This window comes from Pelobates fuscus, chromosome 1, assembly GCF_036172605.1.
Source record: "Pelobates fuscus isolate aPelFus1 chromosome 1, aPelFus1.pri, whole genome shotgun sequence".
Taxonomy (NCBI): Eukaryota; Metazoa; Chordata; class Amphibia; order Anura; family Pelobatidae; genus Pelobates; species Pelobates fuscus.
The window spans coordinates 180,691,874-180,763,962 of record NC_086317.1 but is presented as its reverse complement, the minus strand read 5'-3'; positions in this window follow the sequence as shown (position 1 = coordinate 180,763,962).

Sequence of the window (72,089 nt, the reverse complement as noted above, 5' to 3'; positions counted from 1 at the left end):
GTTTTTGGCAGTGGTTGATCGCTTATTGAGTTCTTCTTTTTTTTTTTCTGGTTTCATTCATACATCTTTATTTTTTATTTTTATTTTTTAAATATAATTTTTATTTTGTTTTTCCTGTTCAGGTAGTGTGAGACTCGCAGGTCTCTGCTTATATCATTATATGAAATCAGGTTAGTCTTGCAAGTATATGAGGGCTCGCAGGCTCGCAGGGCTCGCAGGAAGGGTGTATTGTCAGGTAATTACAGTAGCCTCAGGGCCGGCGCCACCTGTAAGGCGACCTAGGCAGCCGCCTAGGGCGCAACTTACTAGGGGGCGCCGGATCCCTGTCCCCGGTGCGCCTCCTCATGCTGCGCCGCCTGAGCGCTTTAGCAAGCCCCAGGCGGCGCAGCACTGCTGTGTGAGGGCGGCCGGGTTTGAGTGACCGGCAGGAGGGAAGCGCAGAGCGCTCCCTCCTGCCGGTCTCCATGTAGCGTGGCCAGGCAGCGCGGAACGGGGACAGGAACCTTTGTTTCCTGTACCCGGCCGCCGGCGGAATGACAGGAAGTGCTCACTCAGTGAGCATTTCCTGTCATTCCGCCGGCGGCCGGGTACAGGAAACAATGGTTCCTGTCCCGCGTTCCGCGCCGCCCGGCCACGCTACATGGGCAGGAGGGGAGGGTAAGGACCACTAAGGGGGGGGGGGGGGGTGTTAAGGACTACTAAGGGGGGGGGGTGTTAAGGACCACTAAGGGAGGGAGGGAGGGTTTAAGGACCACTAAGGGAGGGGGGGAGGGTATAAGGACCACTAAGGGAGGGGGGGAGGGTATAAGGACCACTAAGGGAGGGGGGAGGGTATAAGGACCACTAAGGGAGAGGGGGTGTATAAGGACCACTAAGGGAGGGGGGGTATAAGGACCACTAAGGGAGGGGGGGGTGTATAAGGACCACTAGGGGAGGGATGGGGGGGTATAAGGACCACTAGGGGAGGGATGGTTGGGATAAGGACCACTATGGGAGGGGGGGGTTAGGAGCACTATGGGAGGAGGGGGATAAGGAGCACTATGGGAGGGGGGGGGATAAGGAGCACTATGGGAGGGGGGGATAAGAAGCACTATAGGAGGGAGGGGGATAAGGACCCTATCCTACCCCACAAACCCTCTCTTTTACACTACACACATACACAATGCATCCCCCCACACACACAGAAACAAACAATGCATTCCTACTCACACACAGACACACCCGAAACACACAATTCATCCCTTACGTTCTCTTACATAATTAATGCACCCCTTACAGACACACACTGCATTCAATTACATACACAGAAACAAACCTTGCACCCCTTACACACACACACACACACACCCAGAAACATACAATGCATTCCTTACAAGCAAAAACACACTACATCCCCTATAAACACACTACATCCCTTACACAAATTGCACACATAAAACATCCCCAACTCACGGATGGGCCATGTAGGTGGATTTATGGGTGGGCATTGTAGGCGTATGCCCCCTGGGGGCCCAGACCTTGAGCTGTGTAAGGGGCCCTAAAAAATGGAGCTGCTTCCTGTTCGTTAATTGTTGTGAGCACTGTTAAAAACAGTCTCTAGAGAGCCTCTTCTACACCAGACCTGTGGAGCCAGACTGAGCCCATCATCAGCCTCTTGTCCTCATCTGGTGGTAAGTAGGCAATCCAATATATTATTAGTGGCACTAATCTCTAATTTACCTCACATTAAATGGATACTATAGTCACCAGAAGCACTACAGCATAATGTAGTGGTTCTGGTGTCTATAGCCTGTGCCTGTAGGCTTTCTAATGTAAACACACTGTCTTTTCAGATAAGACACTTTGTGAAGACTGGCGTTGGCCCATATGGCAGAGCATATGGGCGGGGCATTGTGATGTCACATGGTGGGCTGGACATATGGGGGCGGCAAATTTTTTTTGCCTAGGGCGGCAAAAATCCTTGCACCGGCCCTGAGTAGCCTAGACATTCATGTGATACCATATTGAAGCGTTATGCAATTTGTTGAATTCAATTAGTCGTATGTATATTTGGGCTCGCAGGCCCGCAGTATTGTCGGACGCGCAGGTCCCGTATGATACATGAGCATGTAACAGTGTGTACTTCCCATGTGTTGTGTGTGGGTTAATTGCGGCTCTTCTGTGTGTTTGTGTTCCACAATGTTTCCACCTCCTGGGGAGGGGTGGTGCGTTGCCGGAGTTTGGGTTTCGTTCCTGTTCATGCACTGCTGGCTATGCGTGTCTTATCGAGTTGCATTGCATATTTGCTGCAATAGGTGGATTAAAGTGTGTCTAGGTATCTGCTGTGTTGGGTATATGCGGTATGTTAGGACAGCGTATGACGTTTCGTTTGTTAGTGGTGTCTGTTTTTAGTTGTGCATTGGAGCTTCAGGGTGGTGTAACCGTGGGTTACCAGTTTCATGTCATTCTCGTTCTAGGTAGTAGTGGGGGGGGGGGTCGGGGTCTAGCTACGTCTCTGTCTTTGACCCTCTCTAGAAAAGCGTCTTTGGCGGTCTCGAGTAGCCACAGTGTCCAAGTCTCTGCGTAAGTCTGGGGTTTGTCCATGGCTGTCATGATCAGGTCCTCTATCGCCCTGAGTTCTTTCATCTGGGCGAACCATGCATCTAACGGGGGTGCTGTCTTTTGCTTCCAGTATTGGGGGATTACCTGTTTGGCTACATTCAGTATCCTAATCGTCATGGATTTCTTATATTTTGATCTGGGTACTGTGGTGTGGTGGAGAAGCATTGCCGCCGGTTCCAGGGGAGGGGGTGCGTCCGAGAACATCCCCAATATTTCGTGTATGCCCTCCCAGTACGGTCTAATTACCTCACAGTCCCACCAAATGTGTAGTGCAGTTCCCGTTTCCCTTTCGCATCTCCAGCAGAGGCTAGTGTGTTCTGGGTCTATATTGTGGAGGAGGTGTGGGGTGCGGTACCAGTTCGTCAGGATTTTAAATGCCGTCTCTTGGGTCTTGCTGTGTGTTGAGTGAGGTAGCATATCTGCTCCCACTCTGCGTCGGTGAACGTTCTATTCAGTGCCGTTTCCCATTTCCCCATAAATAGGGGTTTAACAGGGTGTCTCTGTCTGCAGCATCGTGTATAAGAAGGAGACTCCGTGTGGGTTGTTGCTTAGTGTCTCGAGTGTTGTGCGGTTTCTGGTGAGTGCAGTTCCCTGCGATAGGGTGTGCACGAAGGCGGAAAGTTGTGCATGTTTGAATCTGTGCAGGAAAGTGGGTGTCGCGTCCCCTATCATGTCCGTCAGTGGTTTGCACTTGCCGTTGGTGGTTATGTGGTGTAGCCTCGGGATCGGGGTCTGGAGGATTTCCTGAAATGCTTTAGGGTCGAGACCCGGCGTGAAGTCAGGGTTGTGTATCAGTGGTGTCAAGGGGGAGGGGTAAGGCGCTAGGTTGTGCGTCTTTGACGCTTTGCGCCATACTTCCAAGGTGTATTTGGTGTATGGGGACATGGCTCGATTTCCCGGGTCCTTCCTGCCCCAGGGCATGGCTGCTAGTGGCATGGTTGCCTCTGATTCTTCCGCCACTTTCCATATTTTATGGACCCCGCTCTTTGTCCACTCCATCACCCGCAGGAGATGTGTGGCCTTGTGGTATAAGCGGAAGTCTGGCAGTGCTAGGCCCCCCATGTCTTTGGAATTTATTTTAGTGTTCGGGCTTTCATCCTGGGCCGTCCCAAATGTATGTGATCATGGCTGTTTTTAGTGCGGCGAAAAACGCCACCGGGAGTTAAATGGGGATGGTTTGGAATAAGTATAGTAAGCGTGGGAGGAAGTTCATCTTGATGAGCCACGATATGTGCGGGTGTGCCCAGTCCCTCATGTCTTTTTGGAAGGTAGAAAGTGTGGTGGCAAAGTTAGCTTGGAAAAGGTTCTTGCTGTCTTTGGTTAGCCAGGTTCCCAGGTACCTGATCTTTTGGTCAGCCCATTGGAACGGGAAGCTCTGGCGTAGGGGGTCAGCGCGTCTGCTGGGGACACTGACGTTCAGGATATGGGATTTAGAATAGTTTATTTTTAGGTTGGAGATCTCTCCAAATTCTTTAAAGGCCTGTTGGATGTTGGGTAGGGATATTTCTGGGTTGGTGACGAAGAACAGCAGGTCGTCTGCGAAGTCGGCCACTTTGTGGTGGACGTCGCCCGTTGTGATTCCTGTGATGTCACTGTTCTGTCTGATGTGTGTCAGGAATGGTTCCAGGGCTAGGACGAACAGCAGAGGGGTTGCATATTGTAAGTTCGGGGGTCAGCGCTCCGTTTACAAGGACGTGTGCCGTTGGCGTTTGGTATAGGGCAGCTATCCACCTCATCGTGTGCGTTCCCAGTCCCGCGTGTGTCAGGGTGTCGAAGAGATATGTCCAACCCACTCTGTCGAAGGCCTTCTCCGCGTCCGTGGACAGCAAGAGAAGGCCCCCGGCTCCCGCCCCCCTGCCATGCATGCTCGGGTAGTGTTGTCTCTAGCTTCGCGGCCCCCCACAAACCCCACCTGGTCTGGATGGACCAGTCTGGGGATGTGCGACTGGAGCCGCGTCGCCAGGATCTTTGCGAGGAGTTTGACATCGCAGTTGATGAGGGAGATTGGTCTGTAGTTCCCGCAATGCTCCCCGTCTTTGCCCTCTTTGGGGATTATGGTAATGTGAGCCGTCAGGGCTTGCTTGGGGATGCGTTGGCCTTCCCTCACCGCGTTGAATGATTCCACCAGCGGTGGGTATAAACTGTCCGCGAAGGTTTTGTAGTATTTCAGTGGGAGGCCGTCAGGGCCCGGGCTCTTACCCGGTTTCGTTTGTTTTATCGCCAGTGTCAGTTCTTCTAGCGTTATTGGTTCGTCTAGGAGCAATGATGTGTCTCCATCTATAGTCGGGGACGGGTGTGCGTTAAGGTACGTGCGTATTTTGTCTTGCAGTCGTGTTTTCGCTGTCTCTGTGTGTGGTTGCGGTAGGGAGTACAGGTCGGCGTAGTAAGTCCGTATTGCGGTCAGTATGTGGGTCGGAAGGCGGTGAAGTTTGCCGCTTTTGTCCCTGATTCTGTCTATGTATGTAAGCTGTCTTTTTTTAGCTAGCATGTTGGCTAAAAGTTTTCCGCTCTTATTCCCATGTAGGGAGAAGAAAGCTTTGTGTCTTATCGCGTCTCTGTGAAACTTGTGAAGCAGCGAGGTTAACTCTCGTCTTAGCTGTAGGAGTCGCGTCTGGTGTGTGTGGTGTGGCGTGTGTTTGTTGAGGTCTTCCTCATGTTGGATGTCCGTCAGGATCTGGGATAGACGGGCTTCAGATTGTTTCTTAAGTAAGGCTCCCTGTTGTATAAAGTGTCCCCGTATCACGCATTTGTGGGCTTCCCATCTAGTCGTCGGGGTCGTCTGTGTTGGGGGGTTGTCTAAGAAATAGTCCCTGAGTTTTTCCCCTATGTGTTTCGTTAGGTCAGTTCTGGCCAGGAGATACTCTTTGAGTCTCCATTTAGTAATGGTGGGTCGTTACAGTGGGGATTTTAGGTGAAGGGTAACGGGTGCGTGATCCGACCACGTCGCCACTCCTATTGTTGCGTCCACTACTAGGGTGAGAGCATGCTGTGTGGTGTAGAAGTGGTCTATTCTAGTGTACGTTTGGTGTGGATGGGAGAAGTATGTGTTACAAATCGCTATTTGTAACTGGCCCTTTAAATGAGAAATTGCCCTGCTTCCCTGGATTGTGGAGAAGCATGTTTGCCAGCCTCCTGCCTCATGACTATGGCCCCTGGAAGATTGTGCCCCTGAAAACTTATTAACATTTATTGGGTGTGTATGGCCCTTTAAGAACCGTCTGGGGACATATTGTGACTTTGCTGAACAATACCCCTTTAAGACTATGTCCCCAGACCTGTAAAATAACTTGCCCCTGGCTCTCTCCCACTTGGTTCAGTAAATAGGGCTTACTGAACCAATTACCACACAGGCGGACCACCCAGAAGTTAAAGTGTGCAGGCAATTTACCTCCCAGGCTGTGAGGTTACTGCAGGTTAATTGCCGAGCGCTGGGTGGCCGCCATTCGGCAGCCGAACACGTGGCGGCAGCCATTTTAGTCATTCGAATGCGGTCAGCGGTGTATGCTAAAGATTCTGTGGAACTAAAATCGGCTACACATTCTGCCGAACACCGCTGACCCTTACCTTCTTCCATACTGAACTTGCAGCTCCAGAGACTAAGTCCCGTTCGAAATGGGACTTAGTCGTTTTTTCGCATGAAATTGACCGACCGCACAGCCCAAATCTATGGAACTGTTTTGGGCAGGAAATTGTGCTTGCGGTCGGTCATAAAGGACTTCCAGCTAACTTTTGATCCACTGGAGTGATTTGGCTGATTTTTGGAAGTGTTTATGTTTGATGTATGCTGAGTCTGAATATGCAACTTTTATTGAAATTGGATGTATGGTTTTAAAGTTACAGTGTGTGTGTAAAAACTATATTTTTATTGTATGTAATAATTGGTTTAACTGTTTATCTGAGGGGAGGGAACCTGTGGGCTGTACTATGCTGTTATTGGTTAATTTCATCCTCCCCCTGGGAGTGTCCTGTGTGTACCTTATCCTAATAAAAAGCAGGCTGGGTGTTCCAGTCCTCAGACCTCTTCTGACCCTCAATACGTAGCCTTGTCTCGTTATTGGAGGGAACTGCTATATCACACTGGGGATTGCTATGCGCTGCATATTCCCCTGAGCTCTTAATCACTTAGCTCTTTTAAGAGCTTGTTCCGGATACGCTCTCCAGGAGGAGAGATCTTCCCCACACGTTCCTGAATGCTTCCAGGGTGGACGGAAGACGGCGTGGCTCCAGTTAAGCTACGGCGGTTGTGGAGCCTGCGGTGGTTGTGGTGTCGTCTGCAGTGCTTGGAGTCCTCTGAGAGCGCTAGGAGCATCCATCAACGGAGGGTACTCGGTCGGGGTACACGGAGCTCCGTTACAGTATGTGAAGTCTTTTTCGTCTGGGTGGTGAGCTCTCCAGCAGTCGATCAGCCTGTATTTCTGTAGGAGTGTCTTGAGGGAGTGTAGCTGTTGTGTCGGGGTGTGGGATGTGCCTGTGGAGCAGTCCCAGGTTGGGTCTAGTGTGATGTTAAAGTCCCCCCCTAGTACCAAGGTCCCTTCGGCGAAAGCGTGCAATTTGCATAGCGTTCGGAGGAGGAAGCGGCACTGTTTTCTATTGGGAGCGTATATGGTTGCGAATGTGTAAGATTGCCCAGCAATTTTGCCTTTGAGGAATAGGTATCTGCCCTCCTCATCTGTTAGGCACCCCCCTTTTCTGGAACGGCACTCACTTGTTCACTAGGATGGCGGTCCCCCTAGATTTGCCCCCATGAAAATCGCTAAAGTAGTGTTAGTTTGACAGTTTTGGTCTGTCGCCTTTCTTGAAGTGTGTCTCTTGGATCATGACTACCGAGGCCTTGTGTGTATGGAAGTCTCTGAGGGCCCCTGCTCATTTCTCGGGCTTATTAAGTCCCCTAGCGTTAATGGTCATGATGGTGAGTTGGGCGGGAGTCAATGCCATGTCGAGTCTGGTGGGATCTCTCAATCAGTGGTGGGGGGCTTAGAATAGGGGGGGACGGGGGGAGCGGGGTGATGGGGGGTGTAGTGAGGGTGGGGGAGGTTTTTAGGTCTCGTCACCATGTGGTGGCGTCTGGGTGTGGGCGTCGGGGAGCTACAGCGCACGGCTCCACCTGTGACATCTTGGATTGACGCCCCGTCCCATGGGGTAGTGGAAGGAGGTCTAGACTCTCCTAGTGGTCCACGTCCGTATCCGGTCCGTAACTGTCGGAACTCGCTTCAGTCACCTGTTACCGCCACAGACCCGTGTCGTTCCCCTGCGGCTCCAATGCGCGTCCTGTGTGTGCGTGGTGTCGTAATCCTTGCCTGATTTAGTGCGGCCTTGTGGCCTGTATGGGAGTAAGGCAGTATGTAATTAGCAATAACATCGAAAACATCAGTAAAACTGTAACATTTTGTACGTTAGACAACATTTCTATCAAACCAATAACAGTGGTCAGGTTATATAGCTGTGATTGCTGAGAGGTAAGTCTGTAGAGACCTACTGTCTATCATGCTATCCTGGATCCCTCATGCGTCTCCCTCACCCACGTCTCCGCGCCCCCATCCGCCCCACGCACGTCACCTTCCCTGTCTCAGTGTCAGCGGGTTGTGCGTGTTGTGTATTATCTGTCTTTTGGTGGACTGGTTGTCCAGTGAGTGTAGGGTGTTTGGTCGTGTGGTCCCCCCCATTGTTGCCTCCCCGCCATGTGGGTTGTCAGTGCAGGGTCGCTACCTTTACCTTGTCGGTGTTGTGCCTGTGCTCTAGTTTCCCGGTCTCCCGCATTCCTTTACGTCTCTGGTTCCCCCTCAGGTCCCGCTCCCCAGGTGTGTCCCGCCGGCTCCACTCTCCCCGGGTCGCTCGCCGAGGGTCGTTGCTGGCCAGCAACGCCGGCTCCACTCTCCCCGGGTCGCTTGCCGAGGGTCGTTGCTGGCCAAAATTTAGAAACTATTTTTTGGCGGTTGTAGATGCGTAACAGATTTTGGGGGGTCAAAGTTCGAAAAAGTGTATTTAAAAAAAAAAAATGTCATCATATTTTATAATTCTTTTTATAGTAAATTATATAATATGATGAAAATAATGGTATCTTTAGAAAGACGATTTAATGGTGAGAAAAACAGTATATAATATGTGTGGGTACAGTAAATGAGTAAGAGGAAAATTACAGCTAAACACAAACACCGCAGAAATGTAAAAAGAGCCCTGGTCCTTAACTGTAAGAAAATTGGTCACTAAGGGGTTAACTAGACAGAAATGGACAAATGGACAAGCGCTGCATGAAACTGGGCAGATAAAAAAACAAATCCCACAACATAACAGACCACAACAAAATTACATTAAAATAAACATCTTTAATGAAAGTGCGCATTGTTTATTAGTCCCACTTGGCTCCAAGATCTTTCAACGCTTAGTGATATTCATACATTACAGAAATACCAAATGGGACACCACTGAGAGATTCCTAAACAAGGACAATGCATAGGACATTGCAAAACCAATATAAAGAGCTATAGCATATATCACTTGACACATCTGTTTTCCCTGTTCTGGTTAATTATTCAAAGGGTTACTTACTAAACTCTGAGTAGGCAGAATTTGAGGAAAATCTCTGTTAACATAAAATTGCAATTTAATAAATACTACAGTTAAGATACTCACTCTAAATATGCTAATATACAATGTGTATACAGTTTATTTCATTTTGTTTTGATATGTTGTTTTTCTAAGTAAGATTTTTTTTTAAAATGCATAGTATTGTTATTCCAAACCTTTTAGTTTAAAATGTTAGTGTTCCATTTTAGTTGGCCATGTGACTATTTTATGGTTTGCGTTTTCCCTTGTGTCAATGTGATGTTAGCATTTTGAATGGCTGGCACTCTCTCCGGCTCACAAGTAATAAATCAAGTTAAAATTAACTGCCATTCTAGTGAGAAATATGCTACTGAACTTTTGAGATATTAAAATATTCTCCAGTACAAAAAATAAATAAAAATAAGAATATATTTTTAATGTACTGGTGTACTGATGCAAGACTTTACTTTATTTTATGTATTATCTATAAGAATTGATTTTGTTCCATTTTTTTCATTTTAACCTACATTTTTGCTCACTATCTTTATAACAATGGTATTGGTTAGAATTACTACAATTCAATCAGCTCTTGTGTGTTGCTCAGTTTGTCTCCACTCATTCCAATTTACTTACTTACTATGCATTTTTTTATTTTATTTTCTATTTTGAACTATTTAAAGATCCAGTTCACATATTCTCATGTTATATGTAGAAAGGCCATTAGGCCTGAATTTGTGGGAGGAGTAAGTCCCCTACTTAAACTCCCAGCCCCTAATCACCTCTGCCGTTTCAGTGGATTGTCTATCCCCATAGCAACCAGCACTTCCGGTTCGAGCTTCCCGCCAAACAGCTTCAGTCTACTACAGCAAGAGGTGTCCAGAGAAATCCTCCGTCCGTTCTGCGGCCCTGCTCCCGGTCGAGGTACTTGGCTTCCGGTCACGAGACCGGCACGCTCACGTAAGCTAGTGAGGGAAATAGCGTTTGACTATTTCCCTCCATTCTGGCCTAAAAACATAGGGGTAGGCTCCCTTTTTTCCTTTACTCGTATCTGTACTCATTCATGTATTCAGCGTTCGCGCAAAAAAATAGACGAACGCCCGCTATACTTACGCATCATTGGCGCATTTATACGGCCAAAACTGACGAACCATGTATAGGCATAACGCTGGTGTTCGTGCATCTTAAACGATTGATGTAAATCCTATTCACCCCTTGCATACTTCCTAATTCATTACTTTTCTATTCGTACGGTTTTAAACGAACGCACGTTACACTTTCCTATACAGGTCCCTAGTACGGCTAATTCTACCAATCCCATTCTAATAATTCACGCATTTCATTCACACGAATTTCATTTTAAAGCCCATACTTTCTGTTCAGTCATTTAACTATTTATACCTACCTGTCAGTATAAAGTTATTAAATCTGTTCAATCTGCCATCTTTTACTAAACTGTGTTTGCCGGTTAATTACGTTAAAACATTAAAAAACCTCAGCCATTTTTTTTTTACTAGTAATCGGTTCTTTTTCCTACACCTAAGTGGTTATTAAACTCTGTTTCAATAGTCATTTATCAATTCAAATTGATTTCTCATGACACCAAATTAAAAGAGCAGATTTCTCACCAACCCTTTACAAACTCTACATACAGATATTAATTATTAAACATGATCTTCTAGGGCAATTTTGGTAAACCCACATTTGTACTACATCTTCTCCTTAAAGTCATGCAGTCATTTAATCTAGCCTCTGTCACATTTTCTTTGGCTTCACAGATTGCATCGGTTTCTTGCATTTCTGCTCAAAGTTAACTAATTTAAGTTCTTTTACTTACAGAACCAGGTATAGTATTTACTCACTTTGGTTTCATCCATGTCTATGCCTCATATACAATACGCAATCTAGACTTATCACAGTAAGACATGTTGTTATTTATTACGTACTGTCAAAGCTTTCGCTAATTATGTAATATTCATTGGTTAATCCATAGCTCCAGTATTATTCTAGGCCTCCACCGGTTTCTACACATTTAACCAGTTACGCTCATCATAGTTCCAGTACTACAAATCAAGGTATAGTTCTCTACTCTTTACAGGACCTTTCATACAAGACCTAACGCGGTCTCGATTCATTACGACTGACTCACGGTCTTACGCCCTCGGTGTGTTAATTCTTTACAAATTCTATACCTAGGCCTACAGTCATACTGCCATCAGGCCAGGAAAAACACCCAACCTACCTGACCCGGTACTTAGCCATGCCACCAGGTACTTACTCATGTGCGGCAATCACTACCCCAAGGCCTCAATCAGCCTCTCTCCCTAACGTAAACTCGTCCCAGTCTTATACTAACCGTTCAGATCCCTCAATTCAGGATCTCATGTTGCGCTCCTAACAGCCAACCCTCACTACAAATCATACGCCACCACGCTACGCATAAATACATCAACATCTGTCTTAATCCTCAGGCTTCTTCTACGAGGACAGCAGCAGACAAGACTCGCTACATTAAAAATACTAGAAGGTTCCAGTTATCGTTTACAACCTTTCAAGGTTAGTATCCACACATTACATCAGAATTCCCAGTCAACCTTAAGTATACAAGTGAACTGGCTACAGGGTCTAGGCTACCGCCTTAGCTCACCCTATTAGGATATCCGGCCCCGCGAGGCCATCTCCCACCTCAACACGGAGGTACGGCCCCACGCCCAAATCATAGTTATACGCCTCGCCCGCCCTACTACAGGGCTATAGTCAGGGCCTCACCTGTCACAGCCACATGTTTTGAATTCTCTTTACAGTCACCGAGAGGCCAACTGTCAGGGTACCTGAGGCCTCTACCTCTAAGGGAGGTAGAGACTTGGTGGGGTATCCGTCCAGGCGAGCGGTTTCCTCCGTTCCTCGCGGTTCATCCAGTCACTTAAACACCGGCCGCGAGGAATCCACGTCCTTTTCTAGCAGGACGCTCAATACGTGATGTCATGACGCTATCACGAGCGATCTGTCACTCAAGTGTCCGATATCCAATCGGTACTTGTCAGAGGCGTGATTTCCATCCAGAGCCAGGGTATTTAAGCTTACTCCTTACTTCAGCTCTTTGCCCTGTCGTGGTTCTAGCTTGTCTAGTCACTCAGTGCTCTGGTATTCTAGTTTGCTCTATTGGTTTTGACTCGGCTCGTTGTACTACCCTGCTTCTCTGTTATCCCTTGACCCGGCTTGTCTCTCGCTTATCTGTCTTCTCGTTCCCTCGACCTCGGCTTGTCTCTGACTATTCTTTACTCTCGGTACGTTAGTCCGGCCATTCTAAGGCCCGGTATACGTACCTTTCCACTCTTTGTACTCTGCGTGTTGGATCCCTGTCCCGATCCTGACATTACGACAGGGCCAATGGATCCTGCAGGTACAAACAGTCAGCTTGGTTCTTCGGATCCCAGGTTTGACGCCATGGAACATAGGATGGATCAGATGGCTTTGGCACTACAGGCACTTTTGTCTCGTGCTAGTAATCCACCTGAGGAGACACGTACTCCTTCTATCTCTCCTGCAGTCTCAGGTCTAGAGGTAGCCACTGTAGATGCTTCTTCCCGTATTACCCCACCAGTACGTTATGGCGGGTCACCGGAGAAGTGTCGTGGCTTTCTAAACCAGATTAGCATCCATTTCGAATTACAACCCCGCTCTTATCCTACAGATAGAGCAAAGGTTGGATTTATTATTACTCTGCTCATTGAAAAAGCTTTGAGATGGGCCAATCCTTTATGGGAGAATGATAATCCACTAGTCTATAATTATAATGCCTTTGTAGCTGCGTTTAGAAGAACTTTTGACCCTCCTGGCAGAAAGGTCAATGCAGCTAGATTAATGTTGCGCCTTAAACAGGACAATCGAACACTTGTGGATTATGCACTAGAGTTCAGATCCTTGGCGGCAGAAGTTAAGTGGAACGAACAGGCTTATATAGATGTGTTTCTGAATGGGTTATCAGATGTAATTCTTGACGAGGTCGCTACTAGAGAACTCCCTGAAAATTTGGAGGATTTAATTTCTTTTATATCTCGTATTGATGAACGCTTAAGAGAGAGGCAGAACACTCGAGATAGGACCCGTAGACCCTCCTTTAAACTAGCGCCTACCTTTCAAATCTCTGAGTTCGAAGACTTACGTATTCCTGAACCTATGCAGATAGGCAATACTCATCTCACTGAAAGGGAGAGACAGTACAGGAGAAGGGAGGGTTTATGTATGTATTGTGGAGTCAGGGGTCATTTACGCCTAAATTGTCCCAATCGTTCGGGAAACGCTCGCACCTAAGTTCCTCTAGAGGACAGGCCTTGGGTGTTTCTACTTTGTCCTCTATTCACAACTACAAGGAGCTCAGGCTTGTGTTACCCGTTTCTTTAAAGTGGGAGAAGGGAGTAGTTAAGACTATGGCACTAATCGATTCTGGAGCTGCTGAGAGCTTTATAGATCAGGGTTTTGCTGCCAAGCATGCTATTCCATCCCAGTTAAAAGAGACACCTCTGGCTGTCGAGGCCATCGATGGTAGACCATTACTTGAGCCTGTTATTTTCCATGAGACCATACCGATTAACTTGACTGTTGGCATCCTGCATAAAGAGGATATATCCTTAATGCTCATCTCTTCTCCGTCTATTCCCATAGTCCTGGGGTACTCCTGGCTGAGGAGACACAACCCTATTATTAATTGGGAATCAGGGGAGATAGTTTCGTGGGGAGAGAATTGTCAAGAAAAATGCTTGCGGAAGGTCTTACCTCTTGGATTAACTAATACATCGAATACCTCTGACAATCTTACAGAGACACAAATTCCGCCTCAGTATCTAGATTTAAAGGCAGTATTTGACAAAAAGAAAGCCGATACCTTACCCCCACACAGGTCCTTTGATTGCAAAATTAACCTACTCCCTGGTACCATGCCTCCCAGAGGTCATGTATACCCATTATCTATAAAGGAGAACTCAGTCCTAGAGGAATATATTCACGAGAATTTAGACAAGGGATTCATCAGGAGGTCCTCCTCTCCTGCCGGGGCTGGATTTTTTTTTGTTAAAAAGAAAGATGGTTCTTTGAGACCTTGTATTGATTATCGAGGCTTGAATAAGATAACCATTAAAAATGCCTACCCGATTCCCTTGATCACCGAACTCTTCGATCGTTTGAAGGGCTCTACAATTTTCACCAAGTTAGACCTCAGAGGGGCATATAACTTGGTGAGAATCCAGCAGGGACATGAGTGGATGACGGCATTCAATACTCGATATGGTCATTATGAATATACTGTTATGCCTTTTGGGTTATGCAATGCGCCAGCGGTATTCCAAGATCTGATAAACGAGGTTCTTAGGGAATTTCAGCAAGAGTGCGTCATTGTATACCTAGATGATATACTCATTCATTCTAGTGAGATTGAGATTCATCACAAACAAGTCAGGAGGGTTTTGCACAAGCTTCTCCAGCATGGCTTGTACTGCAAGTTGGAGAAATGTAGCTTTGATCAAACCCAGGTAACCTTTCTCGGCTATGTGATCTCTGGGGAGGGATTTAAGATGGATCCGGATAAGCTCCAATCCATTCTAGAGTGGCCTTTACCCACAGGTCTTAAAGCCATACAGAGATTTATTGGCTTTTCCAATTATTATAGGCGCTTTATTAAGGGCTATTCTTCCATTATTGCACCTATCACTAACATGACCAAACAGGGGGCTGATACTAAGAATTGGACTACTGAAGCTCTCCTTGCGTTCAAGACTCTCAAGGAGCTTTTCGCTTCCGCTCCAATTTTAGTTCACCCTGACACTTCTCTGCCTTTTTTGCTCGAGGTAGACGCATCAGAGACTGGTTTAGGTGCTGTTCTATCTCAAAGGTTGGGTGTTGATAAACCATTACATCCATGTGGATTTTTCTCTAAAAAATTGACCGGTACTGAAAGCAGGTATGACATTGGTGACAGAGAATTACTAGCGGTTATCAAGGCTTTGAAAGAATGGAGACATTTATTGGAAGGTACATTACATCCTGTTACCATTCTGACAGACCACAAAAACTTGTCCTATATCGGAGAGGCCAAGCGCCTGTCCTCCAGGCAGGCTCGTTGGTCGTTGTTTCTTACCCATTTCAATTACGTTCTGACTTACAGACCTGGGTCTAAGAATTCTAAAGCCGATGCGCTATCTCGCCAATATGAACCCTCTGCTTCAGTTGAACCACTTTTGTCTTCCATTGTACCCAAATGCAATATTATTGCCAATACCAGTCTCAAAATTCATTCTCCGCTACTTGACCAGATCTTGAAGTCACAACATCTAGCTCCCGGAAACACTCCTGAGGGAAGAAACTTTGTTCCTCCTGAACTTCAACTGGAGCTCTTACAATGTTTTCATGAAAGTAAAATAGCTGGTCATCCTGGTATTCGCAAGACATACTCTCTGATATCCAAGGATTTCTGGTGGCCTTCACTTCGAAAAGATATTGAGGAGTTCGTCGCAGCTTGTGAGACTTGTGCCAAGACTAAACTACCTCATGCATCCCCATGTGGCCTGTTACACCCCTTGGACATTCCTGAGAAACCTTGGTCCTGTTTGTCCATAGACTTTATCGTTGATTTGCCTGCTTCCAAAAGACAGACTGTTATTCTCACGGTGGTGGATAGATTTACTAAGATGGCCCATTTCGTGCCATTACCTAAACTTCCGACTTCTCCTGAATTGGCGGAGATTTTTGCGAGAGAAGTTTTTCGCCTACATGGGATTCCTTCAGAGATTGTTTCTGATAGAGGTTCTCAATTTGTCTCACGTTTCTGGAGATCCTTTTGTTCTCAAATGGGCATCAAATTGAACTTCTCCTCTGCCTATCACCCTCAGTCTAACGGAGCTGCTGAACGTACTAATCAAAAGATCGAACAGTATCTGCGTTGCTTTGTTTCCGAACACCAGGACGATTGGGTCGGTCTGATTCCTTGGGCGGAGTTCGCACACAATAACCTTGTTTGCGATTCAACTCGCTCTAGCCCTTTCTTCATGAACTATGGCTTTCATCCTTCGATTTTTCCTTCGGTTTCCTCTTCTCAGGGGATACCGTCGGTTGATGATCATGTCGCCAACCTGAAGAAATTATGGGATCAGACTCGGCAAATTCTATTACATAGTTCCTCGCTGTTCAAGAAACACGCTGACAAACATAGAAGAGCGGCTCCTGTTTTTGTTCCTGGGGATAGGGTATGGTTGAGTACTAAGAATATTCGCCTAAAAGTTCCATCCATGAAATTTGCTCCTCGCTACATAGGCCCTTACAGGGTTCTCACTCGTATCAATCCGGTTGCGTATCGCCTTGCTCTGCCACCTGCCTTGCGCATTCCTAACTCTTTTCATGTCTCCTTGTTGAAACCCCTCATTTGCAACAAATTCTCCTCTAAGGTCCCCTCGCCTCGTCCTGTTCAGGTGGAGGGTCGGGAGGAGTACGAGGTCAGCTCCATCATTGACTCCAGAATTTCAAGGGGAAAATTGCAATATCTGGTCAACTGGAGGGGATATGGTCCTGAGGAGAGGAGTTGGGTACCTCAGGAGGACGTCCATGCTTCTCGCCTTCGCAGAGCATTTCACCTCCGCTTCCCATCTCGCCCCGGTTCATTCCGCCTGGTGGGCGTATCTGAGAGGGGGGGTACTGTCAGGGTACCTGAGGCCTCTACCTCTAAGGGAGGTAGAGACTTGGTGGGGTATCCGTCCAGGCGAGCGGTTTCCTCCGTTCCTCGCGGTTCATCCAGTCACTTAAACACCGGCCGCGAGGAATCCACGTCCTTTTCTAGCAGGACGCTCAATACGTGATGTCATGACGCTATCACGAGCGATCTGTCACTCAAGTGTCCGATATCCAATCGGTACTTGTCAGAGGCGTGATTTCCATCCAGAGCCAGGGTATTTAAGCTTACTCCTTACTTCAGCTCTTTGCCCTGTCGTGGTTCTAGCTTGTCTAGTCACTCAGTGCTCTGGTATTCTAGTTTGCTCTATTGGTTTTGACTCGGCTCGTTGTACTACCCTGCTTCTCTGTTATCCCTTGACCCGGCTTGTCTCTCGCTTATCTGTCTTCTCGTTCCCTCGACCTCGGCTTGTCTCTGACTATTCTTTACTCTCGGTACGTTAGTCCGGCCATTCTAAGGCCCGGTATACGTACCTTTCCACTCTTTGTACTCTGCGTGTTGGATCCCTGTCCCGATCCTGACACCAACACCCTGCCACCACGTCTGTGGCCACAATTTCCTAAGCCAAATCATAGGTAGAGCCTCTCACCGCCACTTGGCATTAGCAGGGCCTCACCTATCACAAATTCCACAGCTAAGTTTTCGCTTCAGCACTAGCATTACAGTCCAGTTCTTCTAAAAAATACCACCCCTCTTATCCCTCCCACGTCCCTTACTCCCCTTCTAATATCGCATTCACTAAACCATTTTTTAGAATGTCCCAAGAACCAATCCCCATCAAAGAGTTGCCAGAAGAGATACCGTTTACGCCCAGACCGAAGTCTCCAGGCGAATCTCTCACCCCCTCAACTCCCACGTCCTTGAGAGCATGGACTATCCCTAAAATTACGGGGCTAAATTCAGGGGCTAGAAAGGCAGAACTTTACAGGCTGCTTACCTACCAAGCCCCTGAGCCTAGGCCAAGCACTAGCTCTCAAGGACAGCCACCAAGCACTGGCACGGCCAACCCAGGATACCCTGGCAGCAATCTTGGCCAACTTGCAGACTTTTAATAGCAGGCTATCTAAGGTGGAGAGCACCATCGCCTCCCCAGGTAATACCCCGGGCCTCCGAGTCTCCACCCCGGCTGTCCCCACTTTACCACCATGCCCCCCCATACTCCCCTCTCCAGCACCAGTCACAGCTATAGCACCTTTCGAGTCACCAGCTCACTCCGTCCCAGACTCTATCAGGAAAGAAAGACGGGAAGGATGTGTGTCTGGTGTCTCTGCTCATAGCTTCCCAGGACATACTGGAGAACAAGGCATACAATTACGGGGACATATCAGTCGTGCTTAAGACGAGAGACCCCAGGCTTAATAAAAAACTATCAATCCCCCAGTTCGTGATAGCCTTCGGGATATACCGTGACGTCATCTGCACGGTGTATCCCCCCAGAAGAGAGGAGTTAGACCTCTACCTTCACAAGGTGGTGGATCCAGGGCCGGTGCAAGGATTGCCCCCCCTCCACAATGCCCCACCCATGTGATCGCCATATGAACTAACGCCAGTGCTGCACACAGTGTGATTTTACATTAAAAAAGCCTGCAGGGACAGGCTATAGACACCAGAACCACTTTATTAAGCTGCAGTGGTTCTGGGACTATAGTGCCCCTTTAATGTGAGGTAAATTAGAGCTTAATGTCACTAATAATATACTAGATTGCCTACTTACAACAAGATGAGGATGGTGATGGGCTCTGGCTGCAGTTTGCTCCACTGGTCTGGTGTAGAACAGGCTCTCTGGTGGCTGTTTGTAACTGTGCTCACACAATTCAATGTCTGAGAGCAGCTCCATTTTTTGGGGGCCCCTTACGCAGCTCAAGATCTGGGCCCCAGGGCCTGACGGTGAGTATGTGTCAGGGTACCTGAGGTCTCTACCTCTAAGGGAGGTAGAGACTTGGTGGTGTATCCGTCCAGGCGAGCGGTTTCCTCCGTTCCTCGCGGTTCATCCAGTCACTTAAACACCGGCCGCGAGGAATCCACGTCCTTTTCTAGCAGGACGCTCAATACGTGACGTCATGACGCTATCACGAGCGATCTGTCACTCAAGTGTCCGATATCCAATCGGTACTTGTCAGAGGCGTGATTTCCATCCAGAGCCAGGGTATTTAAGCTTACTCCTTACTTCAGCTCATTGCCCTGTCGTGGTTCTAGCTTGTCTAGTCACTCAGTGCTCTGGTATTCTAGTTTGCTCTATTGGTTTTGACTCGGCTCGTTGTACTACCCTGCTTCTCTGTTATCCCTTGACCCGGCTTGTCTCTCGCTTATCTGTCTTCTCGTTCCCTCGACCTCGGCTTGTCTCTGACTATTCTTTACTCTCGGTACGTTAGTCCGGCCATTCTAAGACCCGGTATACGTACCTTTCCACTCTTTGTACTCTGCGTGTTGGATCCCTGTCCCGATCCTGACATTACGACAGGGCCAATGGATCCTGCAGGTACAAACAGTCAGCTTGGTTCTTCGGATCCCAGGTTTGACGCCATGGAACATAGGATGGATCAGATGGCTTTGGCAATACAGGCACTTTTGTCTCGTGCTAGTAATCCACCTGAGGAGACACGTACTCCTTCTATCTCTCCTGCTGTCTCAGGTCTAGAGGTAGCCACTGTAGGTGCTTCTTCCCGTATTACCCCACCAGTACGTTATGGCGGGTCACCGGAGAAGTGTCGTGGCTTTCTAAACCAGATTAGCATCCATTTCGAATTACAACCCCGCTCTTATCCTACAGATAGAGCAAAGGTTGGATTTATTATTACTCTGCTCATTGAAAAAGCTTTGAGATGGGCCAATCCTTTATGGGAGAATGATAATCCACTAGTCTATAATTATAATGCCTTTGTAGCTGCGTTTAGAAGAACTTTTGACCCTCCTGGCAGAAAGGTCAATGCAGCTAGATTAATGTTGCGCCTTAAACAGGACAATCGAACACTTGTGGATTATGCACTAGAGTTCAGATCCTTGGCGGCAGAAGTTAAGTGGAACGAACAGGCTTATATAGATGTGTTTCTGAATGGGTTATCAGATGTAATTCTTGACGAGGTCGCTACTAGAGAACTCCCTGAAAGTTTGGAGGATTTAATTTCTTTTATATCTCGTATTGATGAACGCTTAAGAGAGAGGCAGAACACTCGAGATAGGACCCGTAGACCCTCCTTTAAACTAGCGCCTACCTTTCAAATCTCTGAGTTCGAAGACTTACGTATTCCTGAACCTATGCAGATAGGCAGTACTCATCTCACTGAAAGGGAGAGACAGTACAGGAGAAGGGAGGGTTTATGTATGTATTGTGGAGTCAGGGGTCATTTACGCCTAAATTGTCCCAATCGTTCGGGAAACGCTCGCACCTAAGTTCCTCTAGAGGACAGGCCTTGGGTGTTTCTACTTTGTCCTCTATTCACAACTACAAGGAGCTCAGGCTTGTGTTACCCGTTTCTTTAAAGTGGGAGAAGGGAGTAGTTAAGACTATGGCACTAATCGATTCTGGAGCTGCTGAGAGCTTTATAGATCAGGGTTTTGCTGCCAAGCATGCTATTCCATCCCAGTTAAAAGAGACACCTCTGGCTGTCGAGGCCATCGATGGTAGACCATTACTTGAGCCTGTTATTTTCCATGAGACCATACCGATTAACTTGACTGTTGGCATCCTGCATAAAGAGGATATATCCTTAATGCTCATCTCTTCTCCGTCTATTCCCATAGTCCTGGGGTACTCCTGGCTGAGGAGACACAACCCTATTATTAATTGGGAATCAGGGGAGATAGTTTCGTGGGGAGAGAATTGTCAAGAAAAATGCTTGCGGAAGGTCTTACCTCTTGGATTAACTAATACATCGAATACCTCTGACAATCTTACAGAGACACAAATTCCGCCTCAGTATCTAGATTTAAAGGCAGTATTTGACAAAAAGAAAGCCGATACCTTACCCCCACACAGGTCCTTTGATTGCAAAATTAACCTACTCCCTGGTACCATGCCTCCCAGAGGTCATGTATACCCATTATCTATAAAGGAGAACTCAGTCCTAGAGGAATATATTCACGAGAATTTAGACAAGGGATTCATCAGGAGGTCCTCCTCCCCTGCCGGGGCTGGATTTTTTTTTGTTAAAAAGAAAGATGGTTCTTTGAGACCTTGTATTGATTATCGAGGCTTGAATAAGATAACCATTAAAAATGCCTACCCGATTCCCTTGATCACCGAACTCTTCGATCGTTTGAAGGGCTCTACAATTTTCACCAAGTTAGACCTCAGAGGGGCATATAACTTGGTGAGAATCCAGCAGGGACATGAGTGGATGACGGCATTCAATACTCGATATGGTCACTATGAATATACTGTTATGCCTTTTGGGTTATGCAATGCGCCAGCGGTATTCCAAGATCTGATAAACGAGGTTCTTAGGGAATTTCAGCAAGAGTGCGTCATTGTATACCTAGATGATATACTCATTCATTCTAGTGAGATTGAGATTCATCACAAACAAGTCAGGAGGGTTTTGCACAAGCTTCTCCAGCATGGCTTGTACTGCAAGTTGGAGAAATGTAGCTTTGATCAAACCCAGGTAACCTTTCTCGGCTATGTGATCTCTGGGGAGGGATTTAAGATGGATCCGGATAAGCTCCAATCCATTCTAGAGTGGCCTTTACCCACAGGTCTTAAAGCCATACAGAGATTTATTGGCTTTTCCAATTATTATAGGCGCTTTATTAAGGGCTATTCTTCCATTATTGCACCTATCACTAACATGACCAAACAGGGGGCTGATACTAAGAATTGGACTACTGAAGCTCTCCTTGCGTTCAAGACTCTCAAGGAGCTTTTCGCTTCCGCTCCAATTTTAGTTCACCCTGACACTTCTCTGCCTTTTTTGCTCGAGGTAGACGCATCAGAGACTGGTTTAGGTGCTGTTCTATCTCAAAGGTTGGGTGTTGATAAACCATTACATCCATGTGGATTTTTCTCTAAAAAATTGACCGGTACTGAAAGCAGGTATGACATTGGTGACAGAGAATTACTAGCGGTTATCAAGGCTTTGAAAGAATGGAGACATTTATTGGAAGGTACATTACATCCTGTTACCATTCTGACAGACCACAAAAACTTGTCCTATATCGGAGAGGCCAAGCGCCTGTCCTCCAGGCAGGCTCGTTGGTCGTTGTTTCTTACCCATTTCAATTACGTTCTGACTTACAGACCTGGGTCAAAGAATTCTAAAGCCGATGCGCTATCTCGCCAATATGAACCCTCTGCTTCAGTTGAACCACTTTTGTCTTCCATTGTACCCAAATGCAATATTATTGCTAATACCAGTCTCAAAATTCATTCTCCGCTACTTGACCAGATCTTGAAGTCACAACATCTAGCTCCCGGAAACACTCCTGAGGGAAGAAACTTTGTTCCTCCTGAACTTCAACTGGAGCTCTTACAATGTTTTCATGAAAGTAAAATAGCTGGTCATCCTGGTATTCGCAAGACATACTCTCTGATATCCAAGGATTTCTGGTGGCCTTCACTTCGAAAAGATATTGAGGAGTTCGTCGCAGCTTGTGAGACTTGTGCCAAGACTAAACTACCCCATGCATCCCCATGTGGCCTGTTACACCCCTTGGACATTCCTGAGAAACCTTGGTCCTGTTTGTCCATAGACTTTATCGTTGATTTGCCTGCTTCCAAAAGACAGACTGTTATTCTCACGGTGGTGGATAGATTTACTAAGATGGCCCATTTCGTGCCATTACCTAAACTTCCGACTTCTCCTGAATTGGCGGAGATTTTTGCGAGAGAAGTTTTTCGCCTACATGGGATTCCTTCAGAGATTGTTTCTGATAGAGGTTCTCAATTTGTCTCACGTTTCTGGAGATCCTTTTGTTCTCAAATGGGCATCAAATTGAACTTCTCCTCTGCCTATCACCCTCAGTCTAACGGAGCTGCTGAACGTACTAATCAAAAGATCGAACAGTATCTGCGTTGCTTTGTTTCCGAACACCAGGACGATTGGGTCGGTCTGATTCCTTGGGCGGAGTTCGCACACAATAACCTTGTTTGCGATTCAACTCGCTCTAGCCCTTTCTTCATGAACTATGGCTTTCATCCTTCGATTTTTCCTTCGGTTTCCTCTTCTCAGGGGATACCGTCGGTTGATGATCATGTCGCCAACCTGAAGAAATTATGGGATCAGACTCGGCAAATTCTATTACATAGTTCCTCGCTGTTCAAGAAACACGCTGACAAACATAGAAGAGCGGCTCCTGTTTTTGTTCCTGGGGATAGGGTATGGTTGAGTACTAAGAATATTCGCCTAAAAGTTCCATCCATGAAATTTGCTCCTCGCTACATAGGCCCTTACAGGGTTCTCACTCGTATCAATCCGGTTGCGTATCGCCTTGCTCTGCCACCTGCCTTGCGCATTCCTAACTCTTTTCATGTCTCCTTGTTGAAACCCCTCATTTGCAACAAATTCTCCTCTAAGGTCCCCTCGCCTCGTCCTGTTCAGGTGGAAGGTCGGGAGGAGTACGAGGTCAGCTCCATCATTGACTCCAGAATTTCAAGGGGAAAATTGCAATATCTGGTCAACTGGAGGGGATATGGTCCTGAGGAGAGGAGTTGGGTACCTCAGGAGGACGTCCATGCTTCTCGCCTTCGCAGAGCATTTCACCTCCGCTTCCCATCTCGCCCCGGTTCATTCCGCCCGGTGGGCGTATCTGAGAGGGGGGGTACTGTCAGGGTACCTGAGGTCTCTACCTCTAAGGGAGGTAGAGACTTGGTGGTGTATCCGTCCAGGCGAGCGGTTTCCTCCGTTCCTCGCGGTTCATCCAGTCACTTAAACACCGGCCGCGAGGAATCCACGTCCTTTTCTAGCAGGACGCTCAATACGTGACGTCATGACGCTATCACGAGCGATCTGTCACTCAAGTGTCCGATATCCAATCGGTACTTGTCAGAGGCGTGATTTCCATCCAGAGCCAGGGTATTTAAGCTTACTCCTTACTTCAGCTCATTGCCCTGTCGTGGTTCTAGCTTGTCTAGTCACTCAGTGCTCTGGTATTCTAGTTTGCTCTATTGGTTTTGACTCGGCTCGTTGTACTACCCTGCTTCTCTGTTATCCCTTGACCCGGCTTGTCTCTCGCTTATCTGTCTTCTCGTTCCCTCGACCTCGGCTTGTCTCTGACTATTCTTTACTCTCGGTACGTTAGTCCGGCCATTCTAAGGCCCGGTATACGTACCTTTCCACTCTTTGTACTCTGCGTGTTGGATCCCTGTCCCGATCCTGACAGTATGCCCATAAGGCCCACCCATAAGTTCACCTACATGTTCCACACAGGAGTTTGCTCACAGGGAGTGGAGTGTGTAGGGTATGTGTTATTGTAGAGGATCTAATGTGTGTGCTTATGGAATGTAGTGTATAAGGATACCAGTTTGTGTAGGTGATGCAGTATGTTTGTGTTTAATGGTAATAGTGTGTTTTTGTGTGAGGTATAGAAAGCAGTGTGTGTTTGTGTATAAGGGATGTATTGTGTGTTTCTGGTTGTATGTAAGTGATGCAGTGTGTGTGTCTGTAAGGGGTGCATAGAGTGTCAGATGCATTGTGTTTCTGTGTGTAGGTAAGAGAAGCAGTGTGTGTTTGCATGTATGTGTAGGTATGCATTGTGTGTTTCTGTGTATGTATAGGGATGCATTGTGTGTGTGTGCGCGTAGTGTGAAAGAGCTCCCTGTCCCACCCCCTGTTCTATAGAGCTCTCCTTTCCGTCCCTTAGAGCTCTCCCCTGCCCCTTAGTGGTCTCTCCTCACCCCCCCTCCCAGTGTTTTACTTACTCCCCCCCTCCCTGTGGTCTCTTTACTCCCCCTCCCCCATTCCCTCCCTGTGGTCTCTTTAATCCCCCTGTGGTCTCTTTACTCCCCCTCCCCCTTCCCTCCCTGTGGTCTCTTTACTCCCCCTCCCCCTTCCCTCCCTGTGGTCTCTTTACTCCCCCTCCCCCTTCCCTCCCTGTGGTCTCTTTACTCCCCCTCCCCCCTTCCCTCCCTGTGGTCTCTTTACTTCCCCCCTTTCCCTCCTTGTGGTCTCTTTACTCCCCCTCCCCTTCCCTCCCTGTGGTCTCTTTACACCCCCTCCCCTCCCTTCCCTCCCTGTGGTCTCTTTACTCCCCTCCCCTTACCTCCCTGTGGTCTCTTTACTTCCCTTCCTTCCCTGTGGTCTCTTTACTCCCCCTCCCCCCTTTCCCTCCCTGTGGTCTCTTTACTCCCCCTCCCCCCTTTCCCTCCCTGTGGTCTCTTTACTCCCCCTTCCCTCCCTGTGGTCTCTTTACTACCCCTCCGCCCTCCTCCCCCTCCCTCCATGTGGTCTCCCTACTCACCCCCCTTCCCTGTAGCGTGGCCGAGCTCACCTCCGGTCCGCGGTACAGGAGTTTCTGTTTCCTGTACCTGGCCAGACTGACAGGAAGTGCACACTGAGTGTGCACTTCCTGTCAGTCCGGCCTGGTCGCGGACCGGCGAGGAGAGAGGGGGAGGGAGGGGGAGGAGAGAGGCAGCGAGGCAGCCACCTGAGCGCTATCTATAGAGCGCTTAGGCGGCTGCGGTATTTAAAGGGCCGGCGCCCTAGTCGGCGCCCTAGACGGCTGCCTAGTTCGCCTTATAGGAAGCGCCGGCCCTGGGTGGATCTAGGCATCAAGTATGGGGGCTCCTCTTTCTACGACTATCATAAGTCAGTATCAGCGAAGGCGGCGACCCATCTGAAACAGTTTAATGTCAGAATTAACTGGTGTCAGATGGATACAGAACTATTCTGTCGCCACTTCGCTGGTCTCAGGCCCCCGTCTTGTGCCATATGTAACTCCACATCCCACACGGCGGACTTATGTCCTTCCGAAGCAGATCCTACCACCTCCACTCCCACCCCTCACCCCACTTTCACCCCTCACAACAAACCAGGTCTACGTGACAAGCTGGGTAGGCCCATCTCCTTTTTGGGCAAAGCGCAGGTGTGCAATAATTTAATCGCAGGCTCCTGCAGTTTCAGCGCCTGTAGATTATTGCACATCTGCTCCATATGCTTCAGGGCACATACCAAGACCATGTGCCCGGCCAGGTTGTCCCCAAACAAATGACTAACCGACATTAATGTCGACAACCTGTTTTTTTTACCTAAGGTCACACCCTAGCAGGCACTTGGTGGAATATCTGACCACGCGGTTCACACAGGGTTTTCTCACGGGTAGCCATCCCCACAGGCACACTGGAATGTCCCAATCTTCTGTCAGCATGTCAAGATCCAGTTTCCACAGACACTCTCCTTTCCTCTGAAATTACCAACGGTTTCATGATCGGCCCTTTCACCTCCTCACCGTTTTCTACTGGCGCACTAACCCCATTGGTGTTGCAGTACACAAATATTCTAATAACAAACAGCTAATTATTGATTTATCGGCACCACACTCCTCTTTTGTTCCCAGCATAAACGCACTCATACCAGCAGACGAATTCTCACTTCAGTACGTAACAATCGACGACGCCATACAGTCCATCATCTCTTCTGGTAGTCGCCCCTGGCTCATCAAAATGGACATCACAAATGCGTTTAAATTACTACCCATGCACACCTCACTCTGGCACTTGCACGGTATAAAATGGCGAGGAAAGTACTACTTCTCCACACAACTCACTTTCGGCTCTCGAAGCAGCCCCAAACTTTTCGATATTTTCGCTGAGACACTATGCTGGCTGCTTCTGAACGTCCTCAGGTGTCACTCCGTTATCCATTACCTAGACGACTTCCTACTGATAGAGCCAGGGGCACAAACACCCACCGCTATCAGCAGTACTACAGCACTTTTTTCCACACTTGGTGTACCATTATCCCCATCAAAAACAATCGGCCCCACAACTAAACTAACCTTTTTGGGAATAGAGCTAGATTCTGTTACCCTCCGAGCTAGCCTTCCCCATGACAAACTGACCCGCTTGAGAGGGGAGATAGACAGACATGTTCCTGCGGAATGATGTTTGCACCAGAAGGGAACTTCAGTCCCTTCTGGGATCCCTTAACTTCGCCATGCGCATCATCCCGCAGGGAAGGTCTTTTATATCCAGGCTTCTTTGCCTGCTCCACGGGGTACTGGACTCTTGCCCAGTTTCATTGGACTCCCACGCCAAGGCTGACTTAGCTATGTGGGGGAAGTTTTTGGCAGATTGGAACGGTATCTTCATGTTTATCCCCCCTCTCTCCACTTCTTCACCCATCATTTACACAGACGCTGCAGCCAACACTGGTTTCGCAGCCATCTTTGGGAACCACTGGTTTAGGGGTCACTGGCCCGCTGAGACGGATGCCTTGCCAGGATTCAGTGAGACCTCAGCCCTATTTGAAATCTATCCCATTGTGGCGGCCGCACACACCTGGGGTCATCTCTGGTCCGTCAAGGCTGTAAAATGCTACTCTGCCAACTCTGTGGCTTGCAAAATCATTAACAAGGGGCGCTCATCGTCCCTGACCATCATGCGGCGGATTCACAAGCTGACCAGGCTAGCAGCAACCATTCAGTTTCACTGAGTTTGTTTTCACATCCCGGGTATCCACAACACGGCCACTGATGCTCTTTCTCGCTCTCAATTCTAGGTATTCTCCCAGGCACTCCCTACGGCTCACCACCAGCCATCCAGGACACCACGATTTCACGAACTAATCCTGGATTGAGCACACTAATGCATCTCACTCACCAAGCACTATCACCTAACACAGCTATCTCTTATAATAGGGTACTTACCATATTTAACAAATTCACTGCAGAATTCGGTTTACAAGGCGACTTTTCTACACAAACCCTGGTGGCTTTTGCCTCTTTCTGACACTTACATCTTAAACTTTCTCACAACACCATTAAACTTTACCTCACCGGGGTTCAGCACCATAGCCTCACCAATTTTCCTAACAACACCCCCTTCGTGTCATCATATCCCATTAAAAAGGTATTGAAAGGTATATTAAAGGTTTCAGTTCCTCTCACCATCACAAGACTACCTATAGATGGGCCTATCTTCAGATCACTTAGCAATCTCTTGACGAATCCCCGTTCGATCCCAACACAAATCTGGTGATCAAATTGGCTATTTATCTTGCTTTTTATGGTTTTCTCAGACCCAGAGAGTTCACCGTTGTTTGTCAAGAAGATATCACGCACAGCCTAAAAACATCACACCTCACAAAGGTGGAGGATCACTACCTACTTTCGATCCCATCAACTAAAACCAATCATTCACAACACCCCACTATAATTCCTCTCTTCCCTACCGATAATGCCTGGTGTCCGGTCAAGGCGCTAGACCACCTACGGTCAACCCATCACGCGCACTTACCAGACTCTCCGCTCTTATCACTACAAGGGCACCCGCTCACCACGGCTAAATTCACGTCACACGTCAGAACACTACTATCCAAACTGGGTTTCAATCCGGCTTCATTCTCTGGGCACTCCTTCCGCATAGGAGCCGCCTCATCAGCCTCTAGCACAAACACACCGGTCCACATCATCAAGAGACTGGGTCATTGGAAATCCTCCATATACCATACATATATACCACGACCGGGAAAAGAGCTTCGTCAAGCTTTCAGGAACTTGGTTATGTAAAAGGCAATAAAGTGTGTATTTTCTCGAACTTCTCTTTTGCCCTCTTTTATTTACAGGCCCACTCGAACGTTGGTTTCGGCACACCACAACCAACTTTGCCCTTACAGATACTATCCATTATGTATTAAATTCCGAGCACAAGTAGAAAGGCCATTAGGCCTGAATTTATGGGAGGAGTAAGTCCCCTACTTAAACTCCCAGCCTCTACTCACCTCTGCCGTTCCAGTTGATTGTCCACACCCACCTACACCCTGTTATAATTACATTCTCCTTGGTGGGCCCTCTTTTTTTTACAGGCCCACTCGTACGTTGGTTTCGGCACACCACAACCAACTTTGCCCTTACAGATACTATCAGTTACGTATTATGTTTGTATATATATATATATATATATATATATATATATATATATATATATATATATATACACACATATATATATATATATATATATATATATATACATAACTAGGCACTTAACATATGATGCTCACCTGGATCTGTCTGTTTATCCAGAAATATCTTCTTTTAAATAATGCTTAAGTTGTAGTTTTTACAGTTGTTCCACTGGAATGGGAAATGAATAAAGCTATTCTAGTTTGTTTCAATTGGTAAACAGTGATTCAGACTAAGTGAAAAAGCTTTCCTCAAAATTAGACCTCTGTTTTTATGTTATTGTAACCCCTTATATTATACTACGACAAGAAACACATCTAACCTATTTATTTTCAATATATATTATATAGTATATTATATTGTTTATTTTCAATATACGGTATATCAGTAGGTAGTGAATCCTGCATTTTTATTCTTAAAATACTCACTGAGTCGAATGAGAAATATGTGACAGTGCAAGTATCTGTGGAGTAGATTTATTTATTTAGTTATAGTAACAAGTTGTTATGTATGATCTTATGTTTTTTTATCATGATACTTGTTTACTAGATTCATAATAGTTGCCAACATGTAATAAAAGAAATCAAGTTCGTATCAAGTTAGCATGGTACAGTATACCATGACCACTAATGGTTTCCACAGATGTGCTCAATTCGCTCCTAAATACTCACTTATAATACTCAGTTAATATCCCCCTGCCATATCCATTTCTCATTCATCTTCACACTCCCACAAATCAGCCCAATGCATTACCTCCTCCCCAAATTTCATACACATGTCTTCCCAGAGTCACAGAACCCAACCACCCAGTGATCCTCCCCACCCATCCTAAAGTCACCTTCTAAATGTACAAGTTTCAAGATCACTTTTCCTCGTCCCAATCCCACAAATCAAACCTCTGGATTCCCAGGTCACATATTACATTACCTAATTGCTTTTATGTACTTTATTCCCTGAACTAACTTGTGTTTTTTTTTCCTTTTTTTTATTTGTTTGTTTGTTTTTGTATTCACACACAGTGTTCTTTGTGGGTGTTGGCTCTTTTATGTTTACTCTTATTATATTTATTATTCCCAGTTCTATATTACCTTTGACAATACATATTGTATTACCAGTTGCCATTGTGCTGCTTCTCTTCCCATGCTGTCATACAAAATCTATTTTCATTCACTCTTTAGTTTACAATCTGGTAAAATTTAAAGCGTTACTCCAATCATCCTATCCACTACAACCCACTGTAGTGGTTATGATGCCAAGAGTACTCTGACCTGGTTCCCTAGTAATGGGGCAAACCATTTAGCTCCCTGGTAGTTTAGTGACCAGCTACAGGATTTGCAGAGCCGCAGTAGTTACCATTCAGTGGCTGACTGATGACACCCCAATTACTGTGCTGGAAGGGGTGTTATACCTTCTGTAGCTGAGGGGTTAAAACTTTAATAGTTTTTTGCTAAACACACTCCAGGCACTATGACCACTTAAAATAACTGAAGAGGTCATGTGCGTGGAATAATCCTTTAAAGCTGATGGGGCAATAGATTATATCCCTGCAATTTAATGCCACCTCTTGTATTGTTGACTTCTGCAACGTCATCCCATGTATTTAACCTCTGACCCAACGAGACATCATGAACTGTTCAACACCATGAGCCTACAGATATATGTATTTGGAAAACAGCAATCACTTTACCACTCTATGCAGCAAAATAATTTTAGCTTAATTAAGTGGTTTTGGTTTATATGTGTGACTCACAAAGCCTCCCTAGACACTTACTGTAAAGATATATCTATTTTTAAAAATTTCTAAATTATACAGTTTGTTTATTTTAGAATGCCTTATCCCAATCTGTAAATAGAAGCTGGACCTTGCAACAACCTGTGTTTGAGTAAAGTTCAGTTAACAGAGCAGGATATAAGCACTTCTAAAGTAAACACACAGTGCTGTATGATCTGATTGAAAAAAAAAATGTTTTTCATTTAGATTGTGTCAATCACAGCCAGAAGAGTTGTGCCAATGGCTGGGTAAACAGAAACAAAAGTGATTCAATATGAAAATCCAGCAGGTGAAATTAAGTCTCCCGATCAGAAACTGCATCTGGGGAAGTGTGACCTTCCTGGCCCGCAGCACACCTGCCAGCACCTCCCTCAAGATCTGCAACTTATCCGCCGGCAATTTGCACAACACTTGCACTGTATCGATCTCCAAACCCAAAAACCGGAGGCAAGATGTTGGGCCCTCTGTCTTCATCTCCACCAACAGGACCACAAAAGATTGAGCCACCCACTGAATTGTCCGCAGGACATGCAAGCAATCCCCAGAGAAGCGCGAACCCACTCATAAGAAATCGTCCAGGTAATGTACCAGGGAGTTGCACTCGGACTCTATCCTCACCACCCATTTCAGAAAAGTACTGGACTTCTCGAAATAGGCGCAGGATATGGAGCATCCCATTGGCAAACACAGATCGACAAAACACTCCCCTTCAAACCAGCACCCGTGGAGGTAGTGGCACTCCGGACGGACCGGAAGCAACCGAAAAGCTGCCTCAATATCCACCTTGGCCAACAGTGCACCCGGTCCCGCCTCCCTAACCACGTTCACCGCCCTATCGAACAACGTGTAGGAGACAGAGCAGAGACAAAGCAGAGACAGAGTGGAACATAATCAAGTCAATCCTCCCCCTCCAGGTGTCCAATGTCCGCATTAACTGAAAGACCCTTGAGGTAGGACAGGTTGAGTATCAGGTGAAACTTGCCCCTTTCACTACCCCCAGTGGCGAAACTCTTCGATTGGGCAATGGAACGGAGGCAAACAGCCCCGCCATACGCCCGAAACCCACCTCCCCCTTTAATTTGTCCCGTACCACATCTAGCCACCGACGGAATAAATGGAATCCTAAACCCCCATTCAAATCCCTGATCCAGAAACTATGCGTCACCCTTCCTACTGTAGCGGCTTAGCCATGGCAGCATCTTTTCTCTGATCACCAGCATTCTCCCCTTTTGTCACCTAACACTCCCACCAACCCGCTTGCCCTGCCCCGCTTAAAATGCTTACAGAGGCTTTGGGAACCCCCACATCCTGAACATTCATGCCTGAACCTACAGGGAGAACCCCACTTACACTGGCTGTCGTTATAGAGTTAGCAACATCCCTTGCTCCCTGAGGCCGACGACGAAGAGCCTGCACCCATGCCAACCCCCTGGGAAAGGGCGAAGCCTTCTGGGCCATCATGAGCTTACGCCACAGTGCATACCTGGATTCGCTGTCAGGCCCTGATGAAATTGCTTGTCGTAGCGCCACCAGGCCAGCCCCATAAATCCTATAAGCGTCCCAAATCCCATCCAAATAACAAAAGAGAACCGAACACTTGTCCGGCGCCTTTTCACCAGTTACACTGGCCAAGATACAGAAACCCCGTAGCCAATTACCAAAGGTCTTTGGCAACTTCATATATCTTTTCTTCCTCTCCTCCTCCTCCTTCTTGCCCGTATCCTCTTTTTTCTCGTCCTCGTTCAGGTCCACCGATTCTTCCAGAGGAAGCAACGGGAACATCTCTAGGTACTCACCCTTCCAGATGCACTCCTTGATGTCTGCCTTCAAATGGACCCCCAGGGGGCCAGAGAAAGAGATATAAGAATTGAGGTGAGCCCTTTCCGGCAGCCCTTCTAAAACTGCCTCCACGCTCTCTTTGCCCTGCCCTACCTTAGATGCCCCCATCCCCGCCGCGTCATCAGCAAACAGTGTAGAATCAATCCTCCCCCTCCAGGTGTCTCAGCATGGCGCAACCACGCCCCTGACACAGTCAGTGGCTTCTTGGCCCCAGGGTCCACCCCCCAGGACTGTAAAAAGACCTTTAGGCCTGCCAGTAGGCCAGTCACCTCTTCAGTGTGCCCCTTCCCCCCTGTCAGTACTGTGCCAGGAATAGAGTTGCCCTCACCATTGTTGACTCCATCAGATGGGGGCTCCCGATGTGGAACTCCAGGATCCTGATCACCTTGAACTGCCAAACCATCCTTTAGAATACTATGATATATAAGACATGAGCGGGGAGGGCAAGAGGAATGCTGCAATCTTGATACACATTTCATAGGAGTATGACAATTATTTAATGGCCGTTGCTATTTTTCTGCATTGCCCACGCAATATACAGAGCAAGGGTTTCTAAGTGTGAGCCAAATAATTTCACATCTCCAAGTGAAGACAGTAATCAGAGGAATACACTTTTGACTGTCAGACGAAGACTGATTCATGACTGTTCAGACATGCTGAACATATTCTTTGCTTATAACTATAGTTCACTTATCTTTTCCTCCACTGCCAAGATCAAAATATCTTACACTTTGCAAATAATTTTTCAACATTTTGATTTGACTTAAGAACAACTTTAAAAATTAATGCTTTATTTTGAACTATGCCAATAGAGTATGTATATATTATTGTAAACCCATTAACTATAAATCATCTGGTGATCTGGCAAACTTATTGCAAAGTATAATTTACAGTCATTGATTTGTGGAACATAATCAAGTCAAAGGGAAGGTATTTGTATTTCAGGCTAGTTCCTGTTACTGACCACATTTTAATAGTTGCTAATAGTTGCGCTGTGGCTAGTTATTATTCAAAGTCTGCAGAGACATTGTAATAAATAAAGAATGCAGACTGCTGGAGAATGCTGTCCAGCAGAACTGTGAATAGTGTGTGCTGTTTGAGAACCCAGGGAACTCCTCCTGTCTCCTAGAGAGCTTATCTGAGGAATGTGGCTTATCTGCAGAGCAGATGCTCACTTTCTGTTTCCTAATAAGGAAGTGACAAGAGAGAGATGCAATAATCTAAATATCGCCTACTGGGAAAGGGTTAATAGTAACCAGAAGGACAAATTTTATGTTTAGTCCAAGCCATTTTGCCTAGATGCAAGTCCTCATTCAATTTGCAGCTGAAGTTTACTCTTTTATTACCATTGCAAGATCCAACTAAAACAAATGAAAACCTTTCAAATCAAGCCACAATACAATTCTTATTGATTAGACAGTTTTATTAAACATTAGCAAACTATTATGTAATGCTGGTATTACATTAAAGAATAAATCTAATTGCTTAGACATTTGTACATTGCAAAACCAACTAAGTATTAGTTGTGAGTTGTGATAATTAAAAATATTGCACACAAAATATATTTTTAAGCATATAATTTTATACGGTTAGTGCTATAGTAATGGTTTCTTAGAATTAGTATACGAAGAAAATGAAAAGAAATAACCTAGGGCCAAAATTTAGATATCACAAGGTAGAGGGCACAAAAAGGGGGGTAACCCCTAAATAGTGAATATCATAGAGAATAAACAAAAAAAGAAAAAAATGCCATTCTACCTGTGTGATTTACTGAGAAGATTATAGGCTTAAAAAGTAACTTTTAATAAATAAATCTAAAATAAAAATATGTTAAAGAAAAATCAAATGAACAACAGGAGTGGGTGGAGACTATACAGTGAGTAAAACTCTGACTACTTATACAAGCTGTAAAAGTCTATACATAACACTAATGCTGAAGCAATACTGTTTTGCTATAATATAACATCAGTGTATTCCCAAGTAATAGAAGTGATACTATATTATATATCACTAATAGCTGTAACAAGAGGGGGTAGATAAGACGACTGCTAAACCAGTGCTGTCAATAGTTAAAAGATTTATGGATAAGTAAATCCCTACATGATAGTACAACTAACGACATGGGTTAGCTCCACATACAATAATTGATAATGTTCTATGGTGCTTAACCTCTGAAAGATCCAAGATAATGGTTCAGCTCAGACAGATTTCTGACAGACGTCGATTAGCCAGTTAAATATCACAAAAGCTGCCTAGATCATAGCAGCGTATTGATAATAAATTAAGGTTGCTGTCAAGCAGTAAAGTGTAAAATAAGGGGTTGCTGACCTGGCTCCGTTTTTCTCCAAGATACCTAGCAGTATATTCTAGTGTAACAACGGCTGCCTGCACTGAGTTACGCCTTCCTCTGTCACTGTCTGTATATTTTCTACTACCTAGGCAACCTGTTCAAAACTGTTTGCAAACCCTCTCTTTATACTTTGACCTACTATTTAGATGCAGCTAGCACTTAGGCAACTTGTGTGACTTTTAACCGGTTAACTGCTGCCTGTCAGCAGTCCTTCACAGGTGAGCTACTACTTTGTGCTCCACTGTGATAAAGCATAAGATAACTCAGTGCAGGCAGCCGTTGTTACACTAGAATATACTGCTAGGTATCTTGGAGAAAAACGGAGCCAGGTCAGCAACCCCTTATTTTACACTTTACTGCTTGACAGCAACCTTAATTTATTATCAATACGCTGCTATGATCTAGGCAGCTTTTGTGATATTTAACTGGCTAATCGACGTCTGTCAGAAATCTGTCTGAGCTGAACCATTATCTTGGATCTTTCAGAGGTTAAGCACCATAGAACATTATCAATTATTGTATGTGGAGCTAACCCATGTCGTTAGTTGTACTATCATGTAGGGATTTACTTATCCATAAATCTTTTAACTATTGACAGCACTGGTTTAGCAGTCGTCTTATCTCCCCCCTCTTGTTACAGCTATTAGTGATATATAATATAGTATCACTTCTATTACTTGGGAATACACTGATGTTATATTATAGCAAAACAGTATTGCTTCAGCATTAGTGTTATGTATAGACTTTTACAGCTTGTATAAGTAGTCAGAGTTTTACTCACTGTATAGTCTCCACCCACTCCTGTTGTTCATTTGATTTTTCTTTAACATATTTTTATTTTAGATTTATTTATTAAAAGTTACTTTTTAAGCCTATAATCTTCTCAGTAAATCATACACAGGTAGAATGGCATTTTTTTCTTTTTGTGTTTATTCTCTATGATTTCTTAGAATTAGGTTTCCTTTCATCTTAGAACAGCATCAGAACATGTAGGTCAGAGTCTGCCTAACATTGATGGGAGTTACACTGCCAGGTAGCAGTTGTTTTTGAACTTTAATCACACAAAGGAGTACATGGGTGCAATGGAGGCTCATCTACAGGGGCACTTGGGGCAGTGCCAAACCAGTCTTTATGGGGGTAACACATTTATTTGCAATCGTTTCGAAACACTAAGATTCCTTTTCTGAAGGGTAGGGTGGTTAGCAAAAAAATTAGTTTTAGATAAATAGTGGAAGTGCACTCAACCCTTCGTCAAGGAATCCAGGGTGCTCCAATGGACAAGTCCCAGTACCAAAATGGACCAAATGTAAAATTGTTAAATGTAGAAAATAATCCAGGCACTCCAACGAATTCCAAAATATAGGCAATTTTATTTAGAACCAGGAGCTACACAGCAACGTTTCGACCCCTTAGGGCCTTTGTCAAGCTACTGAAGCACATACAAAATACACAATATATAGGTGCATATAACCATTTAACAAGTGAATAAACATGTAATATAATAATTAATTACTCCCATCATCAATTAATAATGAAAAACATGTGAACAAAACATAATTGTCTCTCCAATGATCATTTCACATATTAAGAGTGTCAAAAAGCATAGAACAACATAGCCAATGAAATTGAGGTTTATTAGTCATAAAGTTCAATTACTTAATGATTAATACGTTGTATCTAATAACTTCTAAATGAGTATGATAATTTAACTTCTATTGGAAGCACAAGAGAACGCTAAGTACTCACATTTCCGGGTCCAGTCACATGAGTTAAATCATGTGACCATCTCCAGCCAACGAGACACAGCTATTCATGCCGATCACATGGTCTGGTAAAATGGAATCCCGATCGAGCATGAATGCGCATGCGTAAAGAGGTATACACGTATCGCACACGCGTTATACGGTGCATATATATATCGCAGAAAATCAGTTAAAGTAAGATGTAAATACACACTCAATATCTCATACAGAGACACAACTTATAGATTCATATTAAATACATAATATTGACAGTAGACTATGTATTAAGCCAGTTTAAGTCATAGATAACTATATATTATTAATTTTATCACATGACAGGAGGCGAGTATTTTGCATAACTTTCTTTACTTCATGCCTCCAGCAGCACAAGTCAATCAGAAAACTTTAAACCAATCAGTAACAGGCATCACATCCATATATAAAGCCCTGACAGTCACATGATTTCCTCTTTCTTTGCTGCTTCCAGCCAAGGCACAGGTCAGAGTATTAAGCTCTCAACTGTTTTCTATATATAGTGCAAATTTATCTTGTGGTCCCTTTAAGTTGTTTTTTTGGCTTTTACTTTTCCCCCTGTCTGGACCCCTTTCATCTGCCTCCTCTATTTCCCCCTGCTATATCCATCCTTCTCCCTGGACTGTTAGGTGATTTTTTTCCCACTGTTTTTCCCCTGCTGGGAACTGTTGCTGTCTGCCTGCTTGCCTGTTTGTCCCTCGCGATTCGTGGCCTTTTACCGCGATCGCGCGGGACCACCAGGCTTCAATAAGAGTCCCAGGGTACGAGGGGTGGGTAGGGGGTCACGAGGGGGTGCCGACCGATACCGTCGGACCGCTATCGCGGGCCGCGATCGTGGACTGCGCGGCAAATTTGCGCGCGAACGGCGGCCATCTTGGATCTCGCGATACCCTCGGCGGCCATCTTAGTTTCGCCAGTTCGTGATTCCCACGAACTGGCACAGAGTTTTCTACTTATATAAATGTTTTATGTGCCATTAAAGAATTACATGAATAAATTGGTCCTACCACAGGACACCTAACTAGTTTTTTAAAGGTAAAGTGTAAAAATGATTGATATTGTCGGAAATAAAAGTTTTTGCCACATAATATAAATGTGTAAAAACTAAACACACTTCTCACTGCAGTTAACCCCTGCAACTCTGTGCTAAAGGGCCACTGCAGGTAACTTACCATTGGGATTGTATTACACCAAACCAGGAACAACTCCCATCAGGCTCAGGCTGCACTGCCCAATTAGATGAACACTCACAGAAGGCAATGATGATTGGTACACACGGGTGAAAGCACTGAAGAACTACCCAGAAATCATTACAAACAAACAAACAACAACAACAAAAAACCTGGCATTATCCGAAGTGACAATTTTGTTTTACAAAGGGTGACCACCACGCCCAATCAGGGGCTTATAACGAAGTACGCACAATCCACAATGGCGAAATTTCCACAAAATTCCATACACAAGGGTGACTCCTTACAAAAGCGTGCTGAGGTCTTCGATACCTCCCATTACCGGGCTTACGTCCCGACCATTACCGGGCTCCGTCCCGACCATTACCGGGCTCCGTCCCGACCATTACCGGGCTCCGTCCCAACATTAAAGACTGTTCACCCCGGTCGATAAGAGGGTGACCCCTCTTCAGACCACTAGTCAAATTCCTAGTGGTACTGATTACATGGTACCTGGGTGTCCCCCAGTTGTACGTGGAAGCCACTGTGTAGCTACATACACACTGACGTATTCTCTGTCTCCCCACAGACGGAAAAAATCATACTACCATTGTGTCAGACACTGCTCCATCATCAGCGGTGGATTTCCAGGCCATGATCAATGCCGCGGGGTCGGCTTTGGGGAAAAGGCTTTGGCCAAAATGATGACACAGACACCGCCGGAGATGATGGACACCACGCCTCCGTCAAGAACAGAGGATAAGGATCATACACAACTTAGGCCGGAGGCAGGGGCGTCCAAACGCCATTGGAAGGGCTCCAGCACAACCCTTCCAAGAGGTGAGGGGAAGATATCGAGGAAGCGGAGCCGCCAGTCAAGGTGCCTGGACCGCTCCCCTCCACTGGTCCCTCATCAGGGGATGAGGAACCATTATCTCCACTGTCCTTAGAAATCATAGACGAATGGAGGGCAGAGGACTCGCCCTCGGAGGAGGAGGACTGGCAAGACATACCTCAGGAAGTCAGAGAACTCAGCCAAGGCCCGGAATGGCTAAGGACATATAGATATTGGGGTCTAATCCCCACGCCCTAGGATGGGCTGATAACCACGGAGTACGATCTGTTACTGTATGCACAGACCGGAACACAATGGGTACATGTATGTCGACAGCACCAAGAATGAGAGCTCACGGTGCTGCCAAATCTCCACAGTACTATATCCAATAAGTGTGACCTCTTGGATAATTTGGAGACTACCATACCTCCCCATACACGGGCTTACGCCGCGACATTTCTGACCGTTCATCCCGGTCTTATTGAGGGCGACCCCATCCTCAGACCACTCCCAGGAAATCTCTAAGTGGTACTGATGGAAACAATTCTGGGTGAACCCCAGTTGTACGTGGAGACCCACTAGTGGCAATAAGTGTATTACCGTACCTGACACCTGTTTCGGTACCCCACAGACCGGAAGAGGGTCCCAACAGGCCATAAGAGACATACATACAGGGGTGAACCCCCTACGCTGGGTGACCCCAGGCTAGTCTTACTCCGGTGCTAGTGGCATAGGTATGAAGGGGTGATCCCCCGCGCCCTTGTCTAGGGCTTTTACCTTCAGAGTATGCTCTGGCATTATATGCAAAGACCAGGGCACACTACATGCATGTGTTCCGACACCTCTATGCTTCAATTGGAGGATCCGTACGCCCTCCCCTTAACCGAGAAGGAGAACTCACTATACTGCCAAACCCCACAATTCTAGGACATATAAGGATAAACCACTGGATTATACATACTTGGGCTACATCCCGACATTACAGACCGCTCGTCCCGGTCCTACGGAGGGTGTCCTCATTCTCAGACCACTACCCAGATCCTGCGAAAGTGGTACCGATTAATCGAGATTCTGGTTATACACAGAGGCACACTGAATGGCAATAAGCATACTGTTGTACGATCCTGGCTCCACAGACCGAAAGGGTGTGAACCAACAGGCCGGATTTCCCTCAATTCACCAACCGATTTTCAGGTGAGGATTAAAGCCGCCAGGGCAGCTCCGGGGGAAGAAGTCCTCTCCAAGAGGCTGGCTAACAAGTTGGGCACCCTACCACCTAAACACTATTGGAAGGGCCCAACGCGGCTTCCCCAAAGGGGAAAGAGAACACCCCGACTTAGCGGAACCGTCTCCCAGAACGTCCTGCCCATTGAACATCTCGGACTCCATCATCAGGGGACGAGGACTCCATTTCCCCCCCCCCCCCTTCTCTGGAGATCATAAGAGAATGGAGAGTCTCCATCGGAAGAGATAAAGTGACAGAACCCGCCTAGCAAGAAAGGTTTCCTTTGGCACACTGGACAACCTTGGTTGACTCACGTACCACCAGACACCCGGATCATCCGAAGGGGGTTTGCCGGAGCACCGGGCACACCTTGCCAGCCTCCGGCTTCGGGGATAAGAAGTACGAAACAAGCTCAGGATGGAATGCCCATGCCATCTAGGAACGAACAAGATAGTCATCACCAGGGAGCTCGGTGTCACTGCGCGGATATCTATGTCCCGATCAGACCGAGGCCCACGTAAAAGTAGTAAAGAAGAAGACAGGAGACTCTCGCCCAGTCATCAACATAGGCCAACCCAATGGTTTTGGGACGTACCGACATCTCAAGAAGGAAGGTATACATCTATTAGGAGACCTACTCCTCGAAGGGGTTTTGCAAGGTTGGATTTGAAAGGACACTTAACTACTGGTTCACATGGTACCTCAAGAAGTTTCGGAAGCTGGTCAGGACGCACTGAAGAGCAAAGGGTATCCGCTGTAGCATACCTAGACGACTTGCTGACCCTTTGCAAGCCCAATTCCTAACTACGTATACAAACGAGATTTATTGTTACAGTTTCTGGAATTGTTAGGATTCATAGTGAACAGAGAGGAGTCGGTTCGATTCCAGTTCCGAGTAACTACGTACCTCTACTTCGGAATAGATTCCACCTTGGACGGAATACACCTTTCCCACATCAGCGATAGCGACTTTTCGTAAGGAAATTCGCCGGGTCCTACGGAAAGGCTCCATAATACCTTGACTATTTCCCAGGACCACTTCACTACCGGGCCAGACACCGACTGAAAGCTCACTGCCTGAGATCCGGGCACACCTATGAAATTGGGATCAAAATGGCAAGGACTTCGATAGTACTCATTACAGAGGTAAAGGAGCTAAGCGTGACACCTAAAATGATTTTTAATTGGGATCATCCTCTGCTTCTTCAGTTTTAACTTGCCTTCGGGCAGATCAAAAGGGAGAACATCATCTATTGATAAGGCAGGAGCGGCTAGAGTTGGTGGATTGGTGTCTTCCAAGGGAGACTGGTATGTCAAGGGACTATAGCAACCAACTAAAGTCATGGGACTCATGGACAACAGGTATTCCCCCGAAATAACTTATCCACATGGAACACTTGGAGTTCACTGGGGTATGGAAAGGGACTACGATCCTTTTATTACCCCCATCTACCTAGATGTTGAATCTGTATCATAATTTTTCACGACGGGCCGATCGGAACGATCCGACCATTCCATTAACGTTCCGCTATTTTGACATAGTATGATTCATGACACTCCGGTCGATCAAGAGCCTTTGATAGGCCATTTTCTGCGGGGTAGCATACGGTCCAGAACCATGAGTCAAAGTATCACTGTTGTGGGACTTTGATTGGGGTTTTTCGGAACTAGTCAGATAACACGAACCTATCCCGTCGTCAGCCATAATCACATTACGTCAGATTTTTTTCGTCGGGTATCAGATATACTGGAGTTCGATGTAGATGGTCTTTTCGGTATCACCGGAAGGAAGGATCTCTACGGTGTCTCGTAGAACTAAATCCTATTCGCGTCCGTATTTTACCCTGTTCCCGGCGGTTTCCCAGTCTTTGTGCAGTTATAGTGGTGTTTTGTTATATGGAGATCCCGACAACACTTAGATTGTCACATTAAGGACATCTGCTGGACTTATACCAACCATACAAGCCAGTTACAATGAACACTCCGTCTAGATGGGTTCACTGGTTGTTATCGTTGACGGGGGTGGAGACGTGCTTTGGGTACTCATTCGGTACGAGGCGCGGCTGCTTCTCAGGCCTTCACGGGGGGCCTCTATATTTTACAGGCGGCGAATTGGACACGGCGAGACAACTTCCGTATATTTATTTTTGTCAACCACACACGCATCCTTTTCGCTCATACCACAGCTTTAAAAATGCAAAATATGAAGCCTCCTGTCATGTGATAAAATTGTAGATTATGCTAACGTAGTGTACCTATAATCTTAATTTTAATAATGACAGGAGGTGAGTATTTTCCCTCCCTGTTTCCCTCCCTATACTGGGAAATTCTAATTTTCTGGTTGTCATTTTCACAGTAGATTCAAGAAAATGGAATACAAGTGAAACTGGAGAGTGCACTCACAATTGTAATAATGCACCTGCAGGTTCCTAGTATCTAGAGCAGCAGTCCCTAAGTTAAAATATAACTTTTAATAATTAATAATAAAATAGTGATGTGTCCAAAGAAAAAAAGAAAATATAACCAAATCAGGATAGAACTCCCACGTGTATGCAACCAGGTATTAGATTGACTAGGATAATGTAGAGAAGCTAATCACACTGTAATAGTGGCATAGTAAACGAGCACAGGAGGGAAGGGGTTAATCAGGAAAATCTGTACCCCAAAGAGAACCCCAGCATTCCCTCAACCTCCCCCAATATTGTAAATGTAGGCACTATCGAAATAGTTAACTGCTGAATACTATGCTGTAACAATTAGAGAAATTTCTTATCGTAGAAACCTTTCCCTGTTCTGAGAGATTCTATGCTGACTAAAATCAAGCGGTCAATCGTCTCTAGGAGGGTGGAAATATATAAAGACTTTTACATCAAAGATAGGAGCGTCCTCCCTAGCTGTCAAAACCACCCTCCCCTCAGTTCTTCCCGACGCGCGTTTCGCCGACTAGCGATGGACACATCACTATTTTATTATTAAAAGTTATATTTTAACTTAGGGACTGCTGCTCTAGATACTAGGAACCTGCAGGTGCATTATTACAATTGTGAGTGCACTCTCCAGTTTCACTTGTATTCCATTTTCTTGAATCTTTATTCAGTAGGGGTTACCCCCCAGTTTACTTAAGCAGTCTGACACACTCTCTCTATTTTTGCCTCTTTTCAGTATAATTTTCACAGTATAATAAGGTTTTGGGTATTTCAGTATATTTATGGGATGCTTATCTGGTTGACGGGTCTTACAGCCGTGGTGATTATTACAGTATACCATTGTTGTTTAATGTTTCAGTATATTAACGTAATATAAATATAGATACATATAGTACTGTATTTAATGTGGACATCAGTTGGGTTCCATCACCTTTCACGTATTTCTGTTCTTTTCAGAGAAGATCAAGATAAAGCTGGAAGGTTTCAAGTCGTGTTCCAAGTTATGTTCTACACGTTACTCAGGACTGGTATTTGAATTCCCTGACGTTATAATGGACTGTTTTCGCATCAAAGAAAGAGGAAATCATGTGACTGTCAGGGCTTTATATATGGATGTGATGCCTGTTACTGATTGGTTTAAAGTTTTCTGATTGACTTGTGCTGCTGGAGGCATAAAGTAAAGAAAGTTATGCAAAATACTCGCCTCCTGTCATTATTAAAATTAAGATTATAGGTACATGTGGCAGGATGGCCAGGCTCTTCACAATAAACTTCAAGTGCAACAGTCAGGATAAAATAGTACTGCAGTTTATTGTCACTTTCCACAATTTATACAAGGTTGTGCTCTCCCACAAAATAAAACAAAAAGAAAATAAATCCTACTCCAACTTGGAGACTTACTAAACAACAGTATTACTAACTATCCAACTGGCCAGCTAATCTAGTTCCCAGTTTTAAACAAAATGAAATACAGCACTTTTAGCAGGTTTCACACAGTACCTTTTTCTCAGAGTCTCAGGCTTAACTACCTCCTCTCTCCCAGCTGTTAGACTCCCTGATGTCTTCAGAGGCTAACCTTTTAAAACCCTAGGGCTGGTTAATTACATTCACCTGGTTGCTAACATTCAAGGGGTGACTCCCCCCAATTAACCCAATCATGCTGGGAATAGAGATCGCTCCAATCTATTACTCACATAGAAAGCCTCTCTGACCTTGCCACAGTACACTACGTTAGCATAATCTACAATTGTCATATAATAGGCACTACTATACTGATCAGATATATTACAAAATGGCTAATTTGACTTCTGCTTTTAAATGACACCCCCAATAGTGAATAATATATAGAATATTAGGGGGGCGTGGCCTGGACGCTGAACAAGATGGACGCCTAAATACAGTGCTCCGCTCCATCAAGCCCTTGTAAAGCATCCCACAATAAGCTAAAGCTGGCAAATGGGCCGTAATCGCCGCCCGGATCATCCCCAAAACCCGAGGGGTGCAAACTCGAAACCCCACCAGGGCCCGATGGACGGCTACATACACTCCCAAAGGCGGACCGGACAACGAGGCCGAGCCGACAAGTCCCGCACCGCCATCACCAGCCTCAACGGCCGATGCTGAACCGTCGGCCCTAGACCGCATAGGGGAAGAGCTCCACTTGATAGCAACGTCCATGGCTACCAAAGCCGACCTTCTCTCACACACCACTGCGATTCAAGACACCCTAAGGGCGGAAATAGCAGGAATCCGGAGGTTGGAGCTCTGGCGGGCCGCATCCAATCCCTGGAAACCTCCCTCGAAACACAAGCGGACAGGCTCACAGCAACTAACACGGCAATCGCTCGACAAGGAGAGCTCTTACTCACCATGAGGCGCACTGTGGAGGACATCGACAACAGGGGTAGACGCTGCAATATAAAGGTCCGTGGGGTCCCTGAACCAGACAGGGAGGAAAAGGCCGAAGAGCTGCTCTCTGCACTGTTCAACAGCATCCTGCAAACTGCGGCCCCTCCACGCTATAAGTTCGATAGAGCCCACAGGGCCCTGCGACCCCGCGCGCCAGAAGACGGACCTCGGGACTTAATATGTTGCCTTCACTCATTTCAACTCAAAGAGGCAATCATGCACAAGGCCAGAGAAAAACCCGCGTGACCTTACCTGGGTGCCCAAGTCTCCTTGTATAACGACCTCTCTCCCATGACGCTGGATGCACGACGGGCACTCTGCCCGGTAACGACCCTCCTCCGAGAACGCAACATCCCCTACAAGTGGGGATTCCCTTTGCTCTTCAAGCACGCCACCAGGGTGGCTGGATCTCTGCCAAAGGCCCGGACGAAATCCCGCGCCTATTAGAAGAGCTAGACCTGCCGCCCACGCCGATCACTAATTGGATATTGGACCCGCTGGGACAGAGACCCAGACCACAACGGATACCCCGGAGACGCAGAGGGGGCTCCCCTCCGGGACCTCCACCGAGACGCCGCCCTGATAGGGGCAACCAAGCGGAGTAAGTACACCCGCCACCCCGCAACCCCTGGCTGCTCGGACAATGCACTCACCGGCCCGGAACCCTAACCACCCCAGTCAGCTACAACCATGACTCACCTAGATCAGAAAAGCCCCTACTATCATCAGGATTCCATTACGGGTGGGACACCTCGAGACGCTTTGGGGAGGTGGGCAAAGGGTGAAAGTTTAGCAATAGCTTGCCCCCACACCTGACCTCCGTCCCATGCCCACTGGATCCCAGGCGAAGCATTGTGCCCCCATCCCCAACGTAGGAGGGGGCACAACACTCCTCCCACCCTACAAATTAGAGTAGGAACTTGGGGACAAAAGAGACACAACCACACAGTGACCCCAGAATCCAGGCTGCTGACAAGCTATACTGGAACATGATACAAGCCAACTCCCATCACTACCGGACAATATTGGGACTTTCTATGCCCCCATACCAGTAGGTCTACGCATGTCCGCAGGATCCCACTCGGGACTCCCAACTTCCAGGGATTGGGGGACACGGCAATCACCTAGACTTACTTTCCTCCTTCCTCCTCATACCCCCCACCCTCTCTACCAAATAAACTAACAAATAAACTAACAACCACCAACACCCACCCTCCCTTTGCTGCACCCGGGGTCGGCTCGACCTGGGCTCCCGCCGCTGCCTTGCCGGGCCCGGACTGGGGGCCGGGGCCATCGTGGGGCCCCACTAAGAGGTAAAAGTGGGGAGAGCCGGGCAGTCGTCCACAGAGACAGATCTCGGACCTGAGACAGCCATGTCATACCAACCAGAACCCATCACTCACCCTAAACTGTAGAGGACTTAACGTCCCGGAACGCAGGGTACACCTGCTAAGAGATCTTAGGAAGAAACGCATCTCAGTGGCACTGCTGCAAGAAACACATTTCCGGGCGGACACTACTCCGAAACTCCAGAACAAGACATATCCACAGACCTACCTCTGTAACCACCCGACACATCGCAAAGCAGGAGTAGCCATCCTCCTGGCGGCAAACCTAGACTTCCATAAATTGGATGTATCCAGCGACCCCCAAGGTAGGTATCTATTTCTGAAAGGAACCATATTGAGCAAAATGTATACCTTCGCCTCCGTATACGCGCCCAACAGAAGACAAGCACAATTTCTTCGAAGCACACTAACTAAACTACAAAACTTCGCAGAAGGTACCCTTATCCTAGGAGGGGATTTCAACGTCCCCATGGACCCCATCCTGGAATCATCCACAGGCCATAGCAGTATCCCGCAAAGTAACATCCGCTCTATTAAACGATCACTGGGCGACATGAACTCAGTGGACTGTTGGAGGACCCTCCTTCCAAACACGAAAGATTATACCCACTACTCGGCGCTACATGGTCGTTACTCCCGCATCGACTATATGTTCACCAGACAAATCGGACTCCCACGACTACTTTCGGCCACTATTGAACCGGCTACGTGGTCAGATCATGGGGCGGTCCGTATCACGCTAGAATCCCCGCTTTTCAGACCTGTGAGATGGACCTGGAGGCTCAATGAGGCGCTACTCCTAGACCCGGGAACAAGGGAACAGATATCACAGGACCTGGAGCACTACTTCCAAGATAACGGGACGGGATCGCTCATCCGAATAGCCTCCCAAAAGAAGAAAGTCGCGCAAAAAGAAATGGCTGACCTTTACCAACAAATCACCACACTGGAAGCGCAACATAAGAGATCCCAACTGGTGACGACATACGGGGACCTAGTGCAAGCCAGACGACAACTCAAAGAACTCCTGACGAAACGCTATCTGCATTCCATACAACAATCTAAAGGTTTTTTCTACACCCACGCCAACAAGGGAGGGAGATACCTCGCGAGACTTCTAAAAGGTAACACACCCCGTGCCCAGGTCCACAAACTGCGACTATCCTCGGGACCACCTCGATTCAACCAACCGAAATTGCCGAAGAGTTCAGGAAGTACTATAACACGCTATATAACCTTCAGACCCAGACCCACAATAATACTGGGGACGCCGCTCACGCCAGGATCCAAGACTACATCCAGAATGCGGAGCTGCAGAAATTACACGAAGACACAGCGACTGCCCTCGACGAGCTGATCACAGAAGAGGAGCTCGCGGCGGCTCTGAAATCGACAAAAACTGGAAAGGCACCGAGACCGGATGGATTCCCCGCGACAATGCCGACTTTTGGAGCCGACTCTTTAGCGGCAACGATAGCAGTACTCCCTAAACCTGGCAAAGACCCGATGTGCTGTGGTAGTTACCGCCCTTCTCAACGTGGATACCAAATTATTCACGAAAGTTCTCTGAACTAGACTCTAAACCCCACTACCGGCCCTGATACACGTGGACCAAACCGGATTCATACCGGGACGAGAGGCAAGAGATAGCACGCTACGTCTATTCGCAATACAACACCTGGCGAAGAGATCACAGCAACGTATTCTCCTACTCTCCACTGATGCCGAAAAGGCATTTGACCGGGTACACTGGCCATACATGATGGCCACGCTACAAGAACTGGGCATGGGGCGGAACTTCCTCACTTGGATTGGAGCCCTTTATAACAACCCCCGAGCAGCGGTTAGAGTCAACAGGGCACTCACAGCCGACTTCCAAATATCTAACGGCACGTGACAAGGTTGTCCCCTATCCCTGCTACTTTTCGCCATGACTCTGGAACCCTTGCTACAAACGATTCGCCAAAACCAGGATGTTCGGGGATTCCCTTGGCAGGAAGTGACACACAAATTAGCCGCATACGCGGACGACCTCCTCTTCTTCGTCAACAACCCGAGGACCACGCTACCGTGCCTGCTGGCAGAATTCAAAAACTTCGGCCTAATCTCGGGATTTAAACTCAACCTCACCAAATGCGAAGTGCTGAACGTAACGATCCCAGAGGAGGAATATAAAGTGCTGGAAACGCTGTTCCCTTTTAAATGGTGTAGCCATAAGATGAAATACCTGGGCATATGGATCACTCCAGACCCGAGAGATCTATACCATCACAACTATACTCCCCTATTGAAGACGTTGATCGCGGACCTAGCCAAGTGGTCATACCCACACATCTCCTGGCATGGACGCGTAGCGGTCTTGAAAATGAATGTCTTACCACGCCTCCTCTACCCCTTTCAGGCACTCCTGATTGCCATACCTACCTCGTTCTTCACTGAACTGAAGTCTGCGGTCCTGCGATGTGTGGAGAGGTGAACGCCCAAGACTCAAACATGACACGCTCTGCCTACCCCGGCATTACAGGGGATTGGCCTTGCCCGACTTCAATAAGTACTACCAGGCCACAGTCCTACAGCGTATATTAAACTGGCACTCGAAAACCGGACAAAAACAATGGGTAACCCTGAATACTGAGGGGAACACCGCGGCCCTACACTCCACCGTATGGGACACAACAGGGCATGACGCACTGACACAAAGGGTAGATACTGGACCCGTGGCCCAGACACTGTACAGCTGGAGACCTCTGCACACATATCACCAACACCAAGTCCATTACTGCCAATCACCTATAACTGCAAAATTGGAGGAGGAATCCCCGCAAGGACATGGCCATTCTCGGAAGACCAGGGTCATATCCCTATACACACGGTGCTCCAGAACGGGAGGATCTGCCCCCTAAACTCGTTACTCAATGGCAAACCCTGCACACTACACCTGACTCTCAGATACCTCCAAGTGAAACACTTTCACGACACGCTCCGCAATAGAGACCGTTTAAACCGAGACCTAACGTGGTTCGAAGAATGCTGTGCAAAGGCCGTTGAACTCGACAAAACAATCTCCATATTCTACCAACACCTCCTCACCGGACATCTCACTGACCGTAACACGTTCCGCAGCAAATGGGAGACGCTCCTTGCGAAATCACTCACACAACAACAGTGGGACAAGGCATAACTGTGGCACCATAAAAGCACTATTAGCTCACAATTTCAGGAATCAAACTACAAGCTATTGTCAACATGGTATAGAACTCCTTCACTCCTCCATAGGATATACCCTTCAACACCACCAACATGCTGGAGATGCCTGACCGAACGGGGCACTACGATCCATATATGGTGGGAATGCAACAAAATCAAGCCTTATTGGGAGATGATCAGAGTAGACATATGAGATACTAGGGGAGGTGACTGAATGGACACCCGAACTAGCCTTACTCCATATATCACCAATGCCGATATCCCGTTATAAAAAAATCGATCCTAAGGCATCTATTGAACGCGGCCAAGGCACTCATACCCCTATACTGGAAAAAAACGAAAACGCCTCGGAGAGAAGAATGGGTACACAAGGTGGAAGATATTCAAGGAGCAGAAGCAATGCATGCATCTCTCTTGGGCAGAGCTACCAAACATGCGGAGAGTTGGCTGCCATGGTTCATGTTCACATCCAGGGACCTCTAGGTGGACGATAACCGAACTACCTTCGGGGGGAGGGAGGGGTCCCGATGGATGGGCCGGCGCGTGGGGCTGGCCGTGGCTGGGCGGGGCTGCGGGGGCGCGGGGCGAGAGGACCCTGGCTGGAGTTACCTCCTCCCTTTCCTCTCTTTCTTCTCTCTTCTTTCTTCTTCTTCTTCTTCTCCCCCTTCTTCCCCACCCTCTCCACCCCCTCACTCCCCTCCCTCACTTTTCCTCCCCCCCAGACATAACCATTACATCAGACGACTGAGGCCCTATACACAGATGGACAGACGTACACCCTGACCCTCACACACCTCACAAACAACCGAATACCATACCCATAAGACGCAATTAAGGTCAGAAGTACCAACTCACACCACGAATACAATCGCCAACAGACAACATGGGGCAGTAAAACCCATTATAGAAAACACTCTGGGTTCACACCCAGCCCGCACAACATTAAAAGGACTAAAAAAAAATAATTAAATAAACAGGAACACGACAGAAGCGAACCATATAGCCTATACCTAACGCCCGACACATGCACAATTAACCAGCGAGATGGTAACCACTTCTAGAACCTAATAACATGTAAATTGGTGTGATTATATAAGAGACCTATGACACTAATGTATCACAACTGTACCTGAATACGGGACCTGCGAGTCCATAAAGTTGTAATCTTGTTGATCACTTGACAAATACTGAAACTCTGAAAATAAAAGATTTTCAAAAAAAAATATATAGAATATGACGTTCATAAAATGTTATAAATCATACACTCGTTATTAATACATGATAGCACATTAATGTATTAATATATGATATATGATAACACATTAATGTCAATTAATAAATTATGTCATAATTTCCATAATATAGTTGTCCTAATATAATCATATAAACGTAATAAAGTAAATACGACAATACAGTGAAAAATAAAACAAATAATAAATATATACATAATATATATGTATAATTATCCTAACGTAATTATATAAAAGTGATATAGTAAATACGACAATACAGTAAAAAATGAAACTAAATATATACTAAAGATATATACAAAAATTATATTTAATAATGTTATATTTGATGTAACACTATTAGTGATAAAAGGTCCCCTGACAAAGGTTAGTGTATAATATTATCTTTTTCTCTACCCCAATAGCCCTAGTTACTGCCTGAGGGCTGATAAAAAAAAAGGAAATTTATGTATGTATATATATATATATATATTATATTTGAATAAATCCCCTTGTTTAATCAGCCCTCAGGAAGTAACTAGGGCATTTTGTCTACTGGACTAATACGGCTAATCCAATCTACACTACACTATATATATATATATATATATATATATATATATATAGATCAGGCTCAAAGAGAAGCAATGCCCACCATGGGGATTACGACTGGAAGCCAAGATAAAGACAGCACAGAAGGAAGATAGTAAGCTGGATCAACTTAACAGAGGTGGAAAGATCAAATATAGATCCTGGCTGCTGCAGAAGTACAAGGATATGCCCATACCGGAAGTGCTGGAAACGGCTAAGCAAAGACTGACAGCACTGGCAACCAGACTGGGCAGATACACCAGAGAAGCAGAGGCTAAGAGAATCAATGCCCTCTTTACCAAAGAACAATCCAAGCTGAGACTGAACAGTACTGGAAGAATATCTGGGAGCAAGAAGCATCTCATAACACCAAGGCCCAGTGGCTACTAGACCTGAAAGCAGACCACTGCCAGAACAGGAACCAGTCATAATCGCAGTAGAAGAAATCCAACAGAGAGCAGCACACATGAAGAGCTGGTCAGCACTATGACCTGACATGATCCACAATTACTGGATAACGAATTTAACAACGCTGCAACCAGACTGGGCAGATACACCAGAGACGCAGAGGCCAAGAGAACCAATGCCCTCTTTACCAAAGAACCATCCAAGGTGTATGCACATATACAGGATAGATTGGATTAGCCGTATTAATCCAGTAGACTAATATATACTTATATGTGTATATATATATATATATATATATATATATATATATATATATATATATATATATATATAAAGCCAGGGTGTCAAGGGGAGGATGACATTTCTGACACAGACAATGTGCTGCCTGTCACTAATAGTTTTAGTAACTTTTACTAAATTAATCTTCTTTAAAGTGCTCAGTCACTCTACAGCTGAGACCTGAGACACTGACTAGCTGAAAAGTTAGGAAGTTTTCAAATTACCAGACTGGAGCTGTGACTCTGAGGACTGATCTGATTCTGATTTTAATCTGTTTTATTCTGTAATGATTGTTGTCTCTGTTAGACATGTCGGCTACTTCTTGGCTCCATAATACATCATGTACGCTGTTTAAGACTTTGAAGCTAACACAATTAATTTCCTCCCACAAAACCAGAATCATACCTTGCTAGATTGGATTCTCTCTAGTTGTCCTGACAGAATCCAGGAGACTGGCGTTCTCCCTAAAAGTTTCAGTGACCACTGTCTAGTGTACTGCGTAGGCAAAATAAAGACCACTAAATCCCCTCCCTAGATTATAATCACCAGATCTTTCAAAAAAATGTAATCTTGAATCCTTTTTAAGTGATCTCAAGAACATACCATGGCATAGATTAAATCTAATACCAGATCTAGACTGTGCAATTGCATTTTTTCAGTTCGAGCTCTTGCGTGTTTGGAATTTGTTTTAAATATCTTTTATTTTAAAGCAAAAAGTAAATCAGGTACTGTTCAAAGAAGATAACAAGCTTACATTTGCCTATGCAGAGGCCTATTGTGTTAGCAGTGTATCACAACAGAATAGCATAGTGGCACCGTCAGGCAATGAAACCCATATACTGCGATAACGTTGGCGTCTGCATCCGGTTGAATCCTATATTTATATCTATTCTCTTTCATTAAACGAGGCCCGCATATTGTCTGGTAGCAGAGTATGTCGATGTAATGGCATGTTATTGTGCGGACATTGCGACCTATTTTTGTGTAGGATCCTAGTGATCATCTGATTCCCGCTGCTAATGTATGTGACCTTGTGTGCTTATTGTAGGGATCTGATATTTAGCTGCATGGAACATAAAAGCTTGGTGCATTTACAACCGTCAACATGCCTGTGTCAATATATGGTAAAAGGCTATTCAAGTAATCGTCACATCAGCGGTTTGTCGCTTAAAAACCGTGATGATAAAGCTGATGGGGTTAATAATATGAAACGAGCTTGTATGTTATATGTGCGATCATATGTGAAATGTGATGAAAAGTATAATGTGGTGCCTGGCGGCCAGGTAAACTTTGTTTCAGAGGTTGAGGCATCTCAATCTATCAGATTTCTGAGGCCTGGTAAATACCGGACATGCTGTTTTAAAATGTCAGTGCGTGGTCAGACAGTACATGAGCAATACGGCTATAGCCACAAACAAATAAAACGCATTATAATAGCCTGGTAGTTATTCCATACAACCGCAGCAATGTGATCAATTATACCATACTGAAATTAAGGTATGCGCTTAGTCGCCTGCTAATATGGAGACATGACCCATATGTCGGGTGCTTTAGGTACGATTTACGCCTTAATATGCGCATTAGCTGCTGGTAACTATGTAACTTAATAAGAATCTATAAGTAATAATAAGAAAATGATCTACATCAAACATGAATTTAAATCGTTGCTGTGTGGTCTAGAGCATTGTAATCTGTGATGCTTTACATCAAAACAAATAAAAGTAGCGCCTAAGGACCATTTTAAATAATTACAAGAGTCCCCAGATGCGGTTACTCGGACACCAGGATGGTGTCTGGGGAGCGTCCATATACAGAGCACAATGTAAAAGTTCCAGTTGTAGTTTTAGGAGCTAATTATTTCATCCGAATTTTGCGTGCAAGTCGAAAAATTATATAATCTGGCTGGCTGTGTGAGAGCAGTGCCAGGTATGGCCCTTGTAAGCCCGTGGAGCATGTGGAGTGTCCAGGTTGCTCACACAGGTCAGGGAACAACCAGCACCACTCTGTCTCTCTGGGCGCCGGGTCCCGGCCTTCCCCCCAGTTCGGCCCAGGCTGCCCCCCTTAAGGCTCGGTGGGCACTCGGGGACGACATGTGTTCCTGCGCCCCCCCCCAAGAGTCCACACACCTAGTGTCCCCTGCACCACCTCCGAACCTCCAGTACCCCTGTAGGTACATGGGCCGCTCCATATGTCTCTCCCAGTGCCGGCCACTTCTACAGGACAGGGGCTGCACGGCCTCACAGCCACCGGTCCGCCGGAGGCGCGCAGTGTCCAGTCCTGTCAGGCTCACAGCGGTGGGGACAAGTTCCTCCAGGTGCCCACCTCATCCAGAGATCGAGCGGCGATGGTGTCGTCCGGGCTGTCCGTCCGCTGCCCCAGCCACCGCAGGTCAAAAGGTGAGCGCCGGGGCGTCCTCTCGTGCATGGGTTAGCCGTCTCCCGCTCCTTTCTGCTGGCGAGTCTCACTTGAACAGCCTCTGCTAGTTCAGGGGATCGGCACCAGCCCAGGTCGGGGGGCTCTGGCCCCGGTATGTGCGGTCCCCATGTGGCCAGGATTACCCCTGCCATCCGGGGGGGGAAACGGGGCCATGCCCCGAGCCAGCATTGCCCTCCACAGAGGTAGGTGTCTCCGGCACGTTTCTTTCCGAGTATATATCTGTTACTGGATCTTACTTATATGATATCGCTGCTTGTGAAGGCAGGTAGGCCGGGTGTGTCTGTTTCAGTGCTCCCGGTGCGTTGTTAGTCTCGTATTTGATATCGAATCGGAGCTGAAATCATTCTCCATTTACATGTGTGTGAATATCCGACTTTGAGGCCATGCATATGCGGGTTTAATGCTGTTCTTTAAAGCTCGGAGCTCTGATGGTCCGCTTCCATGCGGCTCGGAGGCCCGGCCCGCCCCCCCCCTGTTTGGAATTTGCATGCCCCTCTATGTAAAGTGCGACTAAAAGGGACACACCTGCCCTGGGTTACAGCTGACCTCATTCAAATGTACCAGTTTAGAGATTCACTGTGGTCAAAGTTCAAGCATACTGGCTCCATGAACGATCACTGTACTTACAGACAATAGCAAAATGCACACACACAACACACAAAAATGGCAAAGGTGCAATACTTCTGTGAAAATTTGAACAACAACCTATCAAACCCAAGAAACTTCTGGAAAATCATAAATAGCATACAAACCCTGTGATGGAATATATCTTGATTCCAATGTTCAGCATAATTAAATTAAGGCCTACATCTGATGTTCTTTATATGCAATGAACGTTTTCTCTTTAAAATGCTGTATACGTATCTTATGAAATATGTAACCACATATTGTTTTGTAAACTAATTTTATATCTTATGAAATATGTAGCCACATTAACTAATTTTATCTTTTGACTTTCCTGTCTTTAACTACATTATTTATTTGTAAACTTTATTTTTAAACTTCCAAGCTAAACTGCAACAATATTGTATATAAATACACCCTACTTTGAATAAACGAGCAGGAAGTAATTCTGGACTCACAACCATTTGTGTCGTGTGTTAATTGCTTCTCCAGGCGCCTGATTAAATTTGGATTCCCCTAATTATAAGTATTGGATCCATTTGTCCATGTCAACCCCCACAATCCACTCCCAACCCTTCACTGTCAAAATGGACAACCAAACACTGCAACACCACCTAGATGTAGCAAAAGCCTCTAATAATCATTTTGTTGGATGTGCTACCACCCTGGTTGCTAAGATAACAAATGACACTCATTTTCTGACAAATAAAGATCAGGTCCTGCCAAATCTTCAAAATCCTCATATAGAGAAATTCTATTTAGACCTGTGACTGTTAGTGTTGTTAATAAACATCTTAATAATTTAAAAATGAAAAACCAGTGTAGACCAGATCAAATCCCAGCAATGTTGCTGAAGCTAAGTGCGCCAGCAATTGCTAAACCTGTCACCACCCTTATCAATGAATCCCTGGTGTCAGGATACATACTCAAACTTTGGAAGACTGCAAAAGTTGTATCATAAAAGTGGTGACAATACTTTGGTATCTAACTATCGCCCGATATCATTGCTCCCTGTATTGTAAAAAATCTAGGACAAATGCGTCCACACGCAACTATGTGAATATTATCAAGCATCAAATTATCTGACCCCTGATCAATCCAGGCTATCATCCAAATCACTCAACTTCGACTGCCCTCTTAAAAGTTTGCAATGACATCCAAGCATGGAACAAGGAGACTTAACTGGAGCTATTTTCTTTGATTTTCCCTCCCTCTTCCAGTCAAGTGTGGTGTTACCCAAGGCTCCATACTCGGCCCCCTGCTATTCACATTATTTATAAATGATCTGCCTAACGTCTGAAAATCCTCAACTGAACACATGTATGCAGACGACACTGTCATCTACGCTAGTAAACCCAAGCTACCGCAGCTTGAGGCTGTGCTCCAAAACCAATTTACAGAGGTAGAAAAGTGGATAGCAGATAACAAACTCTTCCTAAACACTGACAAAACTGACACAATGAGGTAGAAAAGTGGATAGCAGATAACAAACTCTTCCTAAACACTGACAAAACTGACAAAACTGTTACAATGATCTTTGGAACTGTTCTTAAATTACATAAAATAAAAAACAAACAATTGTGTATCAGAACAAATTCAAATTTACACTGACAGCAGTCTGCTCTTTTCAATATCTGGGTATGTTGCTAGACCCCAATCTATCCTTTGGCCTTCACATTGAAAAAAAGCTTCAAAACTTTACCAAAAACTAGGTGCCCTGTACAGAAACAAATCCTGCTTAAGCCTTACAGTAAGGAAACAGTGCAACAAATGCTAATGCCGGTCATTGATTATGGGGAAGTAGTGTATGCACCCGCACCGCAGACCCACCTTAATAAACTTAATACATTATATAATTCGCCGCTTTGTACTAGAATGTAATTACTTTACCCACCACTGTGACATGTTAAAAGAGTTAACTGGCTGTCGCTGAAATCCTGACCCACTCCTTATCTTTCCAGCCTTGTGCATATAAGCATTTCTGGGAAGCTCCCACCTTACCTGAGTAGAATGCTCTCCCCCACTGTTCTTACCTCCTATAACCTCTGATCCAGTACTAGCACGATATTTAGCATACCGCAATACAAAAACAAAGTTGCTCGATCCTCCTACAGAGCAATGCAATTATGGAATAACCTCAGGGACACAGTCAAATCTTCATTCAATCTAAAATCTTTTAAGAGATCTATGGCAATATACCTCAGCACAGAATGCACCTGTAATGGTTGAATATATTTATTACCTGTTGTGTATTAAATTTATATATGTGTGTATATATATATATATATATATATATATATAAATAAATAAATATTACCACTGCAGATTAATATCAATACCACTACAGATTGATATCAAATTACACGTAGACTGATACTGATTAAATATATATATATATATAATTATTGTTTTATATATATATATATATATATAAACAAAGTCAGGAGGGCTGCACTCGCCTACACATGCATATATTACAGGGTGCTACTGGGACCAAAATACAAAAAAAATATACAAACCAGTGCACTCGCTTATTAACTAAACAGAGATTTCAAATCCTAAATAGTACTATTTAAAAACACCTCACCTAGGTAGAAAATAATGGGGGTTTGGTTACATTATATGATCATACATTGCATAAGCCTGCCAACTGCATCAAAGTACCCCATTCTTGGCAGGTCCTACTCTAGCAGCCTAATGCTTGCTCTTATGAGATTAATCCACTTACTTGGGAAATGCTTCCTTACTGGGACTCTCTGCAAGTCAAGGCTAAATAGGGTCCTGGAATGAGACACCTGTGACAGGGAGGGGTGCAAAACCCAGGGGTTGGCCTAGACCCCCACAATTATAAACAAAGTCAGGAGGGCTGCACTCGCCTAAACATGCATATATTACAGGGTGCTACTGGGACCAAAATACAAAAAAAATATACAAACCAGTGCACTCGCTTATTAACTAAACAGAGATTTCAAATCCTAAATAGTACTAATAGTACTAATATATATATATATAATATAAAAAAAATGTAAATACGTTAAAAAATAAAATTAAAAAAATAATTAAAAATAAATAATAAAAAAATATATAGATGTGTGTTATTTCGTTCAAACTGTATTGTGATATTAATATATATTTATATCAAAATACACGTAGAACTAAATAATATATGTATCTATATACTTACATATATACGTATATCACTATATATATACCTATATAAAAAAATATTTTTACAAAATTATTTATATATATATTACATAGTTACATAGTTAGATAGCTGAAAAGAGACTTGCGTCCATCAAGTTCAGCCTTCCTCACATTTGTTTTTTGCTGTTGATCCAAAAGGCAAAAAAAAAACAGTTTGAAGCACAATTTTCCAACAAGCTAGGACAAAAAATTCCTTCTTGACCCCAGAATGGCAGTCAGATTTATCCTTGAATCAAGCAGTTATTACCCTACATTGAAAGATTATATCCTTTAATATTCTGTCTTTGCAAGTATGCATCTAGTAGCTGTTTGAACATCTGTATGGACTCTGATAAAACCACTTCTTCAGGCAGAGAATTCCACATCCTGATTGTTCTTACAGTAAAAAAACCTTTCCTTTGCCTTAGACGAAATCTTCTTTCTTCCAGTCTAAACGCATGGCCTCGTGTCCTATGTAAAGTCCGGTTTGTGAATAGATTTCCACACAATGGTTTGTATTGGCCCCGAAAATATTTGTATAATGTTATCATATCCCCTCTCAGGCGACGTTTTTCTAAACTAAATAGGTTTAAATTTGTTAACCTTTCTTCATAGCTGATATGTTCCATTCCTTTTATTAATTTTGTAGCCCGCCTCTGCACTTTTTCTAGTGCCATGATATCCTTCTTTAGAACAGGTGCCCAAAATTGCACAGCATATTCAATATGTGGTCTTACCAGTGATTTATAGAGAGGCAAAATGATATTCTCGTCCCGAGAATGAATGCCCTTTTTCATGCATGACAATACCTTACTGGCCTTGGCCACTGCTGATTGACATTGCACATTGTTGCATAGTTTGTTGTCTATAACAATTCCCAAGCCCTTTTCGTGTGTTGTTATCCCTAATTCACTTCCATTAAGGGTATACGTTGCTTGTGTATTCTTTACGCCGAAGTGCATAACTTTGCATTTTTCAACATTAAATTTCATCTGCCATTTGAGTGCCCAGTCCTCCAGTCTATCTAAATCCTTCTGCAGCAAAGTAATATCTTGCTCACATTGTATTATTTTACAAAGTTTTGTGTCATCTGCAAACACTGAAACATGACTTTCAATGCTGTCTTCAAGATCATTTATAAAAATGTTAAATAGAAGGGGTCCCAGAACAGACCCCTGAGGGACACCACTTGCCACCTCTGTCCAGCTTGAAAATTTACCATTAACGACAACTCTTTGTATTCTGTTTTTAAGCCAATGTTCTACCCAAGAACAAGCATTTTCATCGAGACCGATTTCCTTGAGTTTGAACACTAATCTTTTGTGTGGAACTGTATCAAATGCCTTGGCAAAATCCAAATAGATCACATCCACTGCAACACCCTGATCTATACTTCTACTTACTTCTTCGTAGAATGCAATCAAGTTAGTTTGACATGACCTGTGCTTCATAAAACCGTGCTGATTTTTGCTGATAACCATATTCTTCTCAAGGAATTCTTGAATATTATCCCTTAATAACCTTTCAAATATTTTACCAGCCACAGAAGTTAAGCTCACAGGTCTATAATTTCCAGGCAAGGATTTTGAACCCTTTTTGAATATAGGAACCACATCTGCCTTCCTCCAATCCTCCGGAACACTTCCTGAAAAAAAAGAATCTTGAAAGATTAAAAACAGAGGTTCACTTATTTCTACACTTAGTTCCTTAAGTACACGTGGATGGATACCGTCAGGCCCTGGAGCTTTGTTTATATTAACTTTCTTTAGTTGCTGCAGCACATTGTCTTGAGTTAACCAATTACAATTATTCTGCAAGTTTTTAGTAGCAATCATTTGCATATCTATTGCCATGGGTTCTTCTTTAATATATACAGAGGAGAAATAGTTATTTAGAATTCCTGCCTTTTCTTGGTCTTCATAACTAACACCCCCGTTTCAGTTTTAAGTGTACCTATACTTTCATTTTTGTTTTTTTTTGGAATTTATGTACTTAAAAAATGCTTTGGGGTTGGTTTTGCTCTCTTTAGCTATATTTTTTTCATTTTGAAGTTTAGCAAGTTTAATTGCCTTTTTGCACGCATTATTTGCTTTCTTTTATCTTTTATAAGATGCATCTGATTTGTCTGATTTAAATGCTTTAAATGTCCTTTTCTTATTTTTAATCTCTTGTTTTACTTCTCTACTAAGCCACATTGGTTTTAATTTGTTTCTTTTATATTTATTTCCCAATGGTACATACCGAGAAATGTACCTTTCTAATATTTGTTGGAAGATGATCCATTTATCCTCAGTGTTCTTTTCACTAAAGAGTTTATGCCAGTCAATATATTGTAAAGCTTCCCTTATCTTATTGAAATTGGCCTTTTTAAAATTATATGTTCTAGTATACCCCATGTGCTTTTGTTTTTTTGAGTTTATTTCAAAGGACACTATATTGTGATCACTATTTCCCAAGTGCTCACCTACTTGAATGTTGGTCAAAAGATCAACGTTGTTTGTTAAAACCAGGTCCAGACAAGCGTCCATTCTAGTTGGTGACATGAAGTTGTCATTTAACAAGTTTAAAAACCTAATTCCCTTTGCTGAGCTACTAGTCCCTATGTCCCAATTTATGTCTGGGTAATTAAAATCTCCAATAATTAAAGTGTTACCAAGATTTGCAGCTTTCTCAATTTGCTCAAACAGCTGTTGTTCCTCGTATATATATACATATATTAATTCTACATATATATTTATGTAATATTTTTTACATAATTAGGTATCTTAATTAATTACAATTAGCGGGACCTGCCTGACAACCCATGCCAAAAGTAAAGGGAATTTTATTTGCTAGCACTATATTTAACCCTATAACTTTCCAAGACACCATAAAACCTGTACATGGGGGGTACTGTTCTACTCGGGAGACTTCGCTGAACACAAATATTAGTGTTTCAAAACAGTAAAATGTATTACAATGATGATATCGCCAGTAAAATTGAAGTTTTTTCCATTTTTCACGCACAAACAGCACTTACACGGACGATATTATTGCTGCGATACTTTTTACTGTTTTGAAACACAAATATTTGTGTTCAGCGAAGTCTCCCGAGTACAACAGTACCCCTCATGTACAGGTTATATGGTGTTTTCAAAAGTTACAGCGTCAAATATAAGGCATGTGTTTCATTTTTTTCACATTAAAATTCGCCAGATAGGTTACGTTGCCTTTGAGACCCTATGGTAGCCCAAGAATGATAATTACCCCTATGATGGCATACCATTTGCAAAAGTAGACAACCCAAGGTATTGCAAACGGGGTATGTCCAGTCTTGTTTAGTAGCCACTTAGTCACAAACACTGGCCAAAATTGGCGTTTTTTGCATTTTTCACACAAAAACAAATACTAAGGCTAACTTTGGCCATTGTTTGTGACCAAATGGCTACTGAAAAAGACTAGACACACCCCATTTGCAATACCTTGGGTTGTCTACTATTGCAAATGGTATGCCATTATGGGTGTAAATTTTATTCCTGGGCTACTATACAGTCCCAAAGGCAACGTAACCAATCTGGCGAATTTCAATTTCAAATGTAACGTGCTATATTTGACCCTGTAACTTCCCAAAACACCATAAAACCTGTACATAGGGGTACTGTTTTACACGTGAGACTTTGCTGAATACAAATATGTGTATTTTATTGCAGTAAAAGCAAACAGTATTATGACATTGACAGTTAAAATGTCATGTAGAACTAAAAAAATAACAACATTTCTTATTTTCTCCCATTTTTTTCATATAAATTATGTTTCATAGCTAAATATTTGATATTAAATGAAAGCCTTGTTTCCTCTGAATAAAATGATATATAATAAGGGGGGTGCATTTAATATGAAAGAAGTGAATTACGGTTCGACAGACATATAGCGCAAATGCCAGGTTTTGTTTACATTTGTTTTGTTCACAACGTGTACATTTGGCTCAGTCCTTAAGGGGTTAACCCCTTAAGACCACAGGACGTTCTATGCCGTCCTTATTTTGGTGGCTATAAACGCCGCAGGACGGCATAGAACTTCCTGCGATCTTTTGTACTTACCCGGTCGCCGGCGATCCCATGCCGGTGATCGCAGTATGGGGGACTTACCTGGGAGCCCAGGGAGTCCCCCTCTGTCCTCTTCGGCACCCCAGGGCCATGTGATCGCGAGGGCCTTGCATAGCCGTCCATGTCAATGCCAGCAGGGGGAGTGCCTGTAATGACAGGTACTCCCCCTGCTGCTTGGAAATAAATGGCACTACACCCCAGGGCCATAGTCATGAGGAAGGAGGCTGGCAGTCAGGCTCCTCCAACAGCCAGGGGCGAAGGGCAGCTTGTCACCTAACAATCCAGTGACAAAAGGCATTTCGTCACACCCACCTATGGTCACAACCTAATCACACCCCTAATATTGAAATGTCCCCTATTTTTTCGATTGAAATGTTGGGTGGTATGTAAATACAAGTCCAACCTTAAACCCTAACCCTAAAAATCATATTGTGGTACCATTTAAATCAAAGTAAAATCTAACTATTTTATTTATATTAATAAACTTCACACCTGCCATGTTAACCCAAAGCCATTGAGTGTTAACTAATCCTTCACCCCACTAAATTAAAACCCTGCAACCATAGCAATACCATATTTTACTGTATAATGTACTTTAAATATGGTGCCTTTAGGTCGTTCTATCAAAAATTATATGGTTGGAGATGTAATTGCTCTCTCAGTATTACATGTGACTTGATGCTAACATGGAAATGGGGCCAACATATGACTCTGGGGTCCAAACCCCTGTCAGGTCCCCCAAAATCACCCCTTCCCAGTTGACATTTCTAGTGTATGCTGCCATCTAGGAAGAGAAGTTCTCCCTCTAAGGTGCTGCCATCATCTGGCAGATGAAGGTACATGAGCGATAACATTCAGTAGAATGTGTAATCCTTCATATATATCTAACACTGTAGCTGCTATGGCTGTGAGTGCCATGATGCCAGCTAAATGGCTAACTTAGCATTATAAAACCAATAGACCACAGCAGTTGGAGAGCCAAATGTTCTCTAATATGATGGTATAGTGTGATGAAATATTAAAGGCCGTTATCACAATGATCACATAAAAAAAAAAACAGAATTAATAACCAGAAAATATGTTTTTGAAATAAATTAAAAACGAAAATGAATCACCCTGCAATTTGTACCTGGACAGGCAGGTATTTGACTATGAATTATTAAAAATAACACATATTACTTTCTTCCAGTACTTATTACATCATCTGCTCCATTCATATTCTTCTCATAATTATTTATTCATACTCAATCTCTGTACCTTAGTTTAAACAGCTGGGTTATAAATATAAATAATTTATCATTTTACTTCTTATGTAAGGTTAGATTAAGGTCAAATATGTGTGAAGAGCTCTATTTGTCTTTCAATCACAGAAGTGTTAGAATTGATATGTCTTTCCTAACCGTGGCCTTGCCAAGACAACTTTCATGCCAACAGTATGTTATGCCAGCACTAAACATGCCATATCATGCAAACGTTTACTGCATGATCCTAGGTACTGACATTTAAAGCCTTACCGGGTTATTTACTGAAGTTAGAATTGTGTGGAACTCAAAGTGAATTTCAAATTTTAGACCAAAATAGCCAAACTATAAGCATAGCTGACTTAAACAATTGTTTTCACTTCAGCTATTTAGGCCTTAAATTTGATATTCACTTTGCATTTAAAATGCAAAAATTGCTATAAAAATCAAAGCTGTTGTAAGGATTTTCCAAAAGAACTCTATAAAAGTAAATATAATAAAAAAAATATAAAAATAAATAAAAAAGGGCTGCTTCATACACTATTAAGCGTCTTAAATGAGAAAAAACTCAAAAAATGAAAATGAGTATGTGCGCTCCTCAATAATAAGATATTAAATAGATCAATTAAAATATAACAATTTATTTTATTATGGTAAAACAATTATTAGGCAAGTTGTATTTTTGAGGATTCATTTTATTATTGAACAACAACCATGTTCTCAATGAACCCAAAAAACTCATTAATATAACATGGGGTATACTAAAACATATAATTTTAAAAAGGCCAATTTCAATAAGATAAGGGAAGCTTTACAATATATTGACTGGCATAAACTCTTTAGTGAAAAGAACACTGAGGATAAATGGATCATCTTCCAACAAATATTAGAAAGGTACATTTCTCAGTATGTACCATTGGGAAATAAGTATAAAAGAAACAAATTAAAACCAATGTGGCTTAGTAGAGAAGTAAAACAAGAGATTAAAAATAAGAAAAGGGCATTTAAAGCATTTAAATCAGACAAATCAGATGCATCTTATAAAAGATATAAGAAAGCAAATAATGCGTGCAAAAAGGCAATTAAACTTGCTAAACTTCAAAATGAAAAAATGATAGCTAAAGAGAGCAAAACCAACCCCAAAGCATTTTTTAAGTACATAAATTCCAAAAAAAAAAAAAATGAAAGTATAGGTACACTTAAAACTGAAACGGGGGTGTTAGTTAATGAAGACCAAGAAAAGGCAGGAATTCTAAATAACTATTTCTCCTCCGTATATATTAAAGAAGAACCCATGGCAATAGATGTGCAAATGATTGCTACTAAAAACTTGCAGAATAATTGTAATTGGTTAACTCAAGACAATGTGCTGCAGCAACTAAAGAAAGTTAATATAAACAAAGCTCCAGGGCCTGACGGTATCCATCCACGTGTACTTAAGGAACTAAGTGTAGAAATAAGTGAACCTCTGTTTTTAATCTTTCAAGATTCTTTTCTTTCAGGAAGTGTTCCGGAGGATTGGAGGAAGGCAGATGTGGTTCCTATATTCAAAAAGGGTTCAAAATCCTTGCCTGGAAATTATAGACCTGTGAGCTTAACTTCTGTGGCTGGTAAAATATTTGAAAGGTTATTAAGGGATAATATTCAAGAATTCCTTGAGAAGAATATGGTTATCAGCAAAAATCAGCACGGTTTTATGAAGCACAGGTCATGTCAAACTAACTTGATTGCGTTCTACGAAGAAGTAAGTAGAAGTATAGATCAGGGTGTTGCAGTGGATGTGATCTATTTGGATTTTGCCAAGGCATTTGATACAGTTCCACACAAAAGATTAGTGTTCAAACTCAAGGAAATCGGTCTCGATGAAAATGCTTGTTCTTGGGTAGAACATTGGCTTAAAAACAGAATACAAAGAGTTGTCGTTAATGGTAAATTTTCAAGCTGGACAGAGGTGGCAAGTGGTGTCCCTCAGGGGTCTGTTCTGGGACCCCTTCTATTTAACATTTTTATAAATGATCTTGAAGACAGCATTGAAAGTCATGTTTCAGTGTTTGCAGATGACACAAAACTTTGTAAAATAATACAATGTGAGCAAGATATTACTTTGCTGCAGAAGGATTTAGATAGACTGGAGGACTGGGCACTCAAATGGCAGATGAAATTTAATGTTGAAAAATGCAAAGTTATGCACTTCGGCGTAAAGAATACACAAGCAACGTATACCCTTAATGGAAGCGAATTAGGGATAACAACACACGAAAAGGACTTGGGAATTGTTATAGACAACAAACTATGCAACAATGTGCAATGTCAATCCGCAGTGGCCAAGGCCAGTAAGGTATTGTCATGCATGAAAAAGGGCATTCATTCTCGGGACGAGAATATCATTTTGCCTCTCTATAAATCACTGGTAAGACCACATATTGAATATGCTGTGCAATTTTGGGCACCTGTTCTAAAGAAGGATATCATGGCACTAGAAAAAGTGCAGAGGCGGGCTACAAAATTAATAAAAGGAATGGAACATATCAGCTATGAAGAAAGGTTAACAAATTTAAACCTATTTAGTTTAGAAAAACGTCGCCTGAGAGGGGATATGATAACATTATACAAATATATTCGTGGCCAATACAAACCATTGTGTGGAAATCTATTCACAAACCGGACTTTACATAGGACACGAGGCCATGCGTTTAGACTGGAAGAAAGAAGATTTCGTCTAAGGCAAAGGAAAGGTTTTTTTTACTGTAAGAACAATCAGGATGTGGAATTCTCTGCCTGAAGAAGTGGTTTTATCAGAGTCCATACAGATGTTCAAACAGCTACTAGATGCATACTTGCAAAGACAGAATATTCAAGGATATAATCTTTCAATGTAGGGTAATAACTGCTTGATTCAAGGATAAATCTGACTGCCATTCTGGGGTCAATAAGGAATTTTTTGTCCTAGCTTGTTGCAAAATTGTGCTTCAAACTGGGGTTTTTTTTTTGTTTGTTTTTTTTCTCTTTTGGATCAACAGCAAAAAACAGGTGTGAGGAAGGCTGAACTTGATGGATGCAAGTCTCTTTTCAGCTATCTAACTATGTAACTATGTAACTATGTAACTATGTAATATCAAAGCTGAATATTTTTGGAAGTAGTTTTTAGTTTGTTTTTAGTTTTAGCTATTTTAGGGGGATATCTGTGTGTGCAGGTGACTATTACTGTGCATAATTATTAGGCAACTTAACAAAAAACAAATATATACCCATTTCAATTATTTATTTTTACCAGTGAAACCAATATAACATCTCAACATTCACAAATATACATTTCTGACATTCAAAAACAAAACAAAAACAAATCAGTGACCAATATAGCCATCTTTCTTTGCAAGGACACTCAAAAGCCTGCCATCCATGGATTCTGTCAGTGTTTTGATCTGTTCACCATCAACATTGCGTGCAGAAGCAACCACAGCCTCCCAGACACTGTTCAGAAAGGTGTACTGTTTTCCCTCCTTGTAAATATCACATTTGATGATGGACCACAGGTTCTCAATGGGGTTCAGATCAGATGAACAAGGAGGCCATGTCATTAGATTTTCTTCTTTTATACCCTTTCTTGCCAGCCACACTGTGGAGTACTTGGACGCGTGTGATGGAGCATTGTCCTGCATGAAAATCATGTTTTTCTTGAAGGATGCAGACTTCTTCCTGTGCCACTGCTTGAAGAAGGTGTCTTCCAGAAACTGGCAGTAGGACTGGGAGTTGAGCTTGACTCCATCCTCAACCCGAAAAGGCCCCACAAGCTCATCTTTGATAATACCAGCCCAAACCAGTACTCCACCTCCACCTTGCTGGCGTCTGAGTCGGATTGGAGCTCTCTGCCCTTTACCAATCCAGCCACGGGCCCATCCATCTGGCCCATCAAGACTCACTCTCATTTCATCAGTCCATAAAACCTTAGAAAAATCAGTCTTGAGATATTTCTTGGCCCAGTCTTGACGTTTCAGCTTGTGTGTCTTGTTCAGTGGTGGTCGTCTTTCAGCCTTTCTTACCTTGGCCATGTCTCTGAGTATTGCACACCTTGTGCTTTTGGGCACTTTTGTTGCAGCTCTGAAATATGGCCAAACTGGTGGCAAGTGGCATCTTGGCAGCTGCACGCTTGACTTTTCTCAGTTCATGGGCAGTTATTTTGCGCCTTGGTTTTTCCACACGCTTCTTGCGACCCTGTTGACTATTTTGAATGAAACGCTTGATTGTTCGATGATCACGCTTCAGAAGCTTTGCAATTTTAAGAGTGCTGCATCCCTCTGCAAGATATCTCACTATTTTTGACTTTTCTAAGCCTGTCAAGTCCTTCTTTTGACCCATTTTGCCAAAGGAAAGGAAGTTGCCTAATAATTATGCACACCTGATATAGGGTGTTGATGGCATTAGACCACACCCCTTCTCATTACAGAGATGCACATCACCTAATATGCTTAATTGGTAGTAGGCATTCAAGCCTATACAGCTTGGAATAAGACAACATGCATAAAGAGGATGATGTGGTCAAAATACTAATTTGCCTAATAATTCTGCACTCCCTGTATATATATATATAAATAAAGATTAAATACAACATATAGCCCAGCTGTTCTGAATCTCGTATAACAAATGCTCGATGAAGGTCATTCCTCCTATCGTATTAGTAAATATAAGTGCAAAAAAGCCGATCACAAAATATGTTGTGGCAGATAATAATGTATCTAAATATTTCCAAACCAGGGTGCTGCAACTATGTAAAGTAAGGATTTTCCTACATGATTCTTCATGATCACAACCATCATATTTTTAACTGTCTTAGTCCGTAAAGTCTCCAGTCAATGCTTTTAAAGGAAAACTCCACTCCAATAAAGCATTTCAGCTATTTTAATTCTACGAGAAATCGGCACTATTATAAAATAATTAGAAATATATTTCATTCTTCCTTCTGTTAGCGGCCTTGCTCTACTTAAGTGGGCCTGCATTCTACCCCATTGATCCTTCACAGACCTTAGACCAACTTCTTCTGTTCCTCTGCAGACCTCAGACGAGATGCACATGAGCAATACACTGAAGTGGTTATGCTAACTAGAATGTCCCTTAAACATTAGTGTTGGTATAAAGACTTCAGCTTATACAATATACACAAAAACATTGCGCACAAAAACATTGCGCAAACCATATGGCATCAGTTTGTCCTTGGGTACAGACAGTGCCCTATCGTCAGCTTCATATCATCACCTTACTAAAAATTAAAGAATAGCTCAACTTGCAACAATACTGATGAAATTATATTTTTCTGAAGTGTGATATGGTCAAATATGTTAATATATGGATTGGTTACCACTTACCCAAATAATTATTTGGAATTTACACACAGCATACTAATTCAACTACAAAATACATTATGTATGTTACATACTGCATGCCCCCTTAACTATAAGACATTTCTATGTATAATAATTGAATGAGGCATACTTACACTGATCAGCCACAACATTAAAATCAACTCCCTGATATCATGTAGGTCCCCCTTGTGCTGCCAAAACAGCTATGATGCATTGAGACATGGACTCTACAAGACCTCTGAACATGTTCTCTGGTCTGGTCTGGATTAGCAGATCCTTTAAGTCCTCCATGATTTGTTCTTCCAGCACATCCCTCAGATGCTTAATCAGACTGCTTTGGGGAATTTGGAGGCCAACATATTGAACTCTTTGTCATGTTCCTCAAACCATTACCGAACATTTTTTGCAGTGTGACAGGGTGCACTATCCTGCTGAAAGAGGCCACTGCAATCAGGGAAAACCATTCCCATGAACGGGTGTACATGGTGTTATGGACATGAAAAATGACTAACATTTTAACACATATTTGTGCTTTTACGCCCATTAATCCCAAAGTTATTAGTTCACCATCTAACAGATATTCCCAGCATAAATGCCAGTTTTAAACTCTGAAAAAGTTAATTACTAATCCAGTCTAACCAGAGTCGGAAGGCAGGTTGATGGGTAGGAAATAGGCTGGAAGGAGGGAAATGTAATTATGGTTATTGTAAAGTTGTTTTGTTTAGTTCGTTGGGAAAATCAGCAATGTAGCAGTACAGAGGGACAGGCAGCTTCTACGTTTCTAAGGATGCAAGTATGTGCTCTAGGTCCATATTTTTTTATCCAGGACATGGAGTTTGAACTTTCCAAAGCAGCATTTTATTTAAGCTCCTGGGACATTAAGTATAAAACTGTATAATTTGGTTATAGCTTTTATACTTGTGTTTAGATTAAATTGCTTGGAGAGCCTTTGATATGTTTCAACGGCCTGTTGGCATTTAAGTGGCCCAGTGGTGGCATGTTCACTTTAGCCTGCAGCTCTTCCGGCTGCAGGCTGACTCTCCTGAACCCCTGCGTGCACAGCAGTGTATCGGAGTGTTGCCATGGTAACGTCGACTACCCCTAAACTAGATAATGGATATTATAAAACTATTGCCTAATCTATAAAAAAAACTTCTCACGTGGATATATACAACAGAGGAAAAAAGCTAAGGCACTGTACATGTTAGAATCAGCATAACCTCAGTTCCAGAGTAAAACAAGAAAAAAAGTCTGGGTCCTCAAATGTATATCTAATGCAGATTTTATTGGACATGACAGGCAACATTCCACTCAATTAGGTCTTTATTAAGCCAGTAAGGCTTTTTATAAACTCACTGGAGTCTAAATGTTGCCTTTCGTGTCCAATTAAGTCTGCATTGGATGTACATTGAGTGCTAAGACTATGGATATATAAAACAGACATGTGTCATGTTGTCATACATACATGTTGATCTCGGTGTGTATTTCTCTGTTACTTGAGAAAATAGTGTGTAGAGTATGTTAACAATGGCAGAGTTGTGTACTTCCATACATATCCCCCTCCTTTCATTTTACCTCTCACCGTTCATCTCATAATCTCTCCCTTTCATCTTTCCTTTAATTTATCTCATGTCCCTTCTTTTTGTCCCATAACCCATCTTATTTTTTTCTTTCCTTGTCATTGTATCTACCAGTCCTATTTATATTTTACCACCTTATTTCATTATCTTCCATGTAATTGTATTATCCCTATTATTTTTCTATAATTTAGTTGTGTGTTGACAGCAGCAGTGTTTTCCTGTACATTCTTTCTATCTATGCTTCTGCATTTTGCTGTTTGGAGAGGTTATAACATCATATATCTCTCTCTCATCTATTGATTGGTGCTTCACAATCAGCCTGCACCTAGAGGAAGCAAAAAAAAACATCAGTGTATTCATGTGATTAATGTCTGCTGCTGCATCCTGAGTCTTAGTGAATATGAGTGGCTTTCATAATAAGCAGGATTCATGTTACTAGCCCAGCATTGCATCTCTTAAATGCAAGCAGATGTGTGGTGGATGGAAGATGAGTCCCTGCTGCACACATCTAATTGCATTTGCAGGTGGGAGTGCTGGCTTCCTATGACAATAAAAATGTATTATGTTTTTAAAATGCCCCTAATGCTCCACAGAGCCTTGTGCCTGTATCCTAGGAAATACATCTCTGACTGTAGGTCAATACAACTGAGGGTGATAGTGGTCTTGATAACCAGATTTTTGACAGCTCAACCATAGTTTTATAAACTTCTGCAAATGTTAAGAGATTTTCCGAATGAATTCCATCTTTTCTATAGCTCCTTCAGGATCTGGATATATATCTACTAGTACACAAAAATAAGTCCTGCGCTCAGACTCCAGACTACTCCTGGGCGGCAGCAATGACCATAGTACACATCAGCCCCAATTGGTACAATATATATTTTTTTTTTTAAAGTTACTTGCGCACTATTCCAAATTCCTGTGCAAATTTATGCAAATAGAAGTTTTTAGTTCCACTCCAATGCCCATTAGATGTAAGCCCACCTACCACATCAAGGCAAATCTCTTAGGAGGTTCTAACAATTCACCTTGCTTGCTTTAGGCAAAAAAAAATCTCTAATGAGACAGAGGGGGATATTTTTCTACACCCCTCTATACTTATTAACCCTTAATAGGGAATACATGGGCTGGGCGGCAGCACTGTAAAATGGCTGTGTCAGAAAGCTTACTGAGGAAGCTCAAAGACGAGCTAAACGCGTTTTGGCTGCATTCAGGATTTTTCTTTACAAGTATATATTGTAAAACCTACTTTTATTAGATTTTATAGCAATGGTATTAAGCTGGGTAGTAGGACACGCAGGTCCCTGAAAATCATATTTTCTCTCAATTATATGACTGCACAGGGCCGCAGTAAGCAAATCAAAAAGTATTAACAATATTATATCTTGCGTAGATCTCAGAGAACATTAGAAACAACATAAAATGCATGTTTTCAATCAGTGTGGGTGGTATCCCTATGCGTTCTATAAAACCTTGTGTTAGTGTGCAGTTATTGGGAATTATGTTCAAAGGAATAAAACAGGCCAAATCCATATTCCTTAAGTGGCGCAATGAGTGTGCATTCTGGCTAGTAAGTAACACAAATGTCCCAGTTAGCTGTCCTCTGGCCAGTTCCCACATAGGCCCTATCCAGTACCCACCCTCTCTGCCCTTCCTTATGGGGGTGACCCGGGAGTGACTGAATAAGGTAGAGGGGAGTCAACCCCAGTCTTATCTGGACCAGCGACCTGAGACCCTCATCTAAGTCCGACTCTACTACCGAATGACTTCTCCTTCGTCTCCCGTGTCCTCCCCCTGTCGTCT